Source organism: Rhineura floridana, chromosome 1 (assembly GCF_030035675.1).
Source record: "Rhineura floridana isolate rRhiFlo1 chromosome 1, rRhiFlo1.hap2, whole genome shotgun sequence".
Lineage (NCBI taxonomy): Eukaryota > Metazoa > Chordata > Lepidosauria > Squamata > Rhineuridae > Rhineura > Rhineura floridana.
In genome coordinates, this window is record NC_084480.1 from 148,391,905 (window position 1) to 148,446,779 (window position 54,875).

General features: G+C 43.6%; 2 protein-coding genes across 6 annotated transcripts; one reads left to right on the plus strand and one right to left on the minus strand.

Moving 5' to 3' along the window:
* Positions 1-3,541: 3,541 nt before the first annotated feature.
* Positions 3,542-14,592, plus strand: LOC133389197 (3 beta-hydroxysteroid dehydrogenase/Delta 5-->4-isomerase-like). Of its 2 annotated transcripts, none has more exons than XM_061636413.1 (4): positions 3,542-3,628; positions 3,866-4,071; positions 7,080-7,244; positions 11,785-14,592. In XM_061636413.1, the coding sequence occupies exons 2-4, from the start codon at positions 3,918-3,920 to the stop codon at positions 12,597-12,599; spliced, it is 1,134 nt and encodes a 377-aa protein (XP_061492397.1). In that variant the 5' UTR covers positions 3,542-3,628; positions 3,866-3,917; the 3' UTR covers positions 12,600-14,592. The 2 variants fall into 2 exon arrangements, with proteins under 2 accessions (XP_061492397.1, XP_061492387.1); XM_061636403.1 differs by having other exon boundaries at positions 3,547-3,632.
* Positions 14,593-18,960: 4,368 nt separating this feature from the next.
* Positions 18,961-46,174, minus strand: LOC133389213 (zinc finger protein 697-like). 4 transcript variants are annotated; one of them, XM_061636481.1, is made up of 5 exons: positions 46,133-46,174; positions 35,693-35,782; positions 27,318-27,424; positions 23,058-23,181; positions 18,961-20,598 (listed from the first exon to the last, which is right to left on the minus strand). In XM_061636481.1, the coding sequence occupies exons 4-5, from the start codon at positions 23,119-23,121 to the stop codon at positions 19,757-19,759; spliced, it is 906 nt and encodes a 301-aa protein (XP_061492465.1). In that variant the 5' UTR covers positions 23,122-23,181; positions 27,318-27,424; positions 35,693-35,782; positions 46,133-46,174; the 3' UTR covers positions 18,961-19,756. The 4 variants fall into 4 exon arrangements, with proteins under 4 accessions (XP_061492465.1, XP_061492435.1, XP_061492446.1 ...); XM_061636451.1 differs by lacking the exon at positions 46,133-46,174 and adding an exon at positions 45,650-45,849; XM_061636462.1 differs by lacking the exon at positions 46,133-46,174 and adding an exon at positions 45,650-45,849 and having other exon boundaries at positions 23,058-23,202.
* Positions 46,175-54,875: the final 8,701 nt, after the last annotated feature.

The window sequence follows — 54,875 nt, forward strand, 5'->3', positions numbered from 1 at the left end:
CAAGCTCCATCACATCATTCCAGTCCAGAAGATTATCCAAGCCATTGATAACTTTATCTCTAATATCTTCATTAATTTCTTCAGAGATAACGTTAAATTCCAAACAGTAGATTTTATTTCTAAAATACATAAACTCCAGATCTTTTTCCAATTCCACATTTGTTCCAATCTCCAGGGCTTGTATCTTCCCTTTATTTTTTCTTTTCTCATCTCTGATCTCATTCTCCTCTCTCACAGGATCCCCTATTTCTTTAAGCTCCTGCGTCATTTTGCTCAGTTCAATTTTCAGCTCCTTACTGCCCTGTCGCAGGGTTTGTTTCGTTATCTCAATCTCATCCATTATTTTCTGAAACATAGTTACTTCCAGATTCTCAGCCACTTTCTTGATTGCCATTTTTAAAACCACGAAAACAAAGCAAAACAAAAATAAAGAAGAACCACTTCTTATTTCAGCAACAATTGGGTTAATATTCCAGGCTTGATGACATCACAGTATAAACAGAGCAACCTGCCTTATCTCTCTATGTTCAAGAATGCAAAACAAATTTAGTTCCCAGCATCAAAACAGTTAGTGGCATCGTGAAGAAGCAGATTCGTCAAAATAAAATAGACCAAAAAGAGAATAGTCCCAGACAATATAATATTCCTCGGAGTAGAAATCAGGAATAGAAATCCCTCTTCTGTTTATTATCTTTAGAATGCACTTCCAGGACAGCTTTTTGCGACAGAAACAGAGATAAGCTGTTAATTTCGTGAATAACATAAAAGAGTTATATCTCACCCAGAAGTTGTCCAAAGCCGATCAATCTGACAAATCTCCTTTTGCTGTAACAATTTAAACCAAGTAAAAAAAAAATAATAGAAAGAAGGGTGCTTGCCTGTTAGTCCGTTCTCTCTTTAAAGAAAAGATAAACGTATCGCTTAAGCAGATAGAGCTTGTTAGAAAGTCCGTCCGGCATTGTTGGCTGGACCTTATCTCATAAATTAATGAAATCCAGTCCTCCCAACAAAAACAGGCTTTTGAGGTTGATCTCTACGTTTCTCCCTGCCCGGGAGAAATTTCATCAGTCAAAAAAAAAAATGTTCTGACTGATTTATATCTGAATAAGCTTCTTTTGAGGCGGGAGCCCGTCCCAAAAGCAGGCACAAGCGAAGTCACCCTTCCCAGAAGTCCGCTATCTTCATTTCTATGATTCTACACCTTATTGAAGGGAAACTTCCTACTGGTGTGGAACTCATATATCAAACAGATGGAAAGCTTTTAATCTCAGTAGGCTGAAAGCAAAAAGTAAGGTAATGTCAACCTCTGTCATAGAACTTCAATATGCTGATGATAATATAGTCTCCACACATTCAAAGAAAGATCTTCAAACTATCCTAAATGTCTTTGCAGAAGCATAGGAAAGCTTGGGCTCTCACTTAATATTAAAAAAACCAAAATGCTTCATCAACAGGTGCGAACTAGTCCCTCTGTAGCACCATCAATCCAGCTTAATGGTGTGATGCTGGAGAACGTTGATCACTCCCCCTATCTTGGCAGCCATCTCTCTGTAAAAGCTGACATTGATGCTGAAATTCAACATTGCCTGAGCTCTGTGAGTGCCACATTCTCCCGAATGAAGCGTAGAGTGTTTGAGGATCAGGATATTCACAGGGAGACCAAAATGCTTATTTACAAAGCCATTGTACTACCAACCCTACTGTACGTCTGTGAAACATGGACCATTTATAAACGCCACTCCCAACTTCTTAAAAGATTCCACCAACGCTGCCTCCAGAAAATTCTGCAAATTACTTGGGAAGACAGACGGACTAATGTTAGCATTTTGGAAGAAGCAAAGACTCCCAGTGTAGAAACAATGACCCTTCAACATCAACTTCGCTGGACTGACCATGTTGTTCGAATGCCTGATCACCGTCTTCCAAAGCAGCTACTTTACTCCCAACTTAAGGATGGAAAAAGGAATATGAGTGGACAGCAAAAGAGATTTAAAGATGTTCTTAAAGCAAATCTAAAAAAATATAACATGAACATCGAGAACTGGGAAGTCTTGGCCCAAGAACGTCCCAAATGGAGGTTGGCTATTATCAAAGGTGCTATGGACTTCAAAGAAGCACAAATACAGGGCAAACGGGACAAATGAGCTAAGCGGAAGGCACGTCAAACAAATCCTCATTGCGACCAACTTCCATCTGGAAATCTATGTCCTCACTGTGGGAGGCTGTGTGGATCCAGAATTGGCCTCCACAGTCACTTACGGACCCACCATTAAAGACCTTATCTTGGAAGACAATCTTACTTGGCCATGAGTGATCGCCAATGAATGAAGATGCATTTAAAGGGAGATTAGACGAATTCATCGAAGAAAAGTCTATCAAGAACTGCATGTCATGATGCTTACATGCAGCCTCTCTATTTGGAGGTAGAATGCCACTGAATACCAGTTGCTGGGATGATGCAGCAACAGTGAGGGAGGGCGATGATCTCCTTCCTACTCTGATTGTGGGCTTCCCAAGGGCATCAGGTTGGTGGGGTGGACAAGATGGACCTCTGGCCTGATCCTGCCGGGCTCTCTTTTGTTCTTCTGTTCACAGTATGAGAATGCCAAGGAAAACTCCCCAGCTCTCTTTGCTCTGACAATTTCTTGACTATCCCTGAGTACTCACAGATCAAGGGGTGTTATTTAAAACAAAGGGGGTGTTTATACAATCTGCAGAACTGAAGTGATAAAACTTTTCCTGCATTGTGTGATTTTAAGCTACAGCAGCTATGAGTGGGGTGCAGGGATGCATATGTAAATGTTCTGTGGTTGTTGTTTTTTAAACTATATACCTAGGGGAAAGCATATCAGGTAGAAAGCTAGGATGAACTTTTCTCCTGGACATGCTAGTTAAATTAGTGGATTGTTGTTTGTTTTAAAAGAGAGGACATTCAAGCATGCCGTCCTGGAACCTGAAGTGTTACAGCTCAGGAAAGGCTTCACTGTTTGATTCTGCTGCAGATTGCATGAACTGGCTCTGACTTTACTTTAAAAGAGAAACAGCTTTGCTTTTCTATTGAGCCAAATGATGAAGTGAGAATCGCTATCTGTTCTCAGGAGTGCAAAAACTGGTTCCGGAAGACCAGAAGCAACTCTGCACAGGATACAACTGTTTTTCCCAGAGCTTGGCAAATTTACTTTTTTGAACTACAACTCCCATCAGCCCAATCCAGTGGCCATGCTGGCTGGGGCTGATGGGAGTTGTGGTTCAAAAAAGTAACTTTTCCAAGCTCTTGTTTTTCCATGGGTTCAACTCGCTATCAGATAATGTCCTGGTCAAATGTATGTGTGGGGGGGAGGGGTGTCTTTCAAAAACAGACACAAGCGATAGCAGTTATACATGCTTTTGAAAATCTCTTCTTTCAAGGATCTTATCCAAATGGACAGAGGAAGATATATGAGCACTGTGTGCACAAACACAGGGTGGGACTTCACAAGTGGGCTGCCCAATCCGAGGGAGATGAGGAGGAGAGAGAGAAAAGATAAAAGGAGCTCCAGATAGGGAGGCAATAGTAAGGAAATGTCAACAGTCCTCGGCTGCCAACTCCATCCTGAGGAACCTAAACAAGGGCCAGTGGCAGAACTTTGTAGGTATCAGCCATCATTACTGTCTTAACGGCCAGGGATTGGGGTTATTCTGTGCTTAAGTTCAAAGTATGTTGATAGTTGTGCAATGGGGTGGGGGTGGGAGGGAGAGCATTGGGTATCCTTGACTAACAAGACCCTCACTTGGCCAAACTGTGTCTGCTGAAACAAATCACCCCGCAAGCCCATCATCCCTGATCAGTTTCTGTTGTTTTCTCCCCCCCCTCTCCTTTTTTCAGAAGGAAGAGCTGCCCTTGCAAAGCACTCCTTCTGCTTCCCAGCACCGCCACCATGTCTTTGGCTGGAGTGAAGTGCCTGGTGACAGGAGCTGGTGGGTTTCTTGGTCAAAGGATCGTGTGCCAGTTGCTGGAGGAAGAAGAGGGTCTGGCCGAGATCCGAGCCACAGACAAAGCCATCAGCTCCGAGGCACTCAGGCGTTTTGGAAGTAAGAGGACAGTCTCTGTGCTTGTTTTCTGAAAGGAGACAGCAATCCGGACCCTAGAGAAAATGTATTAGGATCCAAAATGCAGGGATTTCTCATCAGGGATATCCCCATTCTCAGGACAATGACCTCATTCTTTCTGAGGATGAGGTAAACCTGGGGTGAGGGCTGAACTATTTCAGATGGCAGGTGGGAGCTCATATGATGAGGCACGTAGAAAACTGGCACTTTAAGAGAAAAGGTATGGTAGAACTCTTCACCCTGACATGCCAGTTTTCTATGTGCAGGGAATGTGTTTGGGTCAGAGGAGAATTCTACCATCACCAAGCAAGGTGCGACAGAACCCCCTCCAGTTGGGGAAGACATGGTTCCTTGAAAGGCTTTCAGCTGACTGATGTTTCTTCTCTAGCTTAGATTTGGGTTTGTCACATGGCTGTTTTGGACTTGTGAAATTTGGTTCTTTTACGTTCATATTTTGATTGTGTGGTGTGGTTTAATTTGGGGATCGTTGTCTATTTTATATTGTTCTGCTACTGATTAGTTAGCTGCCTTGGGTTTCCTTGGAAAATTAGGTGGGATAGATTTTTTAAAAAATAAAGGAGCAATAAATTCAACAATTAATTAAATAAGTAAAAGTTATTCTACCCACCTGCCATCTGAAGTGGTACAGCCTAGGTTTGGGTTTACCACTTCAGTGAAGTCCATGCCAGAAGTCATGCAGGAAATCCATGGTGAGCACTCCCAATGTTTTAATTATAACTTAAAAGCTGCCATGTATGGTGTTTGTGTGCGTGTGTACAAATTGGAGCAAGGCACTAGCTCTAGGGGAGGGGTATTTCTCTTTTCCTCCACATATAATTTTCCTAACCTAAATCAAATCTCTCCCTCCCTCCCCAAACTTTTTATCTTGTGCAAGCCTCAGGGGTGCAGAGGAGGGGGCGACTTAGGAAGGCCGATGCGAAAGGAGAATTGGGGAGGGGCATCTGTTCTGTGGAACGGGAATACTTTGAAGTAGGGTAGGGATTGTTTCTTAGCAAATGTGGCTCCTCCCTTTCTCCCTGCAGACTGCCATTAGCCTCTTCAGAAGTCTAGCTCAAATGTTCAGTGAATGTGTGAGTAGGGAGATAGGCCACCCATCACCACCATGTCCCTGTGTTACTATGAACAAGTGAAAAGGGCTCCTTACAACTGTAATCGCTCCACTGCATGTAGGGGCCCTTTTTACATGTTCAGCTGAATATGGAGATGCCATGGAAGTGTGGCCAGCGTGTGTGCTGATGTCATGAGTGTTGCTAGCAGCGAATACCTGTGGCCCTACACTCACAGTGCCTAGTTTTAGGCCTCCCCAATTTAAAATTTCATCACTTTTTTCATCTTCGTCCCAGGGGAGAGATTTGTTCTGAACAAGAACATTCTCAGCTCCTGTCGCCTTCTCCCCACCCCCCACCCCATCATTTCAAAAGCTGCTCCGCCACCTTTTTGATTTTAAGAGCCAGCCATCTGGTTCCATCCCGGCTCAAGTAGAGCCTGTCCCTTTTGTACAGGCCCAGTTTGTCCCAGAATGTTTCCTGGTGCCTAACAAATCCAGACACCTCTCCCCAACGCCATCCACGCATTGAGACTACAAAGCTGAGCCTGGCTGGCTGGCCCTGTGCATGGAACTAGCAGCATTTCAGGGAAGGCTACCTTGGAGGTCCTGGCTCCAAGGAAATGCTGCCGTGCAACCTTTCCACTTCCAGGACCTCACAACTACATGAGGGAGTTGTAGTTCAGCAACATCTGGACGGTCAAAGGTTCCACATACTTAAGCTAGAGGGACCAGCGGTCTGAAGCAATAGAATGCAGCTTCCTACGTTCCTATGGGGGCTGACTGAAACGTTGCATTACCGCAAAATCCTTGGGATTCTCACAAGGGGGTGTTTGTCATGCAAAAGAAGAGATTTTCAGGAAAAGATTCATGTGTCGTCTCCAGGAATGCAACAGAGAAGAGGGATCCTTCTGATGGCTGCTTGCCTGGTTTATCCTTTCGCCTCCCCCCAGTGTCCAGTAGATGGCGCTAAAACATCATAGACCCCTTTTTTGGACACATTGTCCTCTTCAATACTCTCTTTTCAGCTCGAGCTATGTCCAAATGGTCTCTCGGAATCCTCCACCCTGTTTGTGGGCAGAGGGATTCAGCTTTTACTGAATTTCTCCAGGGAGAGAAGGAATTCTGCTACTGTTTCTTGGGAGTGTGGCTCACCCTCAGCAGTGAGAGCTGCACAGCGTCTCACTTTTTTTCCTGCCTACACACCAAAGGATGACAACAGTAACTGTGCTGGCCACCTGGCCACCATTATGCCTCCTCCATGATATCCAGGACATTGTGGAAGAGAAATGACAGCCACCACAAAAAATGGTGGTGAGCATTTGGAAAAAATCTGCAAAATGGCCCTCTTTTACAAAGAAGCGGGGTGGGGGTTGAGGGGGGTAAAAACCCGGGGCAATTTGCCCTGAAAAATTTCACCTCAGGTCCCAGAGTGATCCCTCAGACCAGGGGTGGGGAATCTTGGCCTGTAGGCCTAATTCGGTACGGGGCAGGTAAAGACATGTCTGGGCCAAAGGAGGTTTGCAGGGTTATCAATTGATCAATGGCACCTGAAAAGTCCTGTGCGCAGTGCTTTGCAAGTGTAGCTATCGGCTGACTGTCTGGGCTTGCAAATCCCTGCACACAGGACTGTGCAAGCGCTAGTGATCAACTATGGGCAGTTAAATCCTCCACCAAGGTTTGATAATATGTATAACACACTTTAAAATTGCAGAGAGATGGGTCACAATTCAGTTCAGATTTAGAAAAAGGCTTCAATCTACTGTAGTCACTGGATGTAACCTGGTGCCGTCTAATATACAGTCATTTAAAAAAATCTGTCATTTTATTTTGGCTGCTCCTTAATGTAGATTACCTTCAATGGATTCTCCTGCTCTTTGATAAACTGTTAAGAGGCAAATCTATCTGATGTCATTTTCCCCAGAACAGAAGACTAAAACTCTCTTGACAACTATGCAAGGGGATATCCGGGATGCGGCATTTCTCCACAAAGCCGTCCAAGGTGTCTCGCTTGTCATCCACACGGCTTGCATCATTGACACCTTGGGACACGTAGACAGACAGACACTCTGGGATGTCAACGTAAGAGGTAAAGGTGGTTTGTGCTGAAGCAAATCCAGAAGAGACATACTTGGAAAGGGACGTTTGCAACCCGCTTAAATTACCTCTAGACACTAAGAAGGTAATTTCTCCCCAAAACACCCCATGCCAACCCCCCCCCCCAAAAATTGGGTAGGATTTTTCCTCACAAGCATCCAATGCTCCAAATTAGAGATGGAACATCAGGTGAGATGGGAAACTGCTGGGGCTCAATCCTAGACTCTGGAGAGTATCAATAAAGAAGAAAGGGATTTTGGTGCCTATATCTTCCCTTCTCCTCTGAATAACCACAGCCTGGCAGGAAGGTGGTTTCTGCAGCTCCAGCAGTAACCTCAGGGGAAGGGTGATCTGGTGTTACAAGCAATACATGTAAAATATTCTGATCTCAGCCTTTGCCCCGAGTCCTCCTGCTTCCCAGGCCTACTTCACCCACCTGCTTGTGTGTCACAGTGACACCACAGAGCTTCTGCTGCCTCCGTTTCCATGGCCCTGGTAGGGATTACCCCCCTCCCTTCCCCAACCTGTCCAAGACTAGGGCTGCGAGCACACTAGTTGCCTACAGCATGCAGCAGAAACCCATTGGCTCCCTATTTAACATCACCCTCAGAGCAGCCTGTCCTTTAACTCTTCAGCTGCTGCATAAGCTTCACGGCATGCTCACCACATGGCACTCTCCCCTTCTTGCTGCAGCACATCTGCCCATCCTCATGTTCAGCATAGACACGGCGTGTCATGACGACAGCACAGGGAAGGGAATGTCCCACCAGATGCTGCTGCCCAAAAAGGCATTGCACGCTATGTGCCCCCCCGCATAGCTGCCCTGCTATGCCTACTGGTGGGCCCACCCTGACCTCTTGGCATAGTCACGGCTTTCAGATTTCCAAACACAGTAAATGTCATGATTTTTGTACACATGCCATCTCCCGGCTGCAGAAGCAGCTCTGGGCAATGGCAAAATAATTTGGATCAACAATATCCGCTAGGCAGTGGACAAGGTACGTGGTGAAATAAGTGACCCAATGTAGAAGAGAGAAGCGGGGCCTTTGAACAGCTGTGTAGAAACTCATGCCGCTTGTTGTGGAGGAGTGAGAACCTGCTACAGTTCCTCCTCTACACAACTACATCTCAGGCCCTGCTGTCCCCTCCTTGGCATCTGGTAACCCTGACCCCAAATAACTGTTCGTTTGTAACAGCTCATGTTCTGTCTTTTCCATTATGCCATGGTTAAGGGAAGTTTGCCTTGAACCTTAGATTTTGCCTTAATGCAGAGGGTTGGACTCGATTCTGAAGGCCCCGCAGCTGTCATTATAAATTATGATAGCAAAGAGTCTTGCGGTACTTTAAAGACAAACACATTTATTATGGCACAAGCTTTCATGCACTACAATCCACAAAAGATTGTGCCATTGTAAATGTGTTCGTCTTTAAGGTGCCACACAATTCTTTGGTTAATCTTCCCCATGCTGTGACTCCCCTGCCAAAAGTCTCCCCATTGACTTCAGTGGTGGCTGTTTTCAGGCCTAATTGCAGAAGGGGGAATTGTAGTGGCAGGCAGAGGCAGCTGGACAGCCATCTGTCAGGAATGCTTTGATTTGGATTCCTGCATTGAGCAGGGGGTTGGACTTGATGGCCTTATAGCCCCCTTCCAACTCTACTATTCTATGATTCTATGTAGTGGAGATTGTAGCTGGGGGGGGGGGAGGATTAATCCTCTCTTCCCTGTGCACTTGATTTCCACAAAGATTACGTGCAGAAATGGCAATTAGGTTTTTTGTTTAAAAAGCTCCAGTGCTTTTTTTCATGCCTAATTGCTGGGAGAGGGATGTGTGTGAAATAAAGTGTTATATTTGTGTGTGTGCATTGCATGTGAGAATGGATATGATGTGGTGCTGTGTCTAGATGTGTATGAACGTGTGTGAGTGGCTGTATGTGGGAGAGCGAGTGGGGTGGAGCTACCTGCCCAATTTTTTGCATTGGCCCTGCTTGATCTCCAGTTAGCCGGAAGGAATATGGCCCTTGGGATGTCCAAGATGGGATGTGTGGGGAAAGCCTGAAGGCAGGTCGACTTCTGTGTAGTCTGAAATTAACCTCTAAGCAGCTTATCCAGCTCCTCAGGGGTGGGTAGGTGGGATATTTTAATTATTTGGCTGAAGAGTGGGTAAGCATGCTGTAGGTAAATAAATAATAAATATTATTATTAAAATAACAAGAATCCTTATCAGTTTAAGCCATTAAAACATTGAGAGTTCAAAGGCATTTGTATCCAAATCCTGAGCCATTTTTTTCCAAGTGGAGTGGAAATCCATTTTTACATTTACCAGATCTGTAAGTCAACTGAAAAAGCCACATGGGCCAGAATATATTTGAATTAAAACCTGTTCTCTTCCATTAACTGCACCTCATTATCATTCAGACTTATTGGAGACTAGGGCTGCAATCCTATCCGCTTTCCTCTGGTAGTAAGCTCCACTGAACCAGCAAAGCACTGTACAGAGCTTTGCAAGACCTGCTGTTCACCTGATCATTGCCACTTGCGATGCTCAGTGCACAATCTTGTTCTGCAAAGTGGCTATGATCTGCAGTTCATCAGCTCTTGTGAAGCTCCATGCATCTGGCTTCACAAACTCCAACAGTCAGGTGAATGTCAGGTCTTGTGGAGCGCTATACCTTGGGCTTCACAAGACATAACTCAGCTGATTATCTGCATTTTGTGGCTTGTGTCTTTGCCTGCATGGTTTGATTTGAAACCAGGTGGGCAACAAAGGGTCACATGGTGAGGTCAGATGATTGACCGGTGGGTGGTCTTCCATGTGCTAAAACACAGATAAAAAGATGCTTGCAGCTGACTTCAAGGTCAGTTACAGAAAGTCATGGAAAAGATCATCCACGAGGGCCACATTACACATCGTGTGTAGAGCACCGTTGCACTCAGAATCAGCCTGGGTCCCAGCTGTCCGTTGTGAGAATAGGATGGTGGGCAAGATGCGCTTTTTTGGCCTGAACCAGTAGGGTTCTTCTTACGTTCATTGCATGGTTTTACCACTGTGCACGTTTTTTCTTTTAGAAATAGCCAGCACAGAGGGCCTGATCCAGATAAGGACCCAGGCATGGGGGCTTTGTCCTTGCTGTGGTCATGCTCAGCATTGGGGTCCCCTAATGCCTTCAGTCTGCATTGTCAGGGGAACACTATTTCACTCCAGTGATGAAGCATGCTGAAAACACTCGCCTGGCTGTGTTTCCCACACCCGCACATAGAGACAACTCCCATTCACATGTTAAAGCATATATATATATATATTTGATGTCACAGAAATGGGGAGGCCCACTGACTCTGTAAGGCGTGAAAGAGAAAACACACTTCATTCTCCGCCACCAAAGAGCATCTTAAAGCAACATGGTAAAATAATATAATCGCAACAGCGGAGCAGTGTTAAAACCGCTAACCATTCAAACTAAATCAGAGCCATGAACCATCCCTCAAAGAAAAATGTCCAATATGAAAATAAACCAGTATGAAATTAAGCAAATTGAGCTTTTCCCCACTACCATGTAGGCCTGTGTCTAGGAAAGCGGCATCTGCTATGTTTTTCCACGTAAGGCTGCTGTTAAAATGAAATAAATAAATAAAAAGATGGCAACCATTAGATGAACACATGAGGGATGTGAAGAGGTCATGAATAGTCAGAAAATGGAAGGGAAGAGGGAGGAGAAGTTGAACGTAGTCTAGTTTTCAAAAAGTTGAAAGCAATAGGAGACATTGCTCATCCAACTGTCAGCTTTAGTAAACAGGTTTTGCAGGATTTTGCAGTGCTTATAAAACCTCTAACATCTGTTTGACCGCATTCAACAGTGGGACAAAAGGAATGAAACACGACAGCAACTGGTACCTCTGACCTCTTCTAGTTTTTGTTGTTGTTGTAGAAACTATCATCTCTGTTCAGCCTTTGGAAAGGCAAGAGCAAAATGGTCCAGGAACAGCTCAAGGAAGGGAGTTAAGTAGGAGAAACTGTTCAGTGAACAGCGAGTCCCAGACTTTAGGAGCAGCATAGCGGATGGAAGGCACCAAGACAGCAGTGGAAAAAGAGAAGTCTAGTTTACACATTCCAGGGCAACAACCTTGTAGGTCCTGGCACTAAGCTCCGGTGAGTCCTAGCTCAAATTAAGCCTCAAGTGAAGCCTTCCAGCAATACTGCATAGTAAAGAGACCCACTTTGATAGGTAAGCTGGGGAACAGCTGCAGTGGTTTCAGCTTAAAAGTGGATGCCCCCCTCAAAGGAAGCATCTACCACCTCAGTTTCATTCAGGCAGTTAGTATCTTTGTAATCGCAAGGCAACGTGAGTTGGTGGATGTTGGTCACCACTGTGTGTGTGTGTCTGTGTGTGTGTCTGTGTGTGTGTGAGTGAGTGAGAGAGAGAGAGAGAGAGAGAGAGAGAGAGAGAGAGAGAGAGAGAGAGAGAGAGGCGATGCTCTTTGTGTTTTCCACCTCTTGAGCCAGCCTTGGTAGCTAACGTGCTTCTTTTTTGTGAAGGTACCCAGCTGCTCCTGGAAGCCTGCCTCCGCAATGATGTCCAGTATTTTGTCTACACCAGCAGCCTTGAAGTGACAGGTCCAAACAGCAGAGGCGACCCCATCTTTAATGGAGACGAAGACACAGTGTACCAGAGAACCAAAACGTTTCCTTATGCTGAAACTAAGAAAGAGGCAGAGAAATCTGTGCTGGAACTGGATAGCCAACCATTGCAAGATGGCAGCCGTTTTGTGACCTGTGCTTTGAGATCCATGTTTATCTTTGGAGAAGAAAGTCCTTTCCTTCTGCTCCATCTTGATGAAACCATCCAAAACGATAATGTCTTCTACAGAATGTCCAGGAAGGAAGCTCTTGTAAATCCTGTCTATGTGGGAAACATTGCTTGGGGTCATATTCAAGTGGCTAAAGCCATGAGGGATCCAGAAAAGGTCCAGCACATTCGAGGAAAATTCTATTACATATCAGATGATACTCCCCATTTAAGCTATGCAGACTTCACTTATGAGCTGATCAAGGAGCTGGGCTATGGCATCGCCCCCAAGCTACCAATGCCCCTGACCATGCTCTATTACTATGCTCTGTTGCTGGAGATTGTGAGCTTCTTGCTCCAGCCTTTTGTCAGATACATCCCCACCCTCAACCGTCCCCTTCTGACCTTGCTCAATACCCCGTTTACCTTTTCTTACAGGAAAGCTCAAAGGGATTTTGGCTACGCCCCTCGCTACTCATGGAAAGAAGCCAAGCAGCTCACAGGTCAGTGGATTGCCAAAATAGATCCACTGAGAAGAGCCTACCTGAAAAACAAGGCTCTCTAAAGGTGGCCTCCATGGGCAGGATGAAGAGGCGGCAGGAGCCAAAGCAAGGAGGGCGGGGACAGAAGGGGTCAACAGAGCACCCAAAGTGTGAAATATCTGAATAAAAGATAACAAGCCTTTTATTTGCTGCGGATATTACATTAGTAATCTGATAAGCTTTCAGGCCTACCTCCCTGGTTCTTGCACCAGCTCTCATGGGCCATCATCTACTCCTATTATTTAAAACAGTAGTAATTTGTGACAATATTTATTCCCCTGAAGGAATGAATAGAAAAGCTGGCCACTACAGTTATGTTGAATCTTTTGGAGCCCGTGGCTTTATATTCACAGCAGGGCTCAGTTCCCCACAGCAACTCCCACCTATAAGGAAGGTGTCTTGGCAGCACATGTACAACTATGATTTGGCTGCACATGCCTCTTTGATTAAAAACGTTTTTTTTGTTAGGGCATTCCCCAAATGTTGATACCTGTTTTCAGCTGTCTTCTGTACTGTTATTAAAGTATTTTATTTATGCAAAACCACCAACAACCATACAAGTTAACATCCATTAGCAAACCCTTCTGTACCTGCAACCCACGGGCCAATCTTGGCTCACCAGGTGGCTCAATTTGGCCCATGAGGCCATTTACACACCCGCACCCACCTGTCATTCAGCTGACGTCACTTGTGATGTTAGCTAACGGGCAGCAGGGTGGAGTTCAATTCTGCCTTGGCTGAGCAAACAGGCACTAGCAGCCAAAACAAGAGCTGGTCCCCCACTTGTCAGCTGACAAGCGGCGCTTAAATCCTGCTGTTTGGCTGTGTACACGTCTTCCCTACTGGGAACAGTCATGTGCCGCCAAAGCTCTGGGTTTTTGCAGGCATTTCCTGCAGGAGTGAAGTGATGAGGGGAGAAATATGCCTTTTGGAAACATCAGCAGAGTATGGCAGAAGTCCTGCCGGCTGCCTATGCTTGCAAACCATACCTTTCTTTCTCTGCTGTCCATCAACTGACAGGGAGGCGAGAAAGAAAGGTGTCTAGTCCCAGCCTATGCTTGCAAAAGGTGTTTCGGCAAACATCTGCAAAGTTGAAGCTGCTTCTGTCTCAGCTATGCTCTTTGAAGCTTCAAACGGGGGACAGATATGCACAGGCTTTAAATGCAGCTTTTCAGAGATGTAAACAAGCAGCATAAAGCTTCAAAGAGCATCCTTGAGCAATGCTCGGAGATTTAAAGGAGTATCAAGGCTGTTTTAAAACCCTTTGCAAGCAACAAAGAGCTTTCAATCAGCCTTCCCCTTCTTGCTGTACTTTGAAGTCCCAATGGGCTTCAAAGCACAGCAGCATCTGATGTCACCATGACATCAGATGACTGGCAGATGGGCAGCCCCACACACTTGGCAGATTTGGCCCACCAGGGGTCTGGGAGAGAATGATCAGCACAACCATCCAGAAAAGATTCCCCACCCGTTTTATAACATTCCTAAGTTTTATCATCATAGTTCCACTGTGTTGATGTTTTAAGCCATTGATGTAACCTGCTTTTGGATTTTTAAAATAAAAAGCAGTTTAGAAATTATTTTAAATTAAAAATTAATAGATAAATATTAATTTTCCCCAAACACAGTCTAGAAATATAGATTGTTGTGCTTAAGGCATGAGACAGATCTGGGTAACAGCCAGTCTTAATGGTTTAATAAAAGAGGATCAGTCAGTCATCCCAGAATCCTAGGTGTTACACACAGGATACCTGCAACCTCCTAACAAAGATTAATTCATCTACAGTCTCCATCTTCAGACTGAGTTTAAATGCAGACTTCAAGGTTTCCAAGATTCAGTTGTTTTTTACTTTTGTCCACATCCCACCAACTCCTGCTTTGCATAACATCCCACCTGTTGACTCGTGCATCGTGTAACATCTGTGGGCTTCGGAGGGGTTTTTTCCTTTTTTTGTAATGGACCAACATGGCTGCCCTTCTTTTTATGTGCCATATAATCCGGTAAGCTTGTTTTTTAAAATTTGTTTGAGTAAATATTACAACTGACATCACTGATTGCTTTTACTGTCCAGCCCCTAGATCAAGGCTGGGGGACCTGTGGTCTTCCATATATTGTTGAATTAACCCTCACCAGCCTCAGCCAGCATGGCCAATGGTCAGAGGTGATGGCAGTTAATAGTCTAAGTCCAATAATATCTGGAGAGCATCACACTAACCACCCATGCCCCAGACTTTAAAGACAACAGCTTACACTCTAGAATTTCCCTTTTTAGGTGTCAGACTACTTCTGCTGACCTCTGAACTATTAGGCTCCTGGGTCTAACTACATAATATTTGTCGGAGAGTCGCGATGACTGGGAACAGAGAGTTCTGAGCGAGCTTATATGTGTGTTTGAATCTTTGCTAAAGATTATGCCTTCCCTGCAAATTAGTCAGACAGAGACTTTAAGCTTTAAAATAAGAAATAACTACTTTATTCTAGAAGTACATACTTGATAGGAAAGAGTCCCATATTAGCTAAATTGGAGATGTAAACACTGAGCCCTCATGCTTGGAAGAGAGGGAGAGACAAAGGAATATGTCTGCTCTCCCTCACAAGAGAAAGAAGAAAAAGGAAGGAGGGAAGGAGATGTGATCAACATCCTTTGCATATCAGGGCTCATCCAGACGACTGCAAAATGTGTGACATGCCCGCTATGTGTGTTCATTATTTTTCGGTCGTCCAAATGACGTCTCGCGCTGTTATGCATTTTTGCGGGTTAAATCCGCTCCTTGCAATACCGGCAAAAATGCGATTTGCTGTTTAAAATCGGGAATCATCCACTGTGCCTTCAAGAGTTAGGATGCAATACCGAGGACTTTACAGCTGATGGGCGGTTCTTGGGTGTTTCCCCTTGCCCCTTCTCCTCACTCCAGCCAATCACGTATCTGCACTTTTGCGCATGTGCGAGAATAAGCCCGGAAAAATTGAACCAATCATCGCAATGGTGGGGTGTGTGGGGGAGTCTGCAACTACTGTGCAGATGCATTTTATTTTTGCCAGCCTGCAAACTGGGCGGCCGCTCTGGGTGAGATCTGCAATGCACAGCAAGCCAGAAAGGGGAGGTGGTCGGTTTCAGCCTGCCTCCAAAAGCCTTGTCAATTTCATTCTACTGGCTGGGGTTTCTGCTTCAAATCAGAAAAGCAATAATTCCTTTAAGTGTAATATCACAAATGCAAACAAGAAAAGGGCTTCTGGTGGGTTTCAAGCCTGCTCTGGAAAGCTTTGTCAATTTCATTCTGGGTGGGAAGGCAGGCCTGAAACTGACCAGCAGCCTTTCCTTCCAAGGCCAGAACTCCTTTACAGCCATATTGTGCTTCGGTGCAAAGGGGGAGAGGAGCATATGTAATTTTTTTGCTGACCAATTGGTTGATAGGGGGAGGTTTTAGAGGCGGAGCTTGGAAAAAGCAAAAAGAATGTAGGGGTCTTACCGCTGCATGTGCGGGTGCAAAAAAGCATTTTTTTTAATTGGGAAAGAGCGAACTAAAAGGCAAAGTGATGACTATCAGATGACAAACCGAATATGGAAACTGTGGATTATCCCGCTACGTTTGGATAAGCCCTCAGTCTAGCAGGAAGGGACAGCAGGAGATCAAAGGACAGGTATAGCCTAGCAACCAAGAGGTCTCTCTAGCTACCCTTTTTAACCCCATGCAGCCTCCACCCACAAGTTGGAGTTGAACCACATATATTCCAACAATATTTTTGTAAGCTGTTGCACATCAAGGCATGGTGGCAGCAGGACAGGAGGCAAGCGAGGTGAAGGAAGGAGGGAGGCAAGGATGGGAGATGAGTGAGCTTGGAGGGAGAGCACAGGGCAGGGGTCAAGCACCAGGGTGGGCAGCAAGAACATCACCGGAGGGCAGTAAGCTCCTCCAAATGGGTTGGTGGTGGCAAGTGTCTGGGGGGGGTTGGGGGGGTTGCCTGGTGGGGTGGGAGGCAATTTTGAGAGTTGCCTATGTGTGTGTTTAGGAGTGCCTGGGGGAGGGGAGGGGAGCCCCTGGCTCTGTGTGTGTGTGCACTTGGGAGGGGGGGCAGGAGTCTATGTTTTTGGGAGTCCCTGGGGCAGATGGCGCACAAAGCATGCAGGGGTGAAGCCCCTAGTACGTATATCTAATTTAACAGGATAGCCTGTGCCACAAGTGTTGTACATGTGCTTTTAATGTGACTGAGGGCCATTTGATAGAATCAGCATGATCAAGTGGCAATGATTTTTGTGTAGTGTAACCCAACAAGGTGCAAAAAGGGGCAATGGGATGAGTCAATGCTTGAATGTTCCTCTCAGTAAGGGGTCAGGATTGCAGTTCAAGATTGATAAGGAGATAGTCAGGAAATACCTAGTTAACCTAAATGAGTTCAAATCTCCAGGGCCTGATGAACTGCATCCTAGAGTACTGAAGGAACTTGCTGATGTACTCTTGGAACCTCTTGACATCATCTTTGAGAAATCCTGGAGAACGGGATAGGTGCCGGAGGATTGGAGACGGGCAAACGTCGTCCCGCTCTTTAAAAAGGGTAAAAAAGAAGATCCGGGGAATTACAGGCCGGTCAGTCTGACTTCAACACCGGGAAAGATATTAGAACAGATAATAAGAGTCCATTGGCAACTATCTAGATGACAATGCTGTGATTAGTAGGAGCCAGCATGGGTTTGTCAACAAAAAATCCTGTTAAACTAATCTCATCTCTTTTTTTGATCGGGTCACTAGTTTAGTAGATGGTGGAAATGCTGTAGATGTCATCTATCTAGATTTCAGCAAAGCGTTTGACGAAGTCCCCCACGACCTTTTGATTAGCAAACTGGTCAAATGCGGACTAGATGGAAATACTGTCAGGTGGATTCACAACTGGTTGGAAAACCGTACTCAAAGAGTGGTCGTCGGTGGCTCTGCTTCGGACTGGAAGGAGGTTTCGAGTGGAGTGCCACAGGGTTCTGTCCTGGGGCTGATACTCTTCAACATTTCTATCAATGACTTAGATGACGGGGTGGAGGGAAGCCTTATGAAGTTTGCGGATGATACGAAACTGGGAGGGATAGCTAACACAATGGAAGACAGCAATAAATCCAAAGGGACCTGGATAGACTAGAAAATTGGGCTGAAATTAATAAAATGAAATTCAGTAAAGACAAATGCAAGATTCTGCATTTGGGCCACAAAAACAAAATGCACGGGGACAGGATGGGAAATACCCAGCTTAGCAGTAGTGCGTGTGAGAAGGACCTTGGAATTGTAGTGGATCGCAAGTTGAACATGACCCAGCAGTGTGATGCTGCAGCAAAAAAGGCAAACGCGGTTTTGGGATGCATAAACAGAGCTATAGTTTCCAGGTCGAAGGAAGTAATAGTCCCACTATATTCTGCATTAGTCAGGCCTCATCTGGAATACTGCGTTCAGTTCTGGGCGCCTCATTTTAAGAAAGATATAGACAAGTTAGAGCGGGTTCAGAAGAGGGTGACGAGGATGATAGCCGGTATGGAGAACAAGTCTTATGAGGAAAGGTTGAAGGAACTGGGCATGTTCAGTCTGGTGAAGAGAAGGCTGAGGGGTGACATGATTGCACTCTTTAAGTACCTGAAGGGCTATCACATAGAGGAGGGTACAGATTTGTTCTCTGCTGCCCCAGAGGGTAGGACTAGGTCTAATGGTTTTAAGTTGCAGGAGCGTAGATTCAGATTGGACATTAGAAGGAACTTCTTGACTGTAAGGGCAGTTCGGCAATGGAACCGACTGCCTAGAGAGGTGGTGGGATCCCCTTCGCTGGATGTCTTCAAGCAGAGGCTGGACAGTTATCTGCGGGAGATGCTCTAGCTGTGGATTTCCTGCTGTGAGTAGGGGGTTGGACTCGATGGCCTACAAGGCCCCTTCCAACTCGAAGATTCTATGATTCTATTCTATGATTCCATCCAAAGAAAAAAGGGGGACTCACATTCATAAAGTGTATGGCAAAAAGAAGGGTCTCACCTGGTTGTTTTCTCAAGATACTATTTTCCTATGTGGAAGGAGCAGAAGTAGTATGGTCCAGAAACTTTTTACCATTTGATCCTGGTGCCGATTGTATAAACCGGGCTGCAGGTGATGCTTTAAGTTAGATTGCTGCATTGATCAGGGGGCTGAACTCAATGGCCATATAATCCCTTCCAACTCTATTATTCCATTATTCCAGCTAACATATCTGTTACCTGCCCATGCCTCTTCACCCTAGAGTATACGGAGTACAACAAGATTGTCATTATCTGCTGAGTGCATCTGAAAAGTTTTCCAAATACCCATATGAGATTTCAGCCAGAAAACTAGGTTAAAAATGGGAGACTGGGTAATTTTTTTTAAAAAAATGAGGATTTTATTTCAAAAGACAGTAGAGTTAACGTATCCCAAACTTGCTACATTTCCTCTCTCCCCAACAGGTTCAACTGAGCTCCTAGAATAACATCTATATACATTTTTAAAACCCAATGCAATCAGGGAAGATTCTGTGTGAAAGATTAAGGGGAATTGTTCCACCTGCAGGTGAAAAATGGGAGCTATTTCCAAAAACACTATTTAGGATCAACTACACAACACGGAATGCTTTCTGGTGTCTGAACAGGGACACAAAATGTCTTTCCCCTACTGCACTTCAGTGTGTCTTGACAACCACATCCCTACAGAACCCAAGGTCCCATTCTTTGTCTGACCCTCCTTCCCCAACCCATCAGTCCACAAACTACACTCACCCACTTCCCAAAATACCTGACCTGCAACAGCCAGCCTTCCTCCCTATTGCTCAGGGAAGCTCCACACTACTGCATATGCACTAGTGCTGCACCAAGTGTTTCCTGAAGCATGCACATAAAGTGTGGACAATGTACACGTGTGCACACGTATGCGCATGTGTCAGGGAGTCAATTTGGCCAGGGGTTCCAGACATTCGCACAGGGTGTATGTCATCCATAGTTTAAGCAATGGTTTGGCAAACACTAGTGTCCACACGGCAAACATGTTTTCTATGTCAAGCATGGAGCTGCCATCGATGCTGGCCTATTAACTCCAGTTAAGGATACTTAATAGTTTTCTTAAGGTTCCTTCTTTACTCCATTGCCCCATATAACTTAAACATTCATAAGCTTTCATGGGCAAGGAAGTTGTTCTCCCCGCTTTCTTAACCTATGTGAAGTCTGTGGTGTTGTACAAGATGAGTCTTGTATCGGAAACCTTTCCCACACTCAGCGCACTTATAGGGTTTCTCTCCCATGTGGGTTTTCCGATGCCTTATGAGATGTGAACTCTGTATAAAGCCTTTTCCACATTCAACACATATATAGGGCTTTTCACCTGTGTGCGTTCTCTGGTGCTGAGTAAGCGTTGAGAAATCACTGAAACTTTTCCCACACTCACTACATTCAAAGGGTTTCTCTCCCGTGTGGGTTCTTTGGTGGTTAACAAGGTGCGAGTTCCGACTGAAGCATTTCCCACACTCTGTACAAAGGAAAGGCTTCTCTCCTGTGTGGATTCTCTTGTGTGTAAAAAGGTGAGAGCTCACTGTGAAGTTTTCCCCACATTCACTACATATGTAGGGCTTCTCCCCTGTGTGAATTCTTTGATGTTTAATGAGGTCTGAACGCCAGCTAAAGCTCTTGCTACATTCAGTACATTTATGAGGCTTTTCTCCTGCTGGAGAGATCTCAGGTTTGACATTAAGTCTTGAGTTCTTTTGGATGATCTCTGCACATTCAGTGTAACTAAAAGGTTCTACTCCCAAAGGAATCCCAGATGGAGAGATGATGTCTTGGAGGATCCCCAAGCCTCCTTCTTGATCAGGAGATTCATTGTGCTGCTGATCAGAGCGGTTGTCTTGCTCACCCTCAATGGTTTCTCCCTCACCGAGACTCTGAGAATCATCTTCTTCAACTCGCCCTGGTAAAATCTCATCTTGCTGCATGTTTTCTGGATCATCCTCTTGAGGAACCTCTTCCTCATACTCACTGGGGATCTCATGGTGTTCTAGAAGAGAGAAATATCGGATATGAGGATTTAGACAAATAATATAAATCCCAGTAACTGCCTGGTAGGTATGACATGGCACCCTGAAGTCTTTAATAATCCCATGGCCTTGTCCAGAAATACTAGAAGCCATCTCAAGAAACCTTCCGTGGCATGTACTAGCAAATCTCTTTTAAATCCATGTTTGTTTGGCAGGGAAGGTTTAGCCCCATCCTTCCCCACTTCTCACCTTCTTGGAGTGATTCCCAGCATTCCTTGCCTCTCTCCTTGGGTGTTGCTTGTGCATGCCTCACACCTATCCCCTAAAACAGCCTTTCCCAACCTTTGGGTCCCCAGATGTTGCTGGACTACAACTCCCATAAGCCTTAGCTTGTATGGCCAATGGTCAGGAATTATGGGAATTGTAGTCTGGGGACCCAAAGGTTGGGAAAGGCCGCCCTAAAAGTCCACCTTATGCTGTCAGTCATCAGGACTCTCCTGATTAGCTAGAATAAAACATGAAATCTTTCGCTATGCACTGCCACTTTTTGCCCATTCATTCTAACAGGATCTAAGAAGTGGCCATGAGTCTTTACTAAGTGTGCTTGCTACATTAGACTGTTCAGTAGACAAGTAAGATGTTTTCTTTATTGCGCATCCTTGCTGCCTTCCTCCTTTTTCTTTAATAAAAGTGAATTAATTTGGAACTTGAGTGTGACAGGATTCCTCTACCACCAGGGGGCAGAGTTCCCTTCAGGCTGCCTAGATTGTTTTGATGAGTTCCACTAGAGCAGCCTTTCCCAACCAGTGTGCCTCCAGATGCTGTTGGACCACAACTCCCATCAGCCTCAGCCAGCATTGCCAATGGTCAGGAAAGATAGGAGTTGTGGTCCAACAACATCTGGAGGCACACTGGCTGGGAAAGGCTGCACTAGAGCAGTGATTCTGCACACTGGTGCGCCCTAAGAGGTGGCTAGGTGTGCCTCAAATATTATGAAAGTGTATTTTAAAAATGAGAAGAAACCCATTTGTTTAGGGTAAGTAACAGTTTTCTATAGTTTAAGTTATTTTTATTCATAGTTTAAATATATATTAATATATTTTTAATTTTGTACGCCAAGTGTGCCAGAAAATTTTTATGTTTTACAGTGCGCCGTGAACCAAAAAAGTTTGAGAACCACTGCACTAGAGGCTTTATGTCGGGGGTGGGAAGCCTGTGATCCTCCAGATGGACTTCAGCTCCCACTATCCCTGACCACTGACTGTGCTGGCTGGGGCTGATGGAAGCTGGAGTGTAACAACATATGGAGGACCACAGGTTCGCCACCCCTGTTTTAAGTTAACAGAAGATAAGGAGGGGAAGATGGGCTGATTGCTTGACCTGTAGAGGCTGGGAGTTTAGCTGGTAGTTCCTCTATGACCAGATAAGTAACCAGCAAGCTGTAGGAACCTTGCCCCAATGTAAGCTGACGATGTAAAGAATAGTGCTGGGAGTCACAACAGGGTGACGTGCACATTGCTGGCAGTCTGCCCTGCTAGTTGTGTTACAAAGGTGAGATATCTGCCTGCCGAAAAGAAGGCATGCTGCTCCCCTTGAAGCATGTAAAGAGAACTTTCCAATCCTTCCTCAGATGAAGAGTGGTTCAGTGCAAAAAATGTTGCAACTCATTGAATATGTGGTGCAATAAAGAATTATCCTGCACTTAGCTGAATAGTTTTCCACTCTGTTTAAAGAAGATTAACTCACAGATGTTTACACTCTGCTCACTAACATCTGTCTCCTAGGAGAAAGAAAATGTTATGGGGTTCCATCAACCTTGTGGAGAAGCACTTTCCACAGAGCACCCAGAGGTCAGAAGACACATTCAGCAGACACCTGGGTCTCTACCAAACACCTGTAAAGTAGTTGGGGGGAGGCTGGAATCTGAAGCAGAGAAGGAAATGGAATGGGCTGCCCCTACTTTTCCCTTGTAACTCCCTCCCCACAACTCCTTTTCCCTCAGTTGGGATCCAGGTGTGTCTCATCACAGAAAACAACAGGGGCCAGGAAAGATGAATGGAAGGCAGTGGGAACAACAGAACGTGGTATCTTCTGCAAGTTGTTTGATTATACCATGGTTACCATCAAGGCAGGGCTGAAGGCCAAAAGTTTGCAATTTTTGGCTAGCCAAGGCAAACCTGAGAGTCACCAGCTTTCCTATTTGTCAAGCCCTCTACCTTTCTCAACAAAAGGGCCAGGCGGGGAGCCCATGCTGTTCAGTGCTGCCCCCACCATCTCATAAGGAAAGCACAATTGCACAATCAGTCATCTGAGATATAAAGATGCAGAAGAGGAGGCGGAGAAAGTGAAGACACTTTTACTGCCATTAGTGATGAAGATGAGACAAGACCCGCAAGAAAGAGTGATTCCAGCCCCACCATGCATAAAGCAAGACCAGGAGGAGGCATTTGATGGAGATCATCTACTTTTTCTCTCTCACCTATGAATTCTCTTTCTGTGGAATCTGGGAGCAGAGATGCACAGAATTCTTCTACTGGTTCCATCCACAGATGTCAGTCTCAGGAATCCGGTTCATCACAAGACAGATAGACAGACAGACAATCCTGCAACAATCTGTAAAATCACTTCCAAGCACAATAAAATAATCAACATAAGAAACCGCGCACACAGCTTTGCTGCCTCAGCACACTAACAGAAACTTTGCTGAAACAGTATCCATCTACCAGATCAGCATCCACATTCTGCAATCCCTTCTGAGCACACTGCACACCCATCCCTGATGCGTACTTCGGTCTGAAATTATTGCTGTTAGTATTTATATAGCGCCATCCATGTACATGGTGCTTTAACAAGCATTAGAGAACAGGCTCCCATCCCAAGTGGAAGCAGACACAAGGGAGGCAACAGAAGTAGTAGAGGGAAATGAAACCAGGTGTCAACAGGGCAAATAATACAAAGTAATGGAACTTTACTTCAGCTGGATGGCAGAAATGATCTGCCCAGCATTTTACTTTGGTCATCTCACCAGGAGCTCTCTGTTGAATTCTCTCACTTGCCTATCATGGCGCAACTACTTCCTTCCATGCCAGTCAACCCTTTCCCTTTGGCTAGTCCCCTAACTAGACACTGCAGTGAGAGATAGTCAACAAGGTCAAGATGGATAGCTTTTTGGTTAGAAGTACAAGCAATGGACAAACAACCCATTTTGTATTCCCTATATCATTGTTCTCCCTAAAATGACACACTCGTATGCTCTGTACAGAGGTGATATTGCCACAATGACTCCTACATTATAGACAGCAACTGAAGGCTCTAGGGCAGGGAGAAAAAACTTTTCTGGCTGGTGGGCCAGATCTGATAGGTGGGCAGAGCAACCCACCTGTCAATCACCTGCCACCATAGGGATGCTGCGCTTTGAAGCCCTGACTATCAGGACTTCCAAGTGTAGCTTGGGGCTGTTTGAAAGCCCTTCTGCCAACAGCCCCACACTGCTCTATGAACTCCTAGTTTTCAGAGGTTTAAAGAGCAGCACGGGGCTGTTTGAATGTCCCTCTTGCAAGCTGCCCAGTGCTGCTTTTTGAACTTCCAAAAACCAGAGGTTTAAAGAGCAGTGCGGGGCTGTTTGCAAAAGGGCTTTCAAACAGCCCCACACTGTGTTGGGCTGCATGTGCCTGTTCCCAGCATGCAGCCAAACTGAGCAGGATTCCAGCAGGATTTAATCCCTGCCCATCATCTGATGAGTGTGCTTTCAATCCTACTGCTTTGCTTGCTTGTGCCAGCTCCCAGCAGGGAAACTGGAAGGTGCAGCCAATGCAGAATCAACCCCCCATCAGCTGACATCACACCCCCATCAGCTGACATCATACCCCCATCAGCTGACATCACACCCCCATCAGGGTGACCTCAGCTGATTGGTAGATGGGCATAGTTTTTTAAAAATGGCCTTGCAGGCAAATTTGATTCCCTAGCAAGCCACCTCTGCTCTAGAGGCTACTATTAAAAGCCCTCTATTGAACTGAAGGCTGGCTGGCAGAGTTTCAAGAAACTGACAACATGCAGACACAGCTGTCCAGAAAGGAAGATGGGACAGTAACTAGCTGGTGAACAAGTGTCAAGCTGCTTGGAAGTACTAACATTAAAGTTACACACACCTTCTACAAAAAAAAGGGGGGAAGTTGGCAATAGTTCCATCCCCAGTTTAAGATGCAGTTAATTGCTTTAAAGCAATTAATTACTATTGGCTATATCAGAATTGTTAATTTCCTTTTGTTCCAGTGACAAAAGGGAAGGCCTGGATGAATTAATTTTCCTGGGTTGAACAAAATCTCTCCTATTATAAAGGTGTGTGACCGTTGAGTTCTAAAGCAGAAGCTTTCAACTGCTCCAACATTTGCCACTCTTTACTTTCCTGGAAGAAAACTGGACTTTCCTTTTGCATGGGGAAAACAAATAAGTTCTGCTTTGGGGATGGTGAGTAGGGAATGCAACAACATGCTTGCAAATGGGCTGCTATGTGCCTGAATCTTGGATTTTTCTGTTTGCAATTCACATTTTTCTCAAGCATCATATCTTCAGAGAGAACAAATATCCATTTATCCAATCCATTTATCCAATTTACACACAAAGACAATGGAACTTTCACCTGGTGCCTTCATGCAAAAACTGAAAAATTACTCAAGATCCTGAGTATGCCATTCCCCAAACTCCTCCCCTTTGCCACAAAGTCTGTTTAAAACAAAACACGGGAATAGGGAAAATATACGTTTTTATCCATCATTAGATTTCATAACAACAAAATCTTGGGAGTTATATTCTTGGGAGCTTATTACAAGAATCTCCTTAGAAGGACTTTCCATACTTCCCAATTAGACCTTTCTTTTAAGTGGCAGGAAAAGGCATGTGAATTTACATCCACAATTAGGCCTGACAATCATAAATTTTAAAAAAAATTAGTCCAAATACTGCCTAGCTGTTTCTACTATAAATATTGAGGCATCACACCGAAGCAACCATTTGATGTGATGTCTGAATTGGCAAGTCAAGGTTTGAAATCCACCAGAAAACCAGAAACAGAAATCACGGTTTGAAAAGAAATTGCAAACCATAGTTTGTGCTAGCTATGATTTAATTCCCTGGTTTGCACATCACAGTAAGCTAGAATAGGCAGAGACATGACCATATGAACATGCTGGCTCGTTCTGGAAAGGAGCACTTTGGCTTGGCTACAGATCATGGTTAAAAAGAAGAGACTTCTACCACAATCCTGGGTACAGGTGACATGTGAAGCCAAAACCTGGCATAGCTGCTGAGCTTTCCTGACCTAAAAAGCCTAGGGAGGAGCAAAGTGGGTGTGATCTCCTCCTCAGTAAGCCATGGTTTGGCTTAGCATGATTTGCAAATGCAGCCAGAGTAATGTCTTAACTGACAGATCATAGTTATAGCCATTGCTCTACACATACCCCTATTTTAAAAAATCAAGAGTGTTGATCAGAAGGAAACAAGAGCAGACAGGCTGCTCCAGATCACTTTTTGAAAATGTGGTTCTAAGCCCAAACCATAATTTGGGTTTGAAATAGTGGTTCATGCAAATCGTTGTTTAGTGTAATATCTCCACTGAGCCTCCCATTTGCAATATGGCATTAGTATTTCACTTAGTATATTATTACTGTCTGCCTATTAATTGATGCAAGACTTAGTGCTGCAATTTCAGATTTTTCTGAAAACCCGCCTGCAGATATTATTAGCTCAATTTTCATTTATATTTCCATAAACTAAGGAAGCATCTATCTTTTTAAGCTTATGGTGAACACTTTGATCCAGGGGTTAAATTTCTGTGTGAAATTCACATTTACATTTAAGAGTTCCTGTGGTACTTTGGCAAGTGGCTTTAGACTGGAAAAATCTAGATGAGAAGAGCTACCCTTATTCCATGATGGTGTTGCAAAAATCAGTCAATCAATCGATAAAGACTATCATCCCACTCGGAGATGAAACCTGGATAACTGAAACTCTCCGTGAATACTAAGAGAAATGTCACAAAATCAATTTAACAAATTCGGAGTCTGCTTCTTCTAGGTATAAAGATGTCGTAGTGAGCAATTTACTCCCACTATTTTTTCCTTTCTTGTTTGTTTATTTGTTGGCTTGTTTGGCTTCCTCTTTCTCACCATCTCCTGGAATCTTTTAGTCTTGTACTTAGAGTGGATCAGGGCCATGGTCACAGACAGAGCAGGGAGTGGAAGGGAGAAGGGCAGATTTGGGCTTCTCCAGTTTATTGTTCTAATTTGCTTAAAACCAAATAGACAAATTCAAACCGGTCCTTTGATAAAATTAATAAAAGGTTTAAAAGATATTATTTAATCATAGGGTGAGAATATTTTTTTGTAAAATTGTATCTTCAGTACCAACACAGTCTCTCAAAGAAGGTTGACAAGGATTATTTCCCCTCCTTGTTGCTTTTGTCTCTTTCCTTTACATTTTTACAGCTTCACAACATGGAAACGGGTTTTAACTCAAGTGTCATGAATGCTATTCATATGCAGAAGGAAAAACTTTGCCCTGCTCTTGTTCACATTAGACTCATCTTGCCACAGCCTGGCCACTTGCTGTAAGATTGCAAGGGCCTTTTCAAAGTCCCAGCCTCCAAGAGAGCTTTCGGTAATGCACACGGCAGAGCCTCCATTCATCATTGGACGGTAACAGACATACTAAATGGCAGGTTGGAATGGACCCATCTTACCAAGCAGTGCAGGAGAGCTTCAGATCTTGCAGTGTCCTCATTTATCATGCCATCCACTTTTGTCATTTGGAAATCGATTAGCTCCATGTTAGTCTTCTTCTGGACAACTAAAATAGACATGTGGAAATAAATGAGCATTAAAAAGGTGCCCTAGGAAGCGAACAGATTTCTCTCTCTCTCTCTTTCTCTGTGTGTGTGTGTGTGTGAGAGAGAGAGAGAGAGAGAGACAGACAGACAGACAGACAGACACACACACACACACAGAGAGAGAAAGAGAGAGAGAGAGAGAGAGAGAGAGAGAGAAGACTGATATCCACCCTGTGCCCTTGGAAAAGGGTCGGGAAGAAATGGAGCCAACTAAGTAAATACACAATGTTTTATTTATAGCTATCTGATGAATCAGCCAGTTGTTATTCTGTTTAACATATATCAAAATTTGCCATGCAAGGTTAAAACAAACGGTCAAATCCTTTATAGAAAGACTTTACTTGAAAAAACAGATTCTTCAGCAAAACTGTGTTGACCGTTATTTATGTCAAACCTATGCATATTTGAGAGAACCATACTATTTCCAGTATCTGAATTTTGGGGAAAAGCAAAGTGTTTGGCACGCCCTCCTGGGGAAAGCGTTACAAAAGGGGGGCAGGCACACATGCCTGCATATGTGTGCCACCACTGAGAAGGCTCTTTCCCTGGTTGCCATCTACAACCCACCAGTCAGTGAGGGAACCCCAAGAAAGAGCATCCAACAATAACCTTAAATGTACAGGCAGGCCAATATGGACACACATGACCCTTCAAACACCATGGCCCCATGTCATAAAAGGCTTTAAACGTCAACATCAGCACTTTGAATTGTGCCCGAAAAGTGGCACCAAGGTTTCATTCATTCTCTCTACATGTCTTAACAATCACACCTTTACATTTTGATTTGGAATGTCAGCTCCTCACATCTGGGGCTCTGATCATGTCCTCTCAGCTATTATGTTACTGAGTTACCTTAACTATTTTCTTATTAGTTTGGAAAAAGACAATTAATGGGGAATAAAATTATGCGGGGGGGCAGAAAGGGGATATAGGAACATTTTCCTCTCTCTCTTGTAACACTAGAACTTGGGTCAACAACTGAAATTGTTGGGTAGCACGTTCAGAAGAGACAAAATAAAGTATTCTTCACACAATGCACAAGAAACAGTTGGAATTCATTGCCACAAGATGCGGTTGATGATAACTGGATTATATGGCTTTAAAAGGGGATTAGGCAAATTCATGAAGTCATGACATCAGGAGTGGGGCAAGGTAAGGGTGGGACTTCAAAGGAACAACTGGAAGCTTAAAGTGGGCTTCTAATTGTTCCCTTGATGGAGCAAGGCTGGCTCCCAACAGCCCATCAGCTGATGGGTGGGAGGAGTGTGCCTTGCTCAAGGAGAGAGAAACAAACACTGGAGGTGGAAATTAGCCAGGTGGGAAGAGAACCCCATGCAAGGAATTTTGACAGGTGGGCAGGACAACCCAGCTGTCCAATCATGTGGCATCATAATGCCATCGTGTGACTGACAGGTTGGATGCCCCTGCTCACCAATCAAAATTGGTCCACAGGATGGGGTCAGATAAAGATCTGGCCCCCAGAACCAAAAAGGCTCCCCAACTCTGGTTTAAAAGGAAGGGCTTGAAGTATACCAATAGCTTTTTGGATAGCTTTCTGTGGAGCAATTTAAAAACAAAAGGCATGGTTCCAGCCAAAGCTAAAAGTGTGTAAGTCCCATTTACTTCAACGCAAGAAAGAAAAACAAAATGTGTAATTCTCCACTTGAAATCAACAGGAATTTATAGTGCTTACCGCTGACTTGCATGTACAAGCTCTAAACTACAGTTAAAGGCTATGGCTTAGATCCTAACTAGGCTTCCACTGGTGGGAAGTTCTGCTTACAGAATACTTCCCGCAGTGCAAGGTGGAGGCATCAATTCTGCCTTCCCCCTGCAGCCCCTGAAAATCTGTTCCAGAGAGGTTGAGGAATCCCATGGAGTACCACGAGAGGCGGTGCAGGAGGCTGCAGAGGGAAGGGGGAGCAGTCAAAGTTCCCATTCTGCCCTTTCCGTTGTCCAGATGCCCCACTAGATCTCAGTCCTATCCATGAATGGAAGGAGCCCGTCTATTTGCAGACCCCTAGTTGGAATCCAAACCAATAAAATTTAGCATGCTTGTTTTGAAACATCAGTTAAACAGTAATCTGATGGAGCAAGCAAAAGTGCACAAAAAAGGGAACCTTGAGAAATTCCATGTACAGGTTCATTGCTTTGGGAACAAAATAATTCTTGATGGGCGATCTCAGTTTTATCACACGACTGAGCCATGCAGGCTGCAGCACAGAAGGTAAAAGAAAGTGGGCCACTCCATCAGTGCAGCTGAGAGACCAGGTGTTCTCTCCTTGAACTTTTCCACCTCGGCTCATCATTAGAACAACTTATAACTAAGACCTTGAACCTGAGCTTGCTTATTTCCTTTTCATTTCCAATTCATTTTTCTTTTGTCTCGTCTTTTTAGATTGCAAGTCTAAGGGCAGAGACTGTCTTGTTTTTTGTTTCTTTCCAGTGATGTGTAAGCAACCCTAGGAGCTTTTTTGGCTGCAGGGCAGGATAAAAGATAATTCTCTAAATAAATAAATGGCAGAAACCTCTCTGTACAGGTTGCTACTGACCGATTCATTTTGCTCTGCACCTTCCTCTGTCTGAACAGTAAACGCAGCCGTTAATGGTATTCTGTTTCTTCTTTCCACATCATTAGCATTCAATAGCTGAAGTTCAACAGTGATCAGGCCAACTTGGAACATCATACTGAATGATGTATGACTGGGAAACGTGAGCACTCAGACCTTATAATACGCAAGAGATGTTAGGCAGTGAGCAATAATAATGAATCTTTTATCCAAGAGTGGGAACCAGCTATGGGCTTATACTGCTAGCCCTCAAAACTTCAAAAATTATTAATCAAACCCAGCATATGAAGAGTGGTTACAATAAAAAGGTCTTCTTTTCCTTGGCCTTCAGTTCCTACCAGGGCTGTGGAGTCGTGGAGTCGGATGCAATTTTGGGTGGAGTCAGAGTTGGAGTCAGTAGAAATGGACCGACTCCGACTTCAAAATAAATTTTGATTGACAAATTTTTTAAAATATAAATTCATAATGTCAAAGAAGCTTCCCATGAAGTCAGCTGTAGTTGAGCATTTCACCATAACTCAAGATGGAAAACATTTTGTATGACACAGGACCCAGATGAAGACAAATGCTGTGATGCCAAGATCAGCGCATATTCAGGCAGTGATAAAAATGCTCCTACGAGAGCATCCAATTTAAAAAGACATTTACAGCCCTTTCCAGGACTGTGGAGTTGGAAGCAATTTTGGATGGAGTCAGAGTCGGAGTCGGACAGTAGAAAAATAGAGGAGTCGGAGTCAGAGTCAAAGGTTTGGCGTACCGACTCCACAGCCCTGGTTCTTACATCTTTCCAGCTTAAATCTGAGCTGGGGCTGACCAAAAGATTTAGCTCTGCCCTTGGAACACATTTGTAGTGGCAGAGCTAAGCTTTGGTGCATGAGAAGCAATAGGGAAGACAGGGCCATTCCCTGACCATTGAGTAATAACAACAGCAAGACCTCAGACGTCTGGCAGCAAAGGGTAGGAATAAACGGACAAGTTCCACAGAGGAGAGGAATAAGATGTGGTGTCCCCCGAGGATCTGTCTTCACACTATTGCTTTTTAACTTGCTTGTAAATGATCTGGAATCAGGGGAGAGCAGTGAAACGGCCAACTTTGCAAACGGCATCAAATTATTCTTTATCATTTTACATAAGCAAAGCAAATCAGCCATTCAGAACAGTGACAAGCAAAGCTTGCAAATAGCTAGTGGTGCTGTTACCAGCAGACTTCAGGACAGAACTACATCCCTCCAGCTCCACTGAGTGCAAGCAAGAGGACCCGCAAACACATCCAGCAGAAGCCTTGCTTCCTCAGGAGCTGCCCGCTCAGAAGCCAGGAGCAAGGACTCACTCCTTGCTAAAGCAACCACTTTCCCTCCCACTGCTGAGCAGGACTCAGGAGCCCTATCTCGACTTTGCATGGAGCCCCCTTCCCCATTAAGGAAATTAGGAGCTTCCTGTCTCCCGGGAGGTGGGAAAAAGGTGGTCCAAGCAGTAGCAGGAAGCTAAGTGTACAGCCAGCAGGGGATTAGCTGTAGTCAGTCAGCAGCAAAAGAGAAATGGAATGGGCAGGGGTGCGCGTTTGTGCTAAAAGAGCTAATGAAGGAGATCCTTGCTTGACAGCCCACCAATTCATCCTGGTCCAAACTAGCAATCCCATTTGCCTGTTAAGATTTACAACCCACAGCCAAGGGCCCAAGAGGCAAACAGCCACCCCCCAAGGAAATGCATGGGTCTCCTATTTTACTCAAGGTTTCCTTCCTCCATTTCCCTGGCCCCTTTCCTTCTTCTTGAGTAACTGGAGCCCAAGCCTCTGCATGCCTACTCAGAGGAAATCCTAGTGAGTTCAGTTGGGCTTGAAAAATGGACTGCCTTCAAGTCGATTCTGACTTATGGCAACCCCATAAATGGGGTTTTCATGGTAAGCGGTATTCAGAGGTGGTTTGCCATTGCCTCCCTCTGAGGCTGAGAGGCAGAGACTGGCCCAAGGTCACCCAGCGAGCTTCGTGGCTGTGTGGGGATTCGAACCCTGGTCTCCCAGGTCGTAGTCCAGCACCTTAACCACTACGCCACACTGGCTCTCACTCAGTCGGGCTTACTTCCAGGTAAATACGTAGAAGGTTGCAGCCTTAACTTTGTGCTTCTCTTTTTCTGTGAATGTCTTTCACTTTTATCCTTCTCTTGCACACACACACATTTGCGTTCCGCATTTATTCCACACCCTCATTTTCCTTTTGTTCTAGTTGCATCCTGAGAACTGTGAATTCAACAGTGCTGAATTCATGGGGACTTGCACAGGACTTCAGCCTTAATTTTATGTCCATCTCACCCTCTGCCTTTTCAAAGACTGCGTCTCAGATTCCTGCTTCTAGCGCAGGGTTATTTTCATTCCCTCCCCCACTTGCAACCACACAGAGACACACTGGCATTCTTTTGTGTTCTGATTCCCAAATGCTGAAGGAAAAGCCCGCTGGACATGCTTAGGGGTAAACAATCACCAGGTCCTGCTTGACTCTCTTGGCTCTTTCCTTCCCCTGAAGAACGGGTTTCATGGTCACATCCTCCCAGCTTCCTATTATCTCTGCAATCCTCCTTTCCGCTTACGGAAGCAGGGGTTTAAAGGCAGATACTGGACACTTTTCCTCCTACTTCAGAAACTGGACACCTGCCAGATAATGGGAAGGGGACAAATGGGTCCTTTTTTCTCTCCCTTCCTCCTCCATCCCACCCAAAAAAAGAAAGAAGAAGGAAACATTTCATTCCCTTCCCACCTCCTGGTATGAGGGGAATGGGAGGGGCCAGAGGGTATCAATTCTGACAGTGCCACTGACCCTAAAATCATCTCTCCAAAGTGAATAAATGGGCAACAAAATGAATGGGTACTGCAAACCGCCCAGAGAGCTTCGGCTATGGGGCGGTATATAAATACAATAAATAAATAAACAAACAAAATGGCAAGTACAGTTCGGTATCTGCATAAAGTGATAAACGTGGGGGGGGATTTTTAACTTCCACGATGGGACTGATGGGAGTCTGAACTGGCAGAGATGGATTAGGCATAAAGAAAGTGCTTCTTCCAGTATGAGAAAAAGGGTGCCGGGTTCTTGACTTGATCCAGCAGAGCTCTCCTTGTGTCTTATGAAATCAGAAATAATAGCTCCCAGTCCAGACATATGATTCCCTAGAAGGAAGCAGCACTAGCAACTCTCTCTTCAAAAACGATGCACTGCCCTGGTGTCCACAGTCCAAGCATTCGTAGTTAAGGGAGTTTATAACTAGAGCTATTCTGAAGCTTTCAGAATCAACTTTTGTTCTGTGGGTAGGTGGAACAGGAGAAATCGCTTTCCAAAGTTTTGTCTTCTTCAGATTGTCAACAAAAGTGAAAACTTTTTGTAATATAGGAGGGCTTATTAGAAAAGGTGGGGGTAACGGCATCTTCCTTTAACTCCAAAATCTGAGAAATTTCCTGACTGCTTGAAGCAGCCGGGAACAACTGCAACCAGCTCTCTTCCCACGGTGCCACTCAGGACCAATGCTATGCCATTATATAGTATCATCCCAGATGCACTGTTGGGGGAAATCTGGAGGGCCACCATCTTTTTTTCCTCACAATGCACATGTAATAACAATTATGTCCTGACTTAGTAGCCTTCCAGAGGCACTGTGCAGGAACATAGCAGCCTGCCAGGACGCTGATTTGTAGCTCCATTGCAGAAAGAAAGAATATGCACGTAAAAACTGCTCCACCATCTTGACCACATGTCAAGGTAAGTCCCCTCCAAAGGCTGAACATTTTAAGAATTTCTTCTGCTCCCGAGAACTTTGCCAAAGATGCTGCCCCATTTGTGTAGCCTGTGAATGGGATTATGAAACTGGGGTGTCATTTTTGGCACAGCTTGAGGAAACGTGCACATAAAACACGACTTGCGGCAGTTTGTTCTCCCGTGGGGAGAGTCCAGCTTCTCATCTCACTAACAAGGCACGTGACTTGAAGTACTGAAGAGCAGTTCAAATGGTGAGTCAGTACTGCCCTTCTCCCTGTTTTAGGAAAATCATCAACCCTTAGAGAGAGAGAAAAATCCGCTGCAGTATGTATAGATATTCCATTTAATGTACATTTATCCAGCCAAATCAATCAGCTGAAGAACTATGACTTCAATGAGGTGGAGCTGGGCTCATGATATTTACACTTCTAGCCAGTCAGCACTGTGCACAGCAGGCTTCAACTACAAAACAAAAAAATGGTTTCTCCTGCACTCAGTCCTGCAGAGACGTTTGTACTTTTCATAAAAATGTGGTAATTGCATTTCCAGAGCTCCACTACTGTGGATTAGCACGCGCCCAAAGATAAATATAAACTTTACCTTGAATTATAGGCATAGGCTGTCCCCTTTTAACAAAGACTTTGTCATACAGCCCGAATCAAACAACATACTACCAATTAATCTCCCAATACCTTTGTATTTAATTCAAAGAAAAACCACAGGGGCTCTGCTTTTATTATGGAAATAGTGCTAAAAAAGGGATGTATTCTTTGAAAACCATTTTGCATTGTGCTATTTCCGTGGTGCAGAGAGGTAAGCGGCGGTAACGCAGCCGAAGCTCTGCTCATGGCCGGAGTTCGATTCCAACAGAAGGAGGAAGTTGAATCTCTGGTAAAAGGGGTCGAGGTCCACTCAGCCTTCCATCCATCCATGGTCGGTAAAATGAGTACCCGGCATACGCTGGGGGGTAAAGAAAGGCCGGGGAAGGAACTGGCAATCCCACCCCATATATACGGTCTGTCTAGTAAACGTCGCAAGACATAACCCTAAGAGTCGGAAACGACTCACACTATAAGTGCGGGGACACCTTTACCTTTTTTATTTCCCCAGTATAAATGTCTCACTCAAGATATTTCTCAGCTGAGAAAAACCCAGCCCCAATCAAACCAGCAGCCCCCCATAGCTTCTTTAAAAAAATAACAGAAACATCAAGAGATCTCCTCCCACCACTGCTCTCAAATAGTCTACCTTATGCCTGAGAATCAGGCTGCAGTCACGCTAACTGCTTCAAAAGCAGCCAGACCGTTTTCTCTGGATTCAGTTTAAAACACATTTGCCCATGGCTGGACACATCCCCCTTCCCCGCTGCTGTTCTCAGACCTTTTAGGACCGCCCACAGCAAAGCATTGGACCAATGACCGTCTCTGCCCAACTTACAGCAAACCATTTTCATTGGATACATCATGGAGTGACAACGGGTTGATCTACCAAACAGTTTTGATTTCAGCTTCAAGCTGATTTAATGGAGAAATGCTGCATTTCCCCAGGTTTTGGAGTAAAAGGGGGCAGAGTTTGACTAGTATAGTACATCTCTCGCTTCAGAAAACAGAACAGGAGACACACTGAAGCCAGCACAACTGCAAGTGTGAGTCGCTACTATCAGTGTGGAATAATGGATAGAGTATTCAATAGGATTTGCTTCTGAGCAGACCTGGTTAGGATTGCCCTATTAGACTGAAGACGCCAGTGATTAAATCCACACTCTGAATCAATAATTTTCTCTTAGTGTAGCCCACCTCAAGCTGTGTGGGTAAAGTGAGGTCACTTGTATATATTATATACTGCTTTGTGTTCCTTGGAAGAGGGGCAGGATAAATATGTAATTTAACATGAGTTAATTTATAGGTTTACTTACTTTTGCTCTTGCAAGAATGTATAGGTTTTCCCTCAGGATGACATGTTGTTGGGCATTCTCTGTACTCCAGGATTACTGAACCAGGCCACACTGCATATGAAGAGATGACGAAAATAATGATAATTTGATAATATGATGTTATGATGCTTTGACGTGTTTTTAGCATTTCTGTTTGCCGCCCTGGGCTCCTGCTGGGAGAAAGGGCGGGATATAAATCAAATCATAAATAATAAAATAAATAATGTACTAATGTCCATCAAAAATTCACAGCAGGGTGGAGGGGCATGAGAAAAGAAAAAAGGGAACCTTTCCTTCTTTCTCTTTCTATGGTATCCACACTGCATTTTCTCCTTCTCTCATCATGCCTGGAACTGAGAAGTGCCTTCCAGAGAGTGGCTTGGTTAGGAAGGAAGGAATAGCGATCAGTCATCCTGTTTCCCAGTATTACTGCTTTGTCACTCCAAGATCCCATCTTCTCTGTACATCTAAAGCAGTATCATGCCACTTTAAACAGCTATGGCTCCCCCTGAACAATCCTGGGAACTGTAGTTTGTTAAGAGTGCTGAGAGTTGTTAGGAGAGACCCTAACTATCTCCAGAGTGATTTAACAATCAATCCGGAGAAGAGAAAAAATGGCGGCCGTGCTTTCAGTGCCTCAAAGCCAGCTCCTGTAAGAAGAAATTTTTATTGCCTTTCTTGCTATTTAGTTTTATCTGAATGGCTTCATTTCATGAGATACAGCCAGCTCTTCAGATCGTTATAGTTCCCTGACATCATTATATAATCGTTGCAGCTAGATAAGCCTGATTTATAATCCTCCCTGTTTTCTCTGTGCTGAGGGCCGCTGCTTACAAACTTTTCCTCTATAAGTAAATAGCTGTGCTGGTATTATTCTCTCGTCTCTCGAAAGTTGAAATGAAGATTTGATTTATTTCAAAAGATTTAGGAAATTTCAACTGTTCTCACTGTGCGTAGTCCTTAATTGCAAGTCAAATTTGTTTGTTTTGTTGGGAGAATTGATCTTCCGAAATGGTCCTGACAAGGCAAAGATGTAGGGAGTTGGTTGAAAGCAATCAGCCGCATTCCCCGCCTCCACCTCTTTGTGCCTCTCAAACAAAAATCACCTCCTTTTTTTTACATGAGCCTGTTCCTGTTATGCAGGACCCAAGAAGTCTTCGGTCTGTTTCTCCTATTACGACGACACCACTTATTATGGATTGGTCACTAAGTTATATAAATGAACCAATTTCCAGGAGAGATGACTCCTATTCTACCCCACTCAGTGTGGAGTTGGCAGCAGCTAACACATCTTTCAGAGGAATTTCATCAAGTTGCCTCCAATCCTCACAACCTTTACAACCTGATCTTCAATTATCTACTTCAACTCCTACTACGTTTTCTAATAAGAGTACGATGACTGACGATCTCTTAATATCGACACCGACCGTTTCCTCTTTAGGTCCATTATTACTGGTCCTTGAGGAACTTAATCTCATGAAGACTTATTTTGCGGAATCTAATGCTCTTTTAAAGACATTGACATTTGCAGCAAACAACTTGATGACAAATTCTTCCCAGTCGGCATCTATTGACTCAGCCAAACTTATTAAGGAGGATCACGCAAAGTGCGTTGATCCACTTAATCTACCCTCCCATTCCAACAAATCCAAGAAACGTAAAAAAGCAGTGAAGAAATTTAAGAAGCCCAAGAATGTGAAAAACTACAAGAATCCTTCTTATAAAAAAATTAAATTTTACCCCATTATTTGAAATTCTGAAACTTTTAGACTCTAAATCGTTGCAATCAACTACCACGTCTGTTTGTTTGAAGCCAAGTTCACCCAACGTTGAAGATCGTTCAGATTGCCCGGGAAAAGACACTTCCATTATTTCTCTTTATAAACTACAACATCAGCCTCCAGGTGTTCCAGCGGAGACTACACAGTTTACGAGAAATAAGTCTTCTGTTCTGCCTTCTATGAATCTTCCATCACGTAAGGTACTGGAAACTGATTTGTCACAGTCCCACATGAATTTAGTCATTTAGCAAAACAAAGTGGTTCTCCTCAATTTTCCAAACTTTCTGAGGAAACGTGGCCACTACCCGAACAAATTTAAATTGTGCGAATACTTAATCTCCCGTGTACCGCTACAATTAGCTCCTGTAGATATAAGTAAAATTTTATTTCTGTACAGTAATCAATGCATGACTAAGGTAATAATAACCTTTATAAATAATGTGATAGCTAAGAAGTTTTATTCTTTAAAATCCTACTTGGCGGATCATGGATTATTTATTACTCATTGTTTTAAGAATGTAACCCCTCCCTTCCCCTTGGGGATTAGATCTCTTCATTCTAGTCTTCCTGGGTGTAAATCTACAAACCTCCCCACTCCTCCAATAGCTCCGATCAATTTGGTTGATACGGACCTACTCTGCCCTTCCACTGATATACAAAATGAATCGAGGGAGTCGGAAGACCTCCAACTTATTGAGATTTTCCCTGATCTCCCTGTAGCTGAACAAACAAACATAATCAACAGACTTGAACGTCTGAAGGCAGATTTGTACCATCAACAAAAACTTTCTTCTGTTGGCCATTCTTGTCCTCAAGTGAATCCTAGTGCAGTTCCACCCTGTTTATCAGAAGGAGCCTCAATCCCGTCATCCCCGACCTGGATGGAAAGACGCTGCCTGGCCCCGCATGAGATCGGATCAACTACTCATTCGTCTCATTTTTCCCAGCTCTCTCCTCGGGGACATAAATTGCCCATCACAAACGTTAGTGTGCTAAGATCCGATATAGACCAAATTCAATTATTAGACGATTCAATTAATTGAAAACCATTGCTTCAATCTGAAGGCATTTTAGCCCATTCAGTTTCATCTAATCCCCAGGCCCCTTCCTCCCTGGTAGAGTCCAATTATTTGTTTTGGAACATAGCCGGTTGGAACAATAAAGCTTTTGACCCCGAGTTCTTAACCTTTCTCCGGCACTATGACATCTTAGGCCTGCAAGAGACATGGCTAACTGAAGATCACCACCTACACATCGATGGGTTTAAAAGCTGGACTAAACCAGCTAGACGTTTGGCTCAGAAAGGTTGCGCTAGTGGTGGACTAGCGCTTCTAATTTCTACTGAACTCAATGCCCTAGTATCTGAGGTGTCATGTGTGACCCCCGAAAATTGCCAAGCCTTAACTATTTCTCCTAAAACTTTCCCCCCTCTGACGCACCATTCAGAACACCCTTTTATATGTATTAATGTTTATTTTCCCCCTTATGACCAGAGGCGCCGCTCCTTATTATGGCAAGAGTTTTCTGAATTTATAGAACAAATTCAACAATATTATCCCACACATAATTTAATCACTGGTGGTGATTTTAATGCCAGATTAGGATCTAGTTTTTCCAAATTTTTTGACCCTCCTACTTTATGTCCTGGCAAACTGGTACTACTACCGCGCACATCGTACGATAAGGTGCTAAATAATAATGGGCATGCTTTATACAGGTTGTTGCTAAGTGCTCACCTCATCTGTCTAAATGGTTCCAAATTTGATTCATCTAAGGGGTTTTATACCTTCATAACTAAAAGAGGGGCCAGTGTGGTAGACTACATTTTAGTATCTCCCCACTTGCTGGACTGTGTAAAGGGTTTTGCCACTGAGGATAGATCTGATAGCGATCATCTCCCCCTTTCTTTGAAACTAGCTGTCTCAATTGGTCACCTGTCCCCCTTGCCGTCTTTTCCGGATATTGAAATACATCAGGGCCCGAAACGCCACAGATGGTGCCCTATATTACTCGATGAGGTCAAATCAATATTAATGTCTCCTAAGTTATTGAACCTTCGCCTAAATGCATCCTCTCCATCAATGGATGTCATTGAGACATTCGAACTAATTTTAAACCACCTTTATTCGGCCGTCACTTCATCTAAGAGTTTCCCAGTCAACGTACGCTCTGGTGGCAAGCCATGGTTTGATAAGATCTCTTCCTGGCAAAGAAAAAGCAAATCGGTTTTCAAACTTGCTTTCTTCGTTATCATTATTTGGAAACGGCCCTAGCCAAACTTTTAAATCTAAAAAAAGATTATAATAATCTTTTAAAATCTAAAAAATTACTTCATACCACCCATCTTTGGCAATTATTAGGTGTGGCCGCCCATCAGGGCAATCAGGGGGAATTTTGGAGGCTGGTTCATGGTACTTTATTTGATAAACCGTTTATAGCTATTCCCCCTATCCTCCCACAAACGTAGATTTCCCATTTCCAAGTCGCGTTTGGCAATCTATCTCCACTAGGTCAAGATTTTCCTACTATTCCCAGAAATTGCCCCTCATGGCCCCCGGTTTCGGAAGCAGAAATTGATACTTTAATCTCTGCTCTCCGCTCAGGGAAAGCCACGGGACAAGACATGATCCCTCCTGATTTGTACCAAGCTTTTCCATCCTGGTGGTGCCCTATTTTAGCGGCTTTATTTTCAAAGATCAATGAATCAGGATGTATCCCTCATGGCTGGAAAACAAGCGTAGTGGTCCCTATATTCAAAAAAGGTGATCCCGCACGCCCGTCCAATTATAGACCCATTAGCCTGTTGGATGTAGCAGCAAAGCTTTATGGGAGATACCTCTTAAGGAAACTTCTTGACTGGGATAAGGAACATTCTATTATATCGGATGTTCAGGCAGGTTTTAGGGATGGGGCTTCCACAATTGACCAATTGTTTATTTTACACCATTTCATTATGAAAGTCAAAAAGAAGTCCTTACCATCCCTCTTCCTAGCGTTTATTGATTTTGTGGCAGCTTTCGATTCAATCGATCGCCCCCTCCTTTGGAGGAAACTAGAAAAGGCTGGAATTGACAAAAGACTGTTATGGCTCCTCCAAATCCTTCATCATGATACTGTTATAAGAATTCGCCTTGGTTTCAATGGGGTTTTATCTCAAAAAATCCCAATGAGAAAAGGCGTTAAACAGGGTTGCCTACTGGCCCCCTTTTTATTTAATTTCTTTATTAATGACATTGTCCTGACTATGGCGTCACCCACTTTTTTTCCACCCTCGATTAAAGATAGAAAGATTCCGGTTTTATTATATGCGGATGACTTGCTTTTGCTGTCACAGAATAGGATTGGTCTTAAAAGAATGCTTTTCCATCTACAAGAATATTGTGATCTGCAACTTCTCCAAATCAATTATTTAAAATCTAAAATAATGATATGTGGAAAAAAATAGCAAAGCCAAATTGTCTTGGCTTTTGAACGGCCACAACATCGAACAGGTCCACACCTTTAAATACCTGGGAATATATATTAACAACAAACTGTCCTGGTCCCATCATTTGGATCACATTAAACTTCAAGCATCCAGAGCCCTGGGCCTATTGAAGAAATTCTTCTTCTCTAAAGGTGGCCAATTATTGAAACCCATGTCCCAACTCTATATATCAAAAATACTCCCGTCAATTCTGTACGGAAGTGAGATTTGGGGTCCCTCTTTGCGTTTAGTGCTTGAGCCAATCCAAAACTCTTTTTTCAAGCAAATCTTAGGTTTACCCATAGGCACTCCGGCGGCCTTTTTGAGATCAGAACTCAATTCACCCTCTTTAATGGCTAGGATCGATTTAGCATATCTACGTTTCTGGAATAAACTCTCTGTTAACGATCCTCCTCCTTTGTCCAAATTATGCTGGGTAGACCAGATGGAAAATGGGGGCTGGGCGCAAAAATTTTTCGCCCTAGGTCTCCAGTATCTTTTAACCCCTGCCACGATTGCAAATTCTAATCCGAAATCATTGCGGAATCTGATCTATGAACAGGAGGCCAAGCAAGATAGTTTAAAGATTACAACTTCTCATTTCTCATATTGGTATCCTCATATTAAATCAAATAATGCATGGCCCAATTATTTGGATATTTTGACTAGGGCACCCCTCCGAAGAGCCTATACCGAATTGCGTTTTCAAACGATGCCCACAGCGACCCTACGAGGTAGATATTTGGGCACCCCTTATACTGAAAGATTATGTATAGCAGGGTGTTTGGTGCCGGATGATGTGTTACATTACATGCTGGACTGCCCAATGTTTTCTACTCCAAGAGCAAAATTTTTAATTCCGCTATTTCAGACATATAATGCTCTAAACAGTTTCCAGCTAGTGGTTTTTTTATTATCAGCTGTAGACCCAAATGTAATAATTTCTACTGCTAACTTTGCCCTCGCAGCGAAGAAGCTTAGAGTCAGTTATGTTAAGAATAATTGTCATAAATAAATATTTAAGTTTGTTGTATTTTAACTAATTATTTTAATTTTGTATCATGTACATATGTTAATATTTCTTTTGTAACAGCCTTTGGCTATATACAAATAAATGAAATGGAATGGAACAATCAATCCTCTTTCCAGTGAACTCTGGAAATTGTAGCTCTATGGGGGGGAAATAGGGGGTCTCCTAACCAGGGCTAGCACCAGGCATACCAGGGCCCTTGGGAATCAGCTTGCCCTGGGCCCCGGCACACGCACACCCCACCTACCTGTCTCTCCTGTCTTTTGCGGCTATGCGCACTGGGCTGCCATTAACCAAGATGGCAGCTGAGGTTTCCCTAAGGGGCTGAAGCCTCCGCCGCCATCTTGGTTGATGGCACACATGCGTGCTACGCACATGCATCCCTGCCATCAACTAAGATGGCAGCAGGGGCATCAGCCCCTTAGGGAAACCTCAGCCGCCATGTTGGTTAATGGCAGTCCTGCACATGCAGCCCACGCAGTCACAAAAGAGAGGAGAGACAGGTAGGTGGAGCCAGAGAACGGGCAGGCAGCTGGGAAGCTCTCTCCCTGTGATCCGTGGCAGTACTCTGTTGTGGATCGTGAAGGGGAGCGCTACTTCTCCCCCACCCTATCAAAGGGCCTGACCTGGCCGCACTTTAGCACCAGCCTGCTCCTAACAACTTTCAGTACTCTTAAACTACAGTTCCCAGGATTCTTTGGGAGAAGGCATGACTGTTTAAAATAGTATGATACTACTGTAAATGTATAATGCAGATGGACTCAATTGTTGCTTGTTTTGGCAACTTTTGCTACTGATTTTCTGAAATATGATTGAACAAGAATATGATAATAAAGAAGACAATCAATCACAATTTACCTAAATAGTCAAATCACCAACAGAACCTTCAAGGGACTACACCATGATTTTAAACACATATTTAAGTTAGTGTATCTTACTTTTTATGGAACTTTACACAAGAGTGTTATTCCAGTGACTTTACCTTGATCTTTCAAACGTAATGTGAGAAATTGCTCCAAGCCTCAGTACTGGAGAGCCAAAAGCTTTTAAGTCACAACATTGTGAAATAGCTTCATGTGTCATAGTTCCCTGAATAGTTCAGATCAGAGACCTCACACGTCTGGCAGACACAATTGCTGAGGCCTAAACCCTTGTGTAAGATCAATACATTGAACAAAAATATGGGTTAATGTGGATGTCTTCCACTGGGAGGCTGCAAAAATTACTTTGATATGAAAAGACTGTATGGATTCACCTGCTGAAGTTCATAGGTAAAGCAATTAATTTCTTCAGCTAGGGGGAAAATGGAAATGGACTGCCTTCAAGTCAATCCTGACTTATGGCGACCCTATGAATAGGGTTTTCATGGTAAGCGGTATTCAGATGGGGTTTACCATTGCCTTCCTCTGAGACTGAGAGGCAGTGACTGGCCCAAGATCACCCAGTGAGCTTCATGGCTGTATGTGGATTTGACCTAAGTTAAAATTCCCACTCTTCCATCATAGGTAACCATGGGGTTAACCTATCTCACAATGTTCTTGTGAAAATAAAATGGAGAGGGGGGAACTATATATGGTGTCTTGAGCTCTTTGGAGGAAAGGTGGGTAAAAACATTATAAAATCCTCAAAAGTGTCCAGCTCAAACCTGCATCAGTACACTAATTCCATGTTCAAATTAAAAGCTGAATTCCTCTGCCCACAACAAACCTTTATAATTTTCCCAGGTTTTTGTTTTGGTTATCATAAATGAATCAACTGGTGTATTATAACTCTAGGTGTTTTTAAAATCCCTATTCCAGAGCAAAAGGAAGAGGTTCAGAGACGTGTTTGACTTACCTAACAATGCACACTCAAAATCTTAACCTTGTGCCAACACACTAATAAATCTAAAATAATTGTTATCTCCTGCTCTGGTATTCCTAGTCAACAAAGCTGCATAATCAGCACTGTTGGTATTCTGAGTGTGGTATGCAGTCTGTATTTGTGATTTGCGCTCCAATTTTTGGTTTTGTTATACAAAATCTCATTCAAGGAAGTGCAAGTTTTTGTAGGATTAAATGGAGTTGAAATCTCACTCTGCTCTATTCTTTCATCATTACTGCTTTGCTTTTAAAGGTATGTGTGAGACAGACAGATAGAACTGTATACTCATTTGCCTGGACATTTTACTAATTTAATCTGCCAGCAGAAAGAAAACAAATGTGACTACTAAATTTTCAATCCCATAAATTCACCTCCCTCCTCCCCCAAAATACATGTAAAATTAGCCTGAATCAAGAGAACAGGTTTTTATTCCACTACAGGTGTTAATTAAGACTGCAATCGTAACCTCGTTTATTTGGGAGTAAATCCCATTGAATTCAGAAGGGCTTACTTCTGAGTATACATGGTTAGGATTGTGCTGTAATTTACGAATGCCAGGATATCTGGTTTGTGAATGATCACTGTGTTTACTTTTACATACATTTAAGCTTTAATATAATTGTCAGAGTCTTGTGTTATTTTCTACCCCCCTTTTTCTCTCTTTTTACAAGTTTTTTCTTCTCTATCTGCCAAGTTAGGTTAACACTTCATGGATCTAATGACAGCGACTCTAGTCCATGAAGGCTTATGCCATACTAAATGTGTCCATGTCAAAGGTCCCATGAGACTCTTTGTTGTATATAAAACATGTTGGGCTCCTTTGGAAGGAAGGGTGCGGTATCAGTTTAATAAATAAATATGCAAAAACACTGGCACAGTTGTGCTTCAGCATTAAGAAAATCATAATCATCCCTCTTCCGTTTGTTGGAAGAGTCCACATACTGTACAAGTACCCACAAAGCAATTAACTTTAGTGCGCTGTGGGCAAAAAGTTACCAGATATCGTGGCTTGCTGGACAAAATAATCAGAAGCTGCTGCGTGCATAACTGCTCCGAAGCTGCTGCATGCAGTTTGGAGGGGGCGTTGGCAGCCTGGTCTCCTGAGATTTTGACTTTAGACTCAAGGGATGGAGTATATATACCTGTGAAGGAATTATACCTGGAGGATCAGGGTCAGAGAAGTGAGCCAGGGTGGAGCTTGATGCAAATAGGTGGGGAGGAGTGAGTGAATTAACAGCAAAAGCGCTCATCAAGCCATGTAACAAGCAGCCTGCAACCACCGTGCTGTCCCCTCACTCCGACACTTTACACCTTCTCCAAGAGACTAAAATGCGCCCACTTCCAAGTGAAACCCAAAATCTGTCAACCCCCGGGGTGGGGAGCACTTAAATGACGATGGCGTTTGGAACTGTGGGGTCTCCCACCACCGCGACCCTAGCTAAGAATGGAAGTGAATGGATCCCGGGGTTGGGAACGGAGGAAACTGCCGCTGCTCCAAGCCTTTTTCTTTGTCGGGGAAGCGGCGAGAGAGAGAGGGCGGCCTGACTGCAAAGAGGCGAGGAGGGCCTCCTCGTACCAATATATAAATCATATGTCTGCACGCGCGAGGGAAGCCGCGGCCACCAGTTTCGCCAGTCCTCGGGCATCTCCAGCCCTCCCTGCCACGGGGGCCCGATCGCGATGGAGAATGCGCCGCTCGGCGTCGGGCTACAACGGCATTTCTGTACACTCCAGCGCGCCCGAAGCGGCCAAGAGCGGTTGCCGGACTCCTCGCAGCCCGGCGACCGGTGCCTTCCTACCTCTTTCTCCTCGGCTCTGCCCCGCCGCAGCAGGCCCGGAGGAGAGACAAAGGCCGCGTCGACCGAGCGGAGTCGTTCTCGGTGCCTTGGCGTCGCGTCCCGCCCCTCCTTCGCCCTCCTGGCCTAGCCCGGAGGAAAACGGTCCCCCTCCTAGGTAACCCGAGGAGCTGCTCATCCGAGGAGACTTCCTCCTCCGCTCCCGTCGACGGCCCCCAACTCCCAGCATCTCTTTTTCTACATTTATGCTTTATTAACACGCCCATGTCACCCGCTTCGAAGTTGTTTCGAAAGTTTGATGAAGATGACACGAAATCTATCGATCTGTGGTTTTTATGGTGTAACCCAGTGGTTCTCAATCTTTTTTGGTTCGCGGCGCACTGTAAAACATAAAAATTTTCTGCCGTACTTTGTGTACAAAATTAAAAATATATTAATATATTTTAAACTATGAATAGAAATAAACTATAGAAAACTATTACTTACCCTATACAAATGGGTTTCTTCTCATTTTTAAAATATACTTTCATAATATTTGAGGCACACCTAGCCACCTCTTAGGGTGCACCAGTGTGCCTGGGCGCACCGTTTGAGAATCACTGGTGTAGTCTAGCCACGGATGTGAGCTGTGATTTATTTGATGGTGGAACTGGGGGCTTTATCTCCCCCGCCACTGTACCTTCTGTTGAAGAACTACTTCAGTACTATGGCATAGTACTAAAAACACGTGAAAGAAGGGAAGCAGAATTTTCCCTCTGAGCTGCTATGTAGGTCAAGAACAAGAGCTATTTTGAAACTGGCTAAACTGACCTGCTGCCCGCTTGTAGGTTCCTCTGAAATACATTCCTCCTTTAAAAACAAAGACACTCTCTGCCCCTCCAAATACTTTTTCAACACTGCCTGAAGCACCCCCACCACCCCAATTTTGAGCCATCCATCATGAATTATTATTTATATAACTTCATTAGTGTGACAATTTTGCCATAGTTTAAGCAATTTTAACATTGTATTTTACTCTTTATGAATCAACTAGTGAAAGGTGTTAGTGAGTGACCTATGTAAATGTATTTATTATTATTATTATTATTATTATTACTACTACTACTACTCTCCTGATGGGGAGGCAGGAATTTAACAAATTAACGGTAAAGGTAAAGGTAAAGGTGTCCCCGCACTTGTAGTGCGAGTCGTTTCCGACTCTTAGGGTGCCGTCTCGCGACGTTTACTAGGCAGACCGTATATATGGGGTGGGATTGCCAGTTCCTTCCCCGGCCTTTCTTTACCCCCCAGCGTATGCCGGGTACTCATTTTACCAACCACGGATGGATGGAAGGCTGAGTGGACCTTGACCCCTTTTACCGGAGATTCGACTTCATCTATGTGCAAGCTTGAGGCCTGAGACAAGAGCTCAGCAGGGATATGTGAAATGACCAGTTTTGCTATTTGAATTTGTAAAGAGTGAGGGGCAAGCTGCTGGCCTTCCAGGAAAGATTACACTTCCTGATGCTTTCTTTTTAAAGGAAATTAAGGTTCAAAGCACTCCCAACTTAAGAGCCCCGGCTGATCCAACCAAACGCTCACCATCCAGCATCCTATTCTCACAAGGGCCAGCTACATGCCTGTGGGAAGCCCAGAAGCAGGATATGAGTGCGAAACCACTCTCCCCACTTGCACTCCTCAGCAACTTGGATTGAGGCCACTGCCACTGCTACCAGAGATAGTCCACAGCCGTCACGACTAGCCGTCATTGAGCCTTAGCCTCCATGACATTGTCTAAACCCCTTTTAAAGCCATCAAAGTTGGTGGCCATTGCTACTTCTTGGGGTAGCGTATTTCATACTGAAAATATGCACTGTGGGAAGAAGTACTACTTTTTGTCTGCCCTGAAGACAAACATTCAACTTCATTTAATTGGGTTCTAGTATTACTTGACGAGGAGAAAAACTTCTCTCCATCCACATGCATAATTTTGTACACCTCTTTCATATTGCCTCCTTACTTGCTTCCCCCCCCCCCAAACAAACAACATTTGGGGATTTTTAATTCATTAAAACCATTTGTAATATGCCTTTCACCCAAACGACTCACAGTGGAAACTACATGCATACTTCACCACAAAATTAGCAATAATAAACTCAAATAATACATCAGAAGCTGCCTTATTATACCAAGGCAGACCATTGGTCCATTTAGCTCAGTATTGACTCTCCAAGGTTTCAGGCAGGAACTTTTGCCAGCCCCACCTACAAACTCTTAAGAATTGAATGTTGCACCTTCAGCATGCAAGGCAGATGCTCTACCACTGAGCTACAATCCTTACAAGCACAACAATATAATTCATCATAAAATCATAGGGCAGCAGCTAAGGGCTTTGCAGTACTTTACAGCAGATCGTCTAACCCCTTTTATACCCAGTTAATGACTGCGCTCTGCAGGTGAGGGCCTCCTGCAGATACCATCTTATCAGGAGGTCCATTCCGCACAACATAGGAAGCAGACCTTTAGTGTAGTAGCACCCACCCTTTGGAATTCCCTCCCTTTACATATTAGACGGGCACCATCTCTGTTATCTTTTCCGCACCTTCTGAAGACCTTCCTCTTTCAACAAGCCTTTTAAGTAGAGACCTTATCCCAATCTGTGTCTGTGTCAGAATTGCTTTGTGAGATGTTTTTAAATACGTTTTTTAAAATGACTTGTTTTAATACATTTTAAAGTATTTTGTTTTAAAGTGCTTTTAGTGTTTTTGTTTACTGCCCTGGGCTCCTTCTGGGAGGAATGGTGAGGTATATATTCAATAAATAAATAAAATAATACTTAAGGCACCTTGCCCCTTCCTAAAAGCCTAGCTAAAAAGGAAAACAGTGGTGTGGCAGGATGGACTACCAAGGAGAAATTATTCCATAGATGTGGAGCTGCTGCAGAGAAACCTTTTCCTACTGTCCAATCCCTCATCCCAGGGAACTCTGAGAACTGTAGTTCTGTGAGGAAATACGGATCGTCTAAGAACTCTCAGCACAAAATACAGTTCCCAATGGCTTTGGGAGAACCCATTGCTGTTTAGTGGTTTGATACTGCTGTAAATGTCCAGTACAAACAGGGCCTTGTATGCTGCCCTTTATAAACTGAAGCCCTCATTAAAGTTGAGCTGAAAGCTAAGCCTGCATTTTATTTTAAGCTGACTTTTCCACTAGTTAGGCCTTTATTGTGTGCAACTACACAGTCATCTTTTTAAACTGTCATCTCCAAAAACAGTTTAATACAGGTTTTTGATTGTAGTGGTTAAGAGTGTTGGTCTATGACCTGGGAGACCAGGGTTTGAATCCCCACACAGCCATGAAGCTCACTGGGTGCCCTTGGGCCAGGCACTGCCTCCCAGCCTCAGAGGAAGGCAATGGTAAATGCCCTCTGAATACCACTTATCATGAAAACCCTATTCATAGGGTCACCATAAGTTGGAATCAACTTGAAGGCAGTCCATTTCCATTTTTTGGTAGTAGTTTACTGTAGCCCCTCAAGTCTGCTGTGCTAGAGAATTGCTGAAAAAGTTTCCACAGGTTTATCGCCCATGATTCAGCTCCTAAGCCATCAGTATTAAATAGGATTTACTCCACTGGGAATTTGCTCTTGGCATACAATGCCGTAGCTCTGTCCTTGTTGCTTGATTAGAGGGGTAATATGGGGAAGGTGAGTTTAGCCTCTTCCTGATCAAAATCACTGCAGAGCAAAACAGCAGCAGGGGCAGGTATTTGTTTGAAAAATAGCACAGGTGAATGTAGTGTTGGTGTCAATATTGCTGGGCACTCATCAAGGACTACACCCTGCAAGGGGCTCAAGGCTAATCCCTGGGCACCAGTGAAAGGTGATCAAGGGGGAGACAGATCTGATTGAAGAAAACTTCACTACAGAGAACATCCTGTAGATTATGCCTCTAGAAGTATGACACAATTTAGGAAACTCATGAGTATAATAAATGGGCGGTTTAGTAACTCAATGAAGTTATTTATTCCTACTGCTTACAGCTCTCTTGCCAGCTCAAAAGCAAAAAGGATAAGGTCACAGCAAACACTTTTCTTTTAAATACATTCTTTATTTTTATATACAATATTCTTTTTAAACTTTTAAAAATTACATATGCAGGATGCCAACTCAGAGACAGCTAGAAGCTTCCCAGTTCACAAGGCTGACTCTTGCCCTTTTAATATTTCAGAAGAAAAATATAAATTTTATGAAAGTGAAATAGAGACAGGATGACAACCAACATCAACTATGAATAAAAATGTTTAAAAGGTAGATTGACTAACTAAAGCAAGCAGAGGTACCACTAGGCCAGTGGTTGTCAACAATTGTGCCACTACAGATTGACATCTCAATCTTGAATGAGACAGGCCCCCTTCATATGTATTATGGCAGTCCAAAATCATACAAAGTTAAAAATATTCATCAACCTGATAAATGAAGCCCAGGAATAGAGAACCTATGGTCTTCCAGATGATGTTGGGAGTCCAACTCCCCTCAGCCCAAGCCAGCATGACAATGGGCAGGGATGGTGGATGTTGTAGTCTTAACATCTGGAAGGGCACATGTTCCCGATCCCAGCACAAACCTGTTTTTTGTTATTGCCCCATTTTTATGGTGTGCAAAGTAACTAAATATGCAATCCAATACACACTGGGAGTAAGTCCCATTGAACCAAATGGAGCTTACTTCTGAGTAGACATGTAGTGGATTGCAGCCCAAATTACACAAGCGATCAAAAATGTACATATATAGAGAACATATAAGCAGCCCAAATTCAGCGCTTTTAAAGAATCCCTGCTGATTGGCCCTTGTTCTCTTAAGAGGGATTATGCCCTAGAAGATATTTATGGCTTTTATACATACAGGAAAGTTCCTGGGGGGAGGGGGTGCATGAATTATTTCAATCAGCCAAATATTTTCAAGTAGTAAAATATTAGAAGAAGCACATCCCTAAAAACAGAAACATCTAGACTGGTCAATCAAGAGTGAGGTTTTGTTTAAAAGACTGCAGGTTCTTTAAGATAGCATCTGCAATTTTTAAAAACAGCTCAAGTGGATCAGAGAAGTGGATTAGTTTTTGATGGAGAGTACTGTTCCCAGTCTTTTAGAAACTGGGACTTTATAATGTTTTATAACAACAAACAATTTTAAAAAGCTGAGTCTAAATCACTATGTTTTTGGGCTAACAGACAAAAGACTGCACAGCAGAGACACTAACGGCAGAATCGTGGCGTGTCTACTCAGAAGCAAGCCCATTGAGTTCTATAATCCTAAATAGAGTGGGACTGACTTCTGAGTAAATGTGCATAGGATTGAACAGCAAGACCTAGTTCACATTTGCATGTACAGCATTTTATGACTACAACATCAATTGATGATTTGCACATGCAAGGGGGACATCACAGATCTACCAGAGAGCACTTACATCCCACACAATACTTGTCAATGGAGTGAGGTTATACATCAGTTGCCAGTCCCGTGTAGAAATCTAGTGTAGAGAAAATCAGTGATGCACATTATCAGGATTTTGTTTAGAAGAGAGAATTGGGCATGATGTAAAAATCCTGTACAAATGAAAATGGTGTATTAAAATGTAGGACCTGTAAATAACCCAGTTCAAATGCCTATTAAAAATCTATAGCAAAGTAGAATAGCAGTTTTTTAAAAAAAAATCGTACTAATTCTATTTGTTTTTAATTAAGTATATCCTTTTCTTTAAAACAAGAACCCTTGTGCAGCTAGATTTTGGATGGGCTCAATATATTATTTAAACAATTGTAATTCTGAGCCCTTTGCTCTGGGCACAGTCAATCTATGTTGTCTTTCACATCTTTACATTATCAAGTGACACTCAATTGTAACAGTGTATGAATTCATTCCTCACATAAGCTTAATTCCTGAAAAAGAACAACTAAATAGTCCACTGAACTGAAGAGTCACAGATTCATGGGTTTCGTGAAGATGCACAAACTGTAATAGGATTGTTGTATATAGCGTGAGAAGCAGAGCAGGGGTAGCATTATAATTACTAAAACCAAATACTGCAGTGACTCTGGCTGCAATGACTCAATAAAGGAGGAAATATTTCCAATTTGTGCATGAACATACAAGAGAAATGGGATTGCAACTGATTTGTGAAAATTCTGCTCTCTCTACTCTGAAGTGGCTCAGGATCCAAACTCAGACACATTTTGTGACAATGAGTTAACCCCATGTAGCAGAATACCAAAGAAATGAATGTAAAAGCAGCTGTTTTGTAAATCAAGGCACAGCAATGGGAAACCAAGAATCTGTGGGCTTGACAAGCTCAGGCTGTCTATTTCTGACTATATACGATTCAATTCTGTCAGGTGTGCTTTAACTTGGATTCCTGCACTGAGCAGGGGGTTGGACTTGATGGTCTTATAGTCCCCTTCCTACTGTACTATGATTCTATAATTCTGTCCCTGACCTCTCTATGTAAAACTGGGGCAAGTTTTTTTTTGGGGGGGGGGTGTTATATGTTCAGAAGAACATGAGATAACTTGTTTCCCCCTCAATTCTTTTGATATAAAAGCTCACAGGAGCAAAGCAATGAAGGGCAAAGCTCAAATTACTAGCAAGTATAACAAGAGTGGGAAATCTAATTTTAAACCACTCTTTTAAAATGGAACAGAAGTACTTGATTTAAGTCATTAAATACTAATTAGATTCAATGATCCTAGGAAAGCAATTACAGTAATTTCATTCAGCTTTTGGTTTTTAGTGACTAGCCATACAAGTCACAATTAACATGTGTAACTATGAATTATACTAGTAGTTAATTATGCTGAACTTCAATTTCTATTTTCGGTGATTGTGTGAACTGTAGCAATGGGTTCACCACTATCATAAAAGAGCTCTCCACAGGTGCTCCTCAGACTCTTCTCCCTCAAGGTTCAGTGTTTGACACAAACATGTATTTCCATTTATTCAGAGAACAAGCATTTTAGGGTGGAACTAATCATCATGGCACATTTGGGGGTTCTTTTAAAAACAGCATCCCTTTGCTTTTTCTTCTGTCCCCCTAACATGTGCTACACTTATCCCAAGATGCAATATCATGACATTGCTGCTGGTGGGGGTGAGGAAAACACACTAGGGATAAGTGGATGCAGTGTCAGCTCGATGCTTACTGGGGGACTTGGGTTAGAGGCCTCCATGAGGTCCCCCTCCATGAGTAGCCTCATTTCCTCTTTACTATTGGTCATTTGCTTGCCCTGTCCCTCTGAGTCCAATCTGCAGCACTGTCTAGAGGAGAGGGCTAGGCAAGTGGAGGCTGCTGGCTTGTTCCTTGGTTCCTGTCACTGCTCACTCACTTGGAGAGAACAGGTGAACAGGTAGCAACAGCAAGGAGTAGAAGCAGGTTCAGGGGGCTCTGTGGGTTGGCAGTGCCCCCCCCCAGAAGGGGTGTGGGCCTTCGTAGATGCCCAACAATGTTGACACCGGCCCTGAGCAGATGGCCCGTTCTTTTTTGTTAAAATTTCATGAGTTGGCTCTGCCCTGTGTTTCACTGACAGCTGAAGAATTGCTAAAATTATTTCTGAAGTTTCTGTATGCAAAGTTTGCCAGTTCTCCATCTGTGTCCTCTTCCTTCTCCTCCTCCTCCTACTTGCACACCCCTTTACAGATTATGTGTGCACATGGGCACATTGTTTAAAACATGATGCAAAAAGGAATCTTGATGTGATCACACAATCTCTTCAGGATTCTTTCTTGCACGGTGATTAAATTAATGCAGGTTGCGTACAATGTGCGAGCAATCACTTTAAATTCCTTTTTGTACATGTTTCAAACCAGGTGTGGATAGAACAGGCTTGTGGAATCAACTTTGTTGTTTTATCAGAATCCTGGGGTCCACCATCGGCAGACAGATGCAAAATAGTGCTGAGGGGAAAGGGGGCAATAACTTAAAATAAGAAGTCTCTTGAGTACATCAGTTCAGAGCAGAAATTTGTTTTCAGCACCAGAATGGAGCGCACAGTCCTTTCACTTAAAAATCTACTGCTAATTTCCCCCAAGTTTTCCTGGTTCCAACAGTCTAATTTAGAAAAGTGGGATGGGGACACATCTGTTTCTGCTGCTGCTTTTGTTTTAAGCAGAAGCCACAAACCCTTGCAGTTCTATTACACATAGCTCAGAGATCTTCCAGTAGTATCCTGATCCACATTCTGCCCACCCCCACTTTAATCAATACACACGTGTACTCATGCATATTGGTAACAAGTAAGGGGTCAGAGGAAGAGAAGCAAACTCAAAATTGGAACAAACTGCACACACAGTAGTCTGAAAAAAAGTTTTAAAATAAAAATGGAGGGATGACAGATTGGTGAGAAGCACTGATGTGCTGGCAAACAAAATCACGTAATCCCAGTAAGTATTGCTAACAACACTTACCGGGGTTACCCAAATTTGTAATGTTTATAATGTGTAGTTTTGCTCTAAAATGGAAAAAGAAAGAATTACTGTCTGATGCACATTAATATCTGGGGAAAAGACAAAGTTAGCAGCAATTTAGTACTTTCAAGCACAAGGATCCAAGACCATTTGTTCTCCATGCAGTGTTTCCATATACAAGAGACTGAAAAATGTTCAGCCTAATTCCAAACCCAATTCCATTCTACTTAAACTGAGAACCATTTTAGTCTCCCACCCATCCACCACCCACCTTACTTTTCAACAAAATACATACTTTGGATATCATGCATCACACAGAATGTTGCTGCTGATTTCAATGAAAACATTGTTATCACTCCAAGAATTAGGCTCATTAAAAGCAATTATCAGCAGCATATGAAGAGAGATTTCCAACTTTATGCTAGACATAATGGGTCCAGAATTCTGCATCAAAATATCCCAAATTCTATTGCTGGCCTACAGCTCCAAAATTGCACATGTTGATTTACATGCTTTGTTTTTTCCATGCAGAATTTAGAATTCTGAGTTTAATGAGGACCTGGGAATGGAAGACTGAACATGAGGGAAAAGGTACAGTGCAGATACGTAAAAAACAGACTTGGTGGGGCAGTAAGACATGGAGTGGAGACCGTGGAGGTGTCTGATAGTTGTCCTAAGTGAGGAAGATCTCAACCTCCTGATGTCTGGAATTTTGCCTTTATTGTAAATATACCATAAAGTCTCCTGCTATGTTTTTAGATTTATCTCTGCAATTATGTGGACAAGATACTGGGT

Coding starts and splice junctions, on each gene's coding strand:
- LOC133389197 (XM_061636403.1), top strand. CDS start 3,562: ATGTCAACAGTCCTCGGCTGCCAACTCCATCCTGAGGAACCTAAACAA. Junction 3,633..3,865: donor CCAGTGGCAGAACTTTGTAG/GTATCAGCCATC, acceptor TCCTTTTTTCAG/AAGGAAGAGCTGCCCTTGCA. Junction 4,072..7,079: donor GGCACTCAGGCGTTTTGGAA/GTAAGAGGACAG, acceptor CATTTTCCCCAG/AACAGAAGACTAAAACTCTC.
- LOC133389213 (XM_061636481.1), bottom strand. CDS start 23,121: ATGGAACCAGTAGAAGAATTCTGTGCATCTCTGCTCCCAGATTCCACA. Junction 20,599..23,057: donor CACAGAAAGAGAATTCATAG/GTGAGAGAGAAA, acceptor TCTCTCTTCTAG/AACACCATGAGATCCCCAGT.